General features: G+C 37.3%; 4 protein-coding genes and 1 non-coding gene across 6 annotated transcripts; 3 read left to right on the top strand and 2 right to left on the bottom strand.

Moving 5' to 3' along the window:
* Positions 1–28,438: 28,438 nt before the first annotated feature.
* Positions 28,439–28,530, bottom strand: TRNAY-GUA (transfer RNA tyrosine (anticodon GUA)). The gene is given in 2 exon segments: positions 28,439–28,474; positions 28,494–28,530. It is a non-coding gene; the product is annotated as a tRNA-Tyr (tRNA).
* Positions 28,531–31,688: 3,158 nt separating this feature from the next.
* On the top strand, positions 31,689–32,373 carry LOC104103416 (egg cell-secreted protein 1.4-like). The gene has a single exon (XM_009611321.4). The coding sequence runs from the start codon at positions 31,850–31,852 to the stop codon at positions 32,243–32,245; it is 396 nt and encodes a 131-aa protein (XP_009609616.1). The 5' UTR covers positions 31,689–31,849; the 3' UTR covers positions 32,246–32,373.
* Positions 32,374–34,719: 2,346 nt separating this feature from the next.
* LOC104103409 (uncharacterized protein At4g08330, chloroplastic) lies at positions 34,720–39,732 on the top strand. 2 transcript variants are annotated; one of them, XM_070200018.1, is made up of 3 exons: positions 34,720–35,054; positions 37,992–38,124; positions 39,064–39,732. In XM_070200018.1, exons 1-3 carry the CDS (start codon positions 35,042–35,044, stop codon positions 39,458–39,460), a joined length of 543 nt encoding a protein of 180 aa, XP_070056119.1. In that variant the 5' UTR covers positions 34,720–35,041; the 3' UTR covers positions 39,461–39,732. The 2 variants fall into 2 exon arrangements, with proteins under 2 accessions (XP_070056119.1, XP_009609607.1); XM_009611312.4 differs by lacking the exon at positions 37,992–38,124 and having other exon boundaries at positions 34,732–35,054.
* A 13,940-nt stretch (positions 39,733–53,672) lies between these two features.
* Positions 53,673–54,224, top strand: LOC138910156 (secreted RxLR effector protein 161-like). Its single transcript, XM_070201379.1, has one exon. The coding sequence runs from the start codon at positions 53,673–53,675 to the stop codon at positions 54,222–54,224; it is 552 nt and encodes a 183-aa protein (XP_070057480.1).
* A 4,363-nt stretch (positions 54,225–58,587) lies between these two features.
* LOC138910155 (uncharacterized) lies at positions 58,588–59,579 on the bottom strand. The gene is made up of 2 exons (XM_070201378.1): positions 59,412–59,579; positions 58,588–59,310 (listed from the first exon to the last, which is right to left on the bottom strand). The coding sequence occupies exons 1-2, from the start codon at positions 59,577–59,579 to the stop codon at positions 58,588–58,590; spliced, it is 891 nt and encodes a 296-aa protein (XP_070057479.1).
* Between the last annotated feature and the right edge of the window lie 12,510 nt (positions 59,580–72,089).

Below are 72,089 nucleotides of genomic sequence, written 5' to 3'. Positions count from 1 at the left end.
CAAAGTTGTCTGAATAAAAATACACAGCTAAATAAAAATAAAGACGGGGACTTCAGGAGCTGCGGGCGCTAAGCAGTTATACCTCAAGTCTCCGCAGGCTATCCAATCCGAGCTCTCTAATAGCCGCCGTTGGGACCGTCTCCAAAATTTGCACAGTGTGCAGAGTGTAGTATCAGTACAACCGACCTGATATACTAGTAAGTGCCGAGCCTAACCTCGACGAAGTAGTGACGAAGCTAAGGCGGGTCACCTACACTACAACATGAATGAAGTATATAATAATGATAGAAAATGAAAATACTGAACGGAATTAAATAGCCAACTGGAAATAATAACCATAGCCTCAAGAATAAACCAGTGTCATCCAGAATCACCAATCTTTAATAATTCAGATACAAATACCAAAAGAAAACCAACACAACTCAAGAAACGAAAACATATAGGTTGTTGCGGCGCGCAACCCGATCCCACCAGACAACACAAATTTCTCCCTTATTTCACCATAACGATATCAAAAACAGTAAATAATATATATATGTTGCGGTGTGCAACCCGATCCCACCTTATGTCAATATCAGAATCATAATTCACCCTTATTTTACCATGTCAATCCACTCTTATTCCACTTGTTGCGGCGTGGAACCCGATCCCACTATATAGTACAAATTCACCCTTATTCCACCTCAACATATCACCCTTATTTCACCTGTTGCGGCATGCAAGACGATCCCACCGTATCAATATCGAGTACTCAATAAGCACAGTAAAACTCACAATTCAAATTACAGAAAAAACCCTTTACAATTCCAAGACACCAAACTGAACAAATAGGAAACCTTGTACATTATGATAATCCGAATAAGTAATACTACACATCGAGACCAATCAAGAATTTACAACTACAAAGTACAGATAAACCAACTTGAGCAAATAGTAGGAGATTATGCAACTATGGAAAGAACTAATATCATACACAGGAGGAAACATTGATTACAAGTGGTAATTAGGTATGGAAACATATTTAGAGCATATACCAACTAAGACAAGGAAAGATATAATATAAGAAGAAAGGGAAAACAGGAAAAAACAAATAATTCGGCGGCGCATAAGCACTCCTCACCTCACACATACGCCACTCACATGAAATTCACATAGCAAATAGTCCGAGGGTTCCTAATTCCCTCAAGTCAAGGTTAGACACAACACTTACCTCGCTCCAAAGACCACTCAAAGCTCAACCACAACTTTGCCTTTCAAACCAGCCTCCGAACCAACAATATCTAGCAAATTACCAACCAAAAAATTCAAAATAAGCCTTAGGGATCACCCACGATTGCAAAAGATTCAATTTAGGTCATTATTGAAAAAGTCAACAAAAGTCAACTCCCTGGCCCGCTTGGTCCAAACCCGAAGTTTGGACCAAAACCCGATTATCCATTCACCCCCGATCTCGGTTATGTAATTTATTTTAGAATCCAACCTCAATTTGAGGTCTAAATCCCAATTCCTCAAAATCCCTAACTCTACCCAAACCCCCAAATTTTCACCATGAAAACACTAGATTTTAGGTTAAAAACTTGTGAAATGTAATGAAAGATTGAAAGAAATTAGTTTTGAATCACTTACCAACGATTTGGGGAAGAAAAAGTCTTGAAAAAATCTCCTCTAATGTTTTAGGTTTTGAAAATTCTAGAAATGAACCAAAAATTTGAGAAATGAAAATTTGCGACCTGGGCTTCGCAGTTGTGAATCCCGCAAATGCGAAGATTTCATCGCAAATGCGAGAAATGTCACACCTTTGCAATCTTCGCAAATGCGAAAAATAGTTCGTAAATACGAACTCAGGCTTGATTGCAAATGCGGCCTAGTGATCGCAAAATGTGAAGAATGGCTATGCGTGCCACCTTCACCAATGCGAACTAGTGTTCGCAAATGCGGACTGCGAGGATCGCAAATGCGATCAAAACTTCGCAATTGCAAAGGTCTTCCCCCTTAGCCCACTACTCACAAATGCGACGGTCTCTTTGCAAATGCGAGGCTCGCATTTGCGAGCCAAACCTCGCAAATGCGAAGACTGCAGATTAGTTGCAGTAGCTGCTATGTTTTCTAAGTTCAAAACACTCTTTAGCCTATCCTAAACTCACGTGATCCCTCGGGGCTCTAAACCAAATTTGTACACAAGTTCTAAAATATCTAAAATAACACCTAGGACTACGAATTGAACAACAAATCAAAGTAAATTTTCAAGAAGACTTTAAAATTTCTATTTTTTACAACCGAACGTCCGAATCACGTTAAAACAACTCCATTTCTCACCAAATTTCACAGATAAGTCATAAAATATTATATTGGACATGTACCGGGCTCCGGAACTAAAATACGGACCCGGTATCAATAAATCCAAACATTGGTCGATTCTTAAATTTCATAAATCTTTCAAACTTTCAATTTTCAACAAAAATCAATAACTCGGGCTAGGGACCTCCGAATTCGATTTCGGGATGCCCAGGTCCCAAATTACAATACGGACCCACTGAGACCGTCAAAATACAAATTAGTTTTAATTTGCTCAAAATGTTATTCGAAGTCAACTCAAATGAAGTTGTTTTTGGCAAAAATTCTTACCTTTCACAGTTTTTAACCTAATAGCTTTTTGGAAACACGCCCGGACTGTGCACGCAAATCGAGGTAGATAAAATGATATTTTTAAGGCTTCGGATCACAGAATTAGGTTTTAAAACATAAGATGACCTATCGGGTCATCACATCGATGTTCCTCAAGGTCCGGTGATTAAGCGCACCAAAGTATCAATCACAAGGAAAAAACAGACTCGAGATTACATACGAGAAGGAACTTTATCTTTCAATGACGAGGATGCAGAATGAATCATACAGCCCCGTAATGATGCACTGGTAATTTCTGTACTTATGAATAAAACTTAAGTTAAACGTGTGTTGATTGATCCAGGTAGTTCGGCCAACATCATTCGATCGAGGTTCGTAGAACAACTCGGCCAACAGGACCAAATAGTGCATGCGACCCGAGTGCTAAACGGATTCAACATGGATTGTGAAACTACTAAGGGGGAAATAACGTTGACGGTAAATGTAGTTGGTACAATCCAGGAGACCAAGTTTTATGTGATCGAAGGAGACATGAGGTAAAATGCCCTGTTTGGGAGACCATGGATCCACAACATGAGGGTTGTGCCCTCGAACCTTCACCAGGTATTAAAATTTCTGACACCAGAAGGGATAAAGACGATTTATGGGGAGCAACCCGCCACAAAGGAGATGTATATCGTCGATGAAGTAACTCCGATATCAACACTCTCATCGACAAGAGACTCGGGTTCAAAAGCGAAACAGGAAGCCAAATAGCAATCATTGATGCCAGCCTCGACCCAATCGGACAAGCAAGGGATTGACGAAGATGATAATTGCGGGATTCCTCGATCCTTAATAGTCCCAGATGATTCTGATGCCACCAAATTGACGGTCGAAGAACTGGAGCTAGTCATACTAATCGAACATCTGCCCGAACGAAATATATACTTGGGCACGAGGTTAACTCCCGAGCTTAGAAAAAAAACTTATTTAATTTCTTATAGCTAACATGGATTGTTTCGCTTGGTCCCATCTCGACATGACAGGGATCCCACCGAAAATCACCGCCCTAAACTAAGCTTGGACCCGAAGTTTCATCCGGTAAAGCAGAAAAGAAGACTCCAGTCCGAGATCAAGCATGCCTTTATTAAAGACGAGGTAACCAAGCTTCTTAAAATAGGGTCTATCCGGGAATTAAAATACCCTAAATGGTTGGCAAACGTAGTGGTAGTCCCTAAAAAGGAAACAAACTTAGAATGTGTGTAGATTAAAAAGATCTAAATAAAGCATGCCCCAAGGATTCCTTTCCTTTGCCTGATATCGATCGCATGATCGATGCCACGACCGGCCACGAGATCCTCAATTTTCTCGATGCCTATTCCGGGTACAACCAAATACAAATGAACTCGGATGATGATGAGAAAACCTCGTTCATCACTAAATATGGAACCTACTGCTATAACGTAATGCCATTTGGATTAAAAAATGCTGGTGCCACATACCAACGCCTAGTAAGCTGGATATTAGAAGAACAAATAGGGAAATCTATGGAAGTGTTCTTAGATGATATGTTAGTTAAGTCCCTGCGAGGAGAGGACCATTTGAAGCATTTGCAGAAAACCTTCAGTATATTGAGGAAATAAAATATGAAGCTGAACCCGGAAAAATGCGTGTTCGGGGTCGGGTCAGGAAAATTTCTCGGATTCATGGTATCCAACAGAGGAATCAAGATCAACCCCGATAAGATCAAAGCTATCGAGGACATCATGGTAGTAGACAACATAAGGTCGTGTGGAGGTTAACCGGGCGCATTGCCGCCATGGGGCGATTCATCTCGAGGTCCTCCAATAAGAGCCATCGATTTTTCTCGTTGCTAAAGAAGAAAAATAACTTCACATGGACCCCGGAATGCCAGTAGGCCTTGGAATAGCTTAAACGTTACTTATCGAGCCCGTCGCTGCTTCACACACCGAGGGCAGACGAACAGTTTTACTTATATTTCACAGTATCGGAGATAGCGGTAAGTGGAGTCCTAGTCCGGGAAGAACAAGGTACGCAATTTCCAGTTTATTACATTAGCCGGACCATATGTGAGGCCGAAACTAGGTATTATGCATAAACCTGAGCTTTCAGGGCGGTTGGCCAAATGGGCAGTAGAAATCAGCGGGTAAGTTAGCGAATATCGACCCCGAACAACCACTAAGTCTCAAATTTTGGCAGACTTTGTGGCTGACTTCACGGTAGCCCAAGTACCCAAGGTTGAAAGAGAGCTGTTGGTAAACTCGGGTACGTCCTTGGGAATCTGGACCCTCTTTACGGATGGTGCTTCAAACGAAAAAGGGTCCGGACTTGGTATCGTACTAAAATCGCCCATACGCAACGTGGTTAGACAATCTATTAGAATTGTGAAATTGACTAACAACGAGGCCGAATATGAGGCCATGATTGCAGGTCTCGAACTAGCCATAGGCTTGGAGCGGAGGTGATCGAAGCCAAATACGACTCCTTCCCCGTGGTGAATCAGGTTAACGGAACCTTCGAAGTTAGGGAAGAATGAATGCAAAGATACCTAGATAAGTTACAAGTAACTTTGCATCGATTTAAGGAGTGGACTTTGCAACATGTGTCTCGCGATCAGAATAGTGAGGCTGATGCCCTCGCAAACTTAGGGTCATCGGTCAAAGACAACGAGCTCAATCGGGGGCCATCGTGCAACTCACGAGGTCAGTAGTCGAAGAAGGCCACACCGAAATAAACTCTACAAGCCTGACCTGGGATTGGAGAAATAAATACATAGATTATTTGAAAACCAAAATTCTTCCCTCAGATCCAAAAGAATCGAGGGCCCTATGCACGAAGGCAGCACGATTCACCTTATTCGAAGACAGAACCTTGTTCAGAAGAATGTTCGATGGTCCACTAGCGATATATCTGGGACCAGGAGACACCGAGTATGTTCCGAGGGAAGTTCACGAGGGCACTTGCGAAAATCATTCTGGTGCCGAAGCATTGGTTTAAAAGGTAATCAGAGCCGGCTATTATTGGATATACATGGAAAAATATGTGAAGGAGTTCATTTGAAAATGTGACAAATGCCAAAGACATGCACCGATGATTCACTAACCCGGGGAACTACTCTATTCGGTCTTATCACTATGACCATTCATGCAGTAGGGAATGGATATCGCTGGCCCTCTTCCACGGGCACCACGTAAAGCTCAATTTATTTTGTTTACGACTGACTATTTTTCTAAGTGGGTTGAAGCACACGCCTTCTAGAAAGTTAGGGAAAAGGAGGTCATCGACTTTATTTGGGATCACATCATATGTCGATTCGGGATGCCGTCCGAAATTATGTGTGATAACGGGAAATAGTTCATCGGCAGCAAAGTAACCAAATTTCTCGAAGATCATAAGATCAAAAGAATCCTATCAATACCTTATCATCCTAGTGGGAACGGGCAAGTCGAATCGACCAACAAAACCATCATCCAAAATATTAAGAAGAGGTTAACCGACGCCAAAGGAAAGTGGAAGGAAATTCTGCCCGAAATTCTTTGGGCATACCGTACAACCTCGAAGTCCAGTACCGGGGCTACCCCATTCTTATTAGTTTATGGCGCTGAAGCTATAATACCGGTCAAAATCGGAAAGTCGAGTATCCGGCTTCGATATGCAATAACGGAATCAAACGACGAGGCCATGAATACGAGCCTAGAACTATTGGATAAAAGGAGTGAAGCCACCCTCATCCGATTGGCCGCGCAAAAGCAACGGTTCGAGAGATATTACAATCGAAGAGCCAATCTTCTATATTTTAACGTAGGGGACTTAGTGCTAAGGAAAGTCACCCTCAACACCTGAAATCCGAATGAAGGGAAATTGGGTCTGAATTGGGAAGGACCGTACCAAATTATCGAAGTTACCAGAAAAGGGTCCTACAAGCTCAGAACGATGAATGGAGAACAACTACCGAGCAATTGGAACATATCTTACCTAAAACGGTATTACTACTAAGGTACGACCCTTTTCCATTTCCTTTATTATTTCAGACTAACACTTGCAGGTGGTCAACAAGAAACGGCGATGGATTTTTCGGCGAACGACACGAAGTCTTTAGGTTTGAAAGCACGTGTTACACTCTTTCTCCCTTAGACTGGTTTTGTCCCAAATGGGTTTTTGGCGAGGTTTTTAACGAGGAAACAATGAATCATGCTAACTAAGAATCAAGCCCAATTACAAATAGACACTGAAGATCAATTCAACAATATCCGAGGTTCCTTAGCAATCAACCTCGAATACTGGGGGCTACCCTCGGATATGCATTGTCTTCGAGTATCAACTCTAGCGAGGAAACTACTTCATAAAGGGAGGGTCTCAATAAAAATGATTTATTAAAATATCCAAATGGTCAAAACGAATCGTGCCCATGTAGATTGCTCGAGCCCTGGCATAAAACATGTACGCATGTATGATTATTTCGATCGAGAATAAAGAGAAGTACTTTCCTTGAAATCACCTTATGTTTAAAAAAATTTCCTCTTTACATCCCTTTAAAGAACTTCATACTTCCGAAAAATAACAAGCCCAAGGGCAATACATAACTCGAATGTGAACGACCACCCTCTCACTCGGGGACTACCGTCCAAATCAAACAGCCTAAGTCATCGGGCCTCGGGGGCAAAAGACCTATTAGGCAATTCCCCGGTTTCTAAAGTCCACGGCCACCCCACTCGAGGACTGTTATCTCAGGCAAGCCCGGATGACTCAGGAAAATAAGCCAAATAGGCAATTGCCGAACTAAAAGGCTACTGCCAATTTAACATGGCTCGGAGACGTTCGAGACCAGCAACAAAAATAGGCCTTCGAAAAAGAGAAAATTTTTCACAACTGGTTCTAAAGGCTTCCCTTGGCAAAGTCATAAACTCAAGATATTTTCAGTGCAAAATCTTTGGTAACATCGAACCCCAACAACGCCTTAACCCAGAAAGGCAATAAAAGTAAGATTTGTTCGAACCCTCGAACACAACCTCAATATTTCACGCTAGGGCATTCCGACCTTTATGAATACAAGTAATAAAGCAAAGGAAAAATTTGAGAACCGAAAGGGGAAGAAAAGCCTTATGTATATAATAAAATTTTACAAAAGGCTAGATCGGCCTAATATAAAAATTTACAACGGCCAAAACGACATCAAAAAAGATGCTAAAGAAAGCAAAAATATAAAGGACTAAATGGCCTAGTCTTCATCGGGGGTAACACCTCCATCCCCGGAATCTTCCCCGTCTTCGGATTCGCTTAAGTTGTCGGAGTCTTCCTCAGGAAAGGCCAGCTTCTCGTTCCTGGTTTCCTCTGCTCTGGCATTCTCGATTTAGGCCATAATATCGAAGCCTTGAGCACGAACTCCTTCGAGGGCTTCCCTTCAAGCTTACCATTTTGCATGATCCACCATGCTCTTGGCCTTCGCCTGGATGGCCTCGACATCGACTTTAAATTGGGCCACTTTAGTATCAACTTTGGTATTGGCCATGGCCACCTCAGATCTGACCACTTCGAGTTCATTAGCCAAGTTTTCCTTATCGGAAATAGCCAAGTCCAACTGAGATTGAAGCTCCTTGACTTTCTCGACCTGCACCGATGCCTTCTCTTTTACAACTTGGAGCTGGGTCTCGGCCGACTTTAGTTGTGCTTGGACGGTTTCTTTTTTCGAGGCTAAGATGTCCATATTCTTCTTGAATTCTTCAGCCTCGGCTTGTATTGTATCTACTTATTTCTGAAGCTCCCCGATATGTTCGAGCTTCTGTCGGACCTGCAGGATCGGATCGTTAGTTACTATCTCTAATTCATCTTCACTATCGTAAAGCACTCTGAATACCTGCTCGGCCATCTCGGCATGCTCATCCCGAGTCGTTACTAAATCGGCCTGAAGCTTCTCACTGAGAAGCTTGTAGGTGTCACTTTTCTCAGTAAAGTCCCGGACCTCGGCTTCATGATGAGTTAATTCCTCCCAATATAGGAGAAAAGCCTCGTGATGCATCACCGAAGCTTGCAAGCAAAAGGGAAGATGTTGTGGTTATTTAAAACTTTAAGAGTTAGAATATATGAGAAAGAAAAGACATGCGAATTTACCCGATTTAATGCTTGTTGGGCTTCATTGAATAGGCAAGGGAACCCAGTGGCACCCGACGACAGTTTCTTCCTTGGTACCTGCAGGTCATCGAGCCCGGTGACGTCTTCCAAAATAGCGGACTCAACCCCATCCAAGAAGCCGTGGATATCGGTCACCCCCTGACTACTCAACATACCGGCCTCACAGATCATGGCATCCGAAATATGAGGAGACCCACTAATGTTGACCGCCTCAAGTTCGTCTATTGGGAACTTTTCACAGCTCGAGAACCATCGTCACCGGTCTCTCTCTCGACGCCCTATCTTGGGGAGGAATAGGCTCGACCTTTTCTGGCTCAGAAGCTTCAACTAGAGCTCCCTTACCTACCTCCTCATGTCGGGATGTTTCAACTTCAGCACTCGCCGGTTCGAGAACTTCTTGTATAGTGACACCTGCCCGCACGTGGGCCACTAGTTTGGAATTATCTTCCTTTTCTTCTTCTTCGGACTCATCCCTTAATCGGCGGATTGAGTCCGAAGAAATAGCACTGGTGTCCCCCCGGGCTTGCGAGACCTCCTCGCCGGTCTCTTCTTTTCCGAGCCTAGGGAACTCGGAGCCCCTTTCCTCTTCTTTTCTTTGGCCTGCTTTGGAGCAGGTGGGTGAGGAAGGACTTCTTCGTCACCATATGGGGGCCTCATTGCAACATATTTCCCGAGGCCTACAAAGGAAAAAAGATGAGTATGCTTGAAAAGAAACCCGAACGATCACCGTTCTAAGAAAGAAACTTACCATGATTGCAGGCATCCCATCGACCCTTTGATAACTCTATCCAAGCATGCTCTGAGTACGACCTCTGTAACACAAGGCCTTCGACCCATTACTTATGTTCCGAAGCTGGGTCCGGCATATGGGCTACAGCTGCGACGCCAAAAAACATCAATGAAGAAAGAAATAAGAAGAAAAGCAACGAGATTAAACCTTCAAAGCGAAGTACTACTTACGTTTCATGTTCCATTTCTCAGGAAATGGCATGTCTTCAGTAGGTATCAGGTCTGAAGTCCTTACTCGAACAAATAGGCATGTCCAACCTCGGTCCCGAGCTTCATCTATGCTCGAGAGCGGAGCCTTACTGGCTCGGTGAGCAAGCTTGATCAACCCCCTTCGATAGAGTCGGGGACTGTAGAGGCGCATAAGGTGGTCGAGGGTAAAGGGACTTCCCTCGCTTTTGCTTACAAAAAATCGGATAAGAATCACTATTCTCCAAAAGGAGGGGTGAATCTGGCCGAGGGTCACATCATACCTCTTGCAAAAGGCAATGATGATGGGGTCTAAGGGACCCAACGTAAAGGGGTAAGTGTAAACACTTAGAAACCCCTCCATGTGGGTAGTGATCGATTCATCTGGCAAAGGAACCACCACATGCTTAGTGACCCAGTTGCAATCCTGTTTAACTTTAGTGAGGAGGCCTTCGGTGATTGTGCATATGTACCTCGACACCGGCTCACATCGGCCCGATACCGAGGAGGCCTTTTCGACCCTAAAATTAGTAACAGTCGGGCACCCTGTCGGAACAAATTTCCCAGGGTGAGGTTCCGCCGCAGCCTCACTGCCGGCGGGCCGTATGAAGAAGCGGCCTCCTTTTGCTGTACGGTCTTAGACATTTTCGCCATTGAAGAACAAGAGAAAAGAGAATTAAGATAGTATGCGGATTGATGAGAATTCAAGAAATTTGGGTGCAAAAGTTGTAACGCAAAGGGATTTTTGAAGAAAAAGCAGGAGTAGGAAGAGCTTTCAACGTACAAGTTTGAATGAGAAAAAAGCTAGGGTACTTATAGCTTGCTGGTGACGGCTAAGAACCGGTAGTGGCCGACCAACGACTGACATGCATTTAATACCTTGATAACTGAACCGACGGGACGTTTCGAGTTATTGCTTACGTCATGATCGGGCGTATCAGTGACATTCATCGCTTACGTCATTACCCATCGAGACAGAGTTCAGAAATTCATGTTGTTTCTCATCTTCTTCTTTCCGAGAAACGAGGGGACTATCTGTATACGGCCAAAATTGGGCTTGGCCTTCGTATGACTAATCGAGACTAGAACTTGATAGGCCAAGGTTCAAACTAGTGTCATATCGAACCATGGTGCGAAGTTAGATTGCCGAGCTCGTGACATAAAGACCGATCAAGATCGAGATCGGCCAAGATCGAGACCGAGCAAGATTGAGATCGAGCGAGACCGAGGGAAGCTTACCGAGCCAAATAACGGAAAGCCGAAATATCCGCAATCGGGCGAGAAGCGGAAATCCCGGCACGTATCAAGAAGAGGCCGACTAATTAGCCTATCATGAGATTCCTTACTGTATTTAGAATTGTATCAAGAGTAGGACTCCCTACTATATAAAGTGGGTCTGATCATTTGTAAGACATATCAAATTTATGTAATACAAAGCAATATACTGCCTTCTTTTAGCTTTTAATTTCTTGTTACTCTGTTCTTATATTAGTTGAATCTTCACTTGATTTGAGGGTGATCGATCTCGAGGGCCAAGACTATTCGATTCGTTTGGTTTACGTTCATTTCTTTTACAGTCAATTTTAATATTAATATATATATTTTCTCAACTTGTGCCAAGTTATATCACGTATCCTTAAAACTGCGTATAAATTTAATTTTTATCCGTTTTTTGGGTAAACACGTATATTTGTCTTAAGAAATCCATTGAATAGGTATTAATTCTTACTTTACAACTGAGTAACATAAAAATGCTAGAATCCCGAACTCAGTAACTTTAAATCCTGATTCCGTCTATGCTGTTAGAGCGGCAAAGTTGTAAACGAGTGAGTGAAACGAAAAAGGCGAGGATCGATTTTAAAAACTGTATATTTTCCTGCCTATATTTACATTCTTGACTTTTGTCATGCAAGGAAAAAAATATGGATCGATTTTATTCTAATGTTTGGACATAAATTTAGTTGAAACTTGGAAATAGAGTTTTTGAAGTTGTGTTGAAAAATAATTTTTGAAAGTTAAAATTGTGTTTGGACATGCATTTTAATTGAAAAAAAGTTGAGTTTTATGAGTGAAAGAAAATTTTCGCCCAAAAACTGTCCTAAACCAGTTTTTGGAAATTTGAAAAAAAAATCAAATTCTTTTCAAAAATTAATCATATTCCATGAACAAATAGTGTTTTCAAATTTTATTTTTGAACAAAAAGCAGCCAAAATCTATTATCAAATGGAAGCTATAATTCTTGATCTTTTTCTGAAGGACATCAATTTTTTCATTGTTCAAGAATCTCTCTTTTTAGACTCCATGCCATAAGGAGAGAATAGTCAATTGCACAATGATATTAAATGGAAGATACAATGACTTTATTTTCGTTATTAATTGATTGTCTAATTTGTTGTAAGTTCATTTTCCGTACAATAAGGGCCAGCTAAAAAAGTTGGTGCAAAAATATCTACCATTCACAACAATTTCATCCACTCCTTTGATTGATATCACATCAATTTGCCGACACATAAAAGAAAAAAGCTTTTTGTTTGCTCACAAGAAAGGGAAGTTAACAAAAAAATTATTATTTACTATTAGTCCTAAAAACACTTCAACCCATTTAAAAGGGGGAAAGAAAAAGTAAAAGATTTTTTCCTTACCTAAAATACAATAATTATTATTGTTGTTGTTAGCTATAAACAATCCTATTATTAAATAACAAAATTTTTCATGTTAATATCCAAAGGTGTAGTTGGAGTTTATCATCTACTTTTTACATATTTGATAAACAAATAAGAACGAGGAGTGGTAGCATATGATATAGCAACCAATAGTGCACTTAAAAAGTGACTTCAATAATTGAAGAAAGCAAAAGGATCAACATTTCTATTTTCTATTTGATATATATATATATTTCTTTTTCTTGTAAAAGGCCCCACATTGTCCGATATCATGCATCACCGACAGCACAATTCATTCATGTTTTATAAACCGTGATTTAATTGGTGCAAAAGACTAAGTAAAAGTGGAAGTTTTTGTCTATATTATTGCAATTACTTATCTCTATGACACTATGTTTCTGTAGAGAATAAATTCTATTGATCCGGGAAAGGGCACTAGCAACACAAGAAAGTAAAATATAGCTATAGAACTATACCATGTTTATTTGTTTATACAAAAAATTGACTTCTAGCACTCAAAACTCACTTGAATAAAATTAACAAATTCTATACCAAACTAAGGTTAATTAATTGAATAGAAGAAGCAGAGGATAAAACTAGCAACTAGCAAGTAGACCACTTGAACATTAATAGTTAATACACATTATAAGCAACCATAAGGAAGTGAACGAGTGACAAGAATATATCAGTCGAAATTAAGGACAGAGGCTAATGTAAGGTTTAATCGAACTCATAATTTTGGCGCGGTGCATAAATTTATTGGTAAAGTTCTTTAAACTTATAACAAATAATATATATGAACTTAGATATAGTTTTTTCAAAAATAATAGGTTCAACGCTAATAAATTTAGATATTATACTCATAAAATTTAAGTTATGAATCCGTCTCTGATTAAGGATATGAGAATCTTAGAGAGGAGAAATAAAGAAATGGGAAGAACCAAAGCATGTGTACAGAAATGCACCCACATGCCCTTCTATTGTTTCTCAATAAGGGGATTCAAAACAGCTATTCTCTCTTTCATAAAAACAAATTCTGCAAACTGGACCCTTTTGGATGCTTCATCTACAGGTTTGCTTCTTTTTATCTCTATTAATTAAGTTATATACATCGAAATTAATATAATTGAACTTATTATAACACTATAGAGATTTACTTAAAATTGCATGTATTTGACCTAATCCTTTAAATATTGTTTACATTACACTGTGCATGCCTGGAACTTATATTCTTTCAAATTTTACATTAACCCCACACTCACACCCACACCCACACCCACACCCTATTTAATGTTCTCTGGTCTATCTGACGACTATGACCTACATTTATGTCAATTTATGTAGAATTTCCCCTTTTTTCTCCTGTTTTTATTGGTCCCATTCCCCAATAGACGTGCCACCTTTTTTGCATCTTTAAATCTTGAAATTTTGAGTACGAAATTAAAACGAAAAACTTAAAAATCCAATGTTTGATGGAAATTAATTGGTTCCACATAGTAAGCTACTACTCCATTGTTTATAAAAAAAAAATGAGTACAAATAATTGTGTGTAAAACTGTCTTCTGAATCTCATGAAATTTTGAGACTGAAAAATTGTATACTATTAGAGTTCTGACAATATCCCTAGTTTGCTTGTTGTTGGAGGATTCAGAGTTGAGAGTAATGAGTGAGTGGCAAAAGGGAGTGAGCCAAAAAGTTTATATTGTTTGCTTTGGAAGCAAAGTAATACTATATAACAAAGGGGCGCCGGGAAGTGATATATATTCTTCCTACAAAGAGTTATTTGAAAAATGACAGGAAAATTATAGACACATGACATGTGCTGTGATTTGGATTTTTCATTACTCTACGCCTATGAGAATTGAAAACTTACACTTGCTTGTTTAGCTTATGAAGCCTAAAGTGATCTTCAATGAAGTGAACGACATCGGATAGTGAAAGCTTTTCTAAATTTGATACAACCAAGACTTCTGACTCGAAATTATATGAATATAAATGTAAATTAGTAAAGTAATTTCTAGTTAGTAAAGGACCGAATTATTTTAGAATTTATTAAAATAACAAAAACGATAAAACAAAAACATCTACGTTTTGAACAAGAATCATCCAACTTAGAACCAATGTAGGATTGTAACTACTCCAAAAGACTTAAATTAGTTAGGAATATATAAAAGTTATAACATTTGCCAATTTTTTTCTAAATAATCTTCATTATGTATTTTGAAAATGGCAATGTAAAATGTTAGTAAAAGGAGGTAAGAGTGGAAGATTTAGTTGTTAGTGAGTCATTCTGTATCATTTTTCGGTCGAGGGTCTTCTGGAAATAATATTTTTGTCTTATTAAATATAGGGGCAAGGTATTCGTATATATTATCCTCCCCAAATATCACTTGTCGATGTTGTTGTTAAATATATTTTGTGGTCAAAGCAAATAAAAGAATAATTCGGATTTCTAATAACCAATTTTACTTCAGTTTCCCTTATATAAGAGAAAAGAAAACAATGGAAAGCAAGATTGAGAGAATGAGGGAAAAGAAATCTTATTGATAGTCACACCTTTTTTTCAATAGGAAAGAATATGATCTTCCAACAGAGAGAATTGATAGTATAACTTTGTAAACTTCTCGATGGGTGTACAATATATGGTAAAGGAATTTATATAAGGGTACAATATTTAATTGTTTCGTCCTATTTAATTTCTCCATGTTACTAATATTTGTTACATGGATTACCCGTTACGCGGGTGATTCGTAATGGTTATGGTAATAACAACCGATTACGCATAATCAGGAATTATGCTAATTTGTTTTCATATTCATGGCTATTAATGAACCTTCCATCTTTGTGGCCTTAATTATCCATTCCGCACCTATTTTCTCTTTTCCAACTACCAGGCCCGGTATCTTCGTAGACGATCACATGGGTATTTTACTTTTGTTTTCTCTAATCTTCATTTTTCTTTATTGTTTTGACTTTTATGCCACCTGTCAGCATATTATAGGTCCACGTTGCGAGACTATTTTTCCACCAATACATTGTTGTTGTTGTTGAGTCATTTTGTATCACAATTTCAGTCCAAGTTCCTAATCTCTTAAAGTGAAAATAGCTAGCAGATATATAATATATGTATAACTAATATATAATCCACTCATATAAGCTAGAAAAAATAAATATTTAATTTGACCGGCTAATTGTACAACAATCCTTTAAAAATAAGTATCCACATAGTACCCTTTGTATGTGTTCAAAAGCGCACACAACAGGAAAAGAAGAAAACACATTAAATGAAAATAATGCTCCTTCTTAGTGGGGTTGTGCATAATTTGGTAAATACTGAATTATCGTACCGAAACTGAAATTTTTGGTATTTGGTATTTGGTATGGTATTTGGTTTAAATTTTTAAAAATTATTGTATTAGGTATGATATTTGATATTTTAAAATGAAATATTGATACCATACCGATATATATGTATTTTAAAATAAAATACCGAAATACCGATATCATACCGAAATATATATTATATTACACAAAACACATATTATTAATTATAACATAAATATAAAAAAACTAAAATTTTACTTTCTTTTATTCTCTAAGTTCATCAATTAACTCTAAGCAAGTAAGAAGACATTTCTAATGATCAAATTTATTCCTTTATGTGCAGTTTTCTCTCTCTAGGTTAATATTTGCTAGTTTTGGACAAAACGTTTGTCAACAAACTTTTTTAATTTTGTACTTTTGAGTACTTTAATTAAGAATATTATAGTCTATGACTCTATGCACTTGTTAGTATTCAAACGAATAAACAGAAGTTACCGAACCGAATAAACCGAAACCGAAAGGAGAAAAACCGAACCATACCGAATTTAATTAGGTACGGTATTGGTATAGCATTTTAAGAAAACGAATACCGAAAATACCAAACCAAAATGTCTAAATACCGTACCGTACTGACCTACGAACACTCCTACTCAGGGACGGATCTATGTAGAGGGAATGAGGTGATATGCCACCCGATCACTTCGGTAGAATTTCATATTAATACTAGTATTCTATATTTCATGTAAAAAAAGGTACAAAATAATTTTGTGGCGCCTTGACTAACAAAGTTATGGTAGTGCCACGGTCCAAGTGTTTCTTGGCAGGTTGAAGACCTAGGGTCGAATCTCCTCTCACTGATTTTTTAACAAAGCTTATTTTATTTTTCCTTGTTCCCTCTTTTTCCGGATTTTTGTTTTATTCTCTTTCCTCTTAATTTCTTATTTTCATCTTTGTATTCTCTCTTTATACATTTCTATAACATTTTTAGTTTGGTTATCACGTGTGTATTTATGCACCAAAAATCTTATGAAGTGAACCGAATTAATTGAAAAATGGAACGAACCTAACCGAACCAAGTTAATTCAAAACTGAGTGAACTAGCCAAATTAATTCGACCTTCTTAACTAGAAGTAAGTTTACATTAAAGACAGTAGCATCTGTAACCATCAAATCCTGAATCCGCCTCTACACCTACTTCTTACACGAAAAAAAAGAAGAGAAATGACTTCAAAGAAAGCAAATCATCTTTGTATTCTCTCTTTATACATTTCTATAACATTTTTAGTTTGGTTATCACGTGTGTATTTATGCACCAAAAATCTTATGAAGTGAACCGAATTAATTGAAAAATGGAACGAACCTAACCGAACCAAGTTAATTCAAAACTGAGTGAACTAGCCAAATTAATTCGACCTCCTTAACTAGAAGTAAGTTTACATTAAAGACAGTAGCATCTGTAACCATCAAATCCTGAATCCGCCTCTACACCTACTTCTTACACGAAAAAAAAGAAGAGAAATGACTTCAAAGAAAGCAAATCAACAAAACAAATTGGTTTTATTTCCTCTTTCCCGATGGAAAATTATTCATTCACATGTCGCTTGCATCCAAGTTCTTAATTTCTTCCCACCAAACAACCATTAGATCTATCTTGTCATAGTAAAAAGAATATAATATTTTGTTTTCAATTGATATAAATATATAGAAGATTTTTTGGAAAATTGGAACTTGGTGGTTCATTGGCTTCCGATGAATAAAATATTCTCTATTTCTCTCAAAAAGAAAAAAAAAATAGAACAGAAAAGAAATAAAACCTTTTTCTCAAGAAAAAAATAACGTGCAATAATCAACTAGTACAACATAACAACAATATATTTAGTGTAATTTCATATTATAGGGTCTAAGAAAAGTAAAGTGTACACAGACATTATCTCTACCTTACTGAGATAGAGATGTTGTTTTCAAAAGACCCTCGACTTAACTCGTCAAAGGCGAAATGACCATGCACCCTAAATGTGACATCGAAAGCATGTTTTGACCGCAACGAACACATGGTTAATACTAGAAAATTATCGATTGGTGCATTTGCAAATTTTGCATGCAACACTAAATGAAACCAACTTGACAAAAGTAAATTAATTAGAAACCAAAATAACTCATTAAATTATTTGTTTGCTCTGAACGAGTAATATTCCCAATTAATGAAGAGAGTACAGAAACGTGGGGACCATCGTTTCTATATTTTTTTTCATGAATCTAAGTTACATTTACTGACCATGGACATATTTTTACACTGTTAGTGTAATTTAATCTATAATATCTACGTGACTTAACATTTTTACCAAGTTATATTTGATGTTTATAAAAGAAATTTGTATATAATACCTTTTTATAAGTGATTTAATTATACGAATATTTTTGTACTACGTTTAACTTATTTTTGTATAGTGATATCGTCCCATTGCAAAATAAAGACTCCTGCTATGCTAATAGAAATAAGCATACACATTAAGAAAAAAGAATGAGATTTTAAGAATAGAAGCTATTAGGAAATAGGAAGAGAGAGGAAAAAACGTAGAAACGAAAATTTAATGTTTTAAAATTAAATTACCTTTAAACCTTTATTCAAAAGGAGAAAAGAAAAATGTCATTGTCTTCAATACTCTTAGAAAGTTCCTAATAGTGTGCTTTTCCTAGTTAAGAACAACACCCATAATCTTTTCGTATTTTTGAATGGCTGAAAAATATGCAACTTGCTAGTATATTAATCAACTCTTAGTAGCAACTAGCAAAGAATTAGTAGTTTAAGTAACAACATGCAAAATAATACATGCTTATATTTTTCTTGATATTTAAAATATAAAAGTCAAATTCAAACTCTTAAATGTCTTCTTAAATGCCAAATAATACGAAACCACAATTCAACCACTCCAAGTCTTGTTTCAACTAAATTTGACCTCAAATTAGCGAACAGGGCTAATTTTTATTGATTCACAACAATTCCCCAATTTTTCATCATACGATTCTTCAACCCTAACTCATTAATATATCAGTAGCAATAATGATCAATAGCGTAAGGTTCGATCGATTTTTACCTCAATGATCGATTTATAGAGTGGGAAATCTTCAACCCTTCTAACCCCAAGCAAAACTAGCTGCTGGCATTCCTATAAGCCCAACTCCCCAAATAATTTTGTAGTAGGGGTGTACAAAGAAACCGATAAATCTAATCAAATCGATAATTCGATTCAAAACGAAAAAAAATCCGATGTGATTTGATTTGTTATTGGAAAATAAAACCCTACCATAATTGGTCTGATTTGGTTTTAACTAAAAAAAGTCAAACCGAAACCAAATCAACCTGATAGTACATTTATATAATTTTTAAAAATATTTTATGCATATAAATATTTATTGTAATGTAATTTATAAATATTTCTTAAACTTTTTCACAGTTTTATCTTTTAACGCATTATTTCAAGTTTAGACTTAACATTCTTGAATGGTAAATAAATTTTATAGCCCGTGAATGTAGTAACTCAAACAAAGTTCAAATCAATACTAATGCTAACAAAAGAAATTCAATACAATACTAGGAATGGCGAAAGTATTGGATAATTATTTTAGTTTTACATTGGTTTATAATGAAAATGCATAACTTAGTTTAGCTTTTTCTTTAGTGCTTAGTTATGTAATTAGTATTAGTACTTATTAGCTATATTTATTTTAGCATGACCTATATAGTATTTTTAGATTATGTTAATTTTTATTATGACTTATTAATTAGCAATATTTATTTTATGTAATGTTATTATTTTATCTTTATTATTGAATATTTTAGTATAATGCTATGACTTATCTCATATTATTGTGTTAGTTTCTTGAAAAACACATTATATAGTTGTATTTTACTAGGGCTTAAGAAATATTTGGAGTACAAGTTACATATTTTATGCTATGAAGACTTACCGGAAAAAAATCCGAAAACCCGAGAAAAATCGAGATTGAAAAACCCGACTTTATTGGTTTGGTTTGGTTGATAAATTTAAAAACCCGATATCATTGATTTGATTTAATAATTAAAAAATCTGAATCAACCCGACCTATGTACACCTCTATTTTATAGTGCATTGACTGGATCATGATCCTTCTGCTTACGACAATGATAAACAGTTATCTGACCATATTCTTATGCATAAAGCAAAAAAGAAATAGAAATAAAGCTAAAAGATATCAACAAGCGCTAAAAATATGACTTGACTGCTAATTTAATTACAACTCCACTGTACTACTAGTAGATTAATGAAAAGCCAATAATAGAGCCCACACATTAAAATGTGGGGCGTTGTCATTGTGGTTCCCCAAAAGGACAAATAAATAAAAGTAATTACAAGACTAAAAAGAGGTTATTCTTTAGTTGTAACTAAAGCACCACTAGGTATATGAAGTATGATAATGACTTAAGAGAGTCCAGTTAGGAAATTATTAATGAAAAATATAATGTAATAATTTGTAGATTATAAGTCATTTATCTTGACAAATGGTGCAATGTATTCATTTATGTAATTATTTGGACTGTTAAATGATTATGGTGAAAAGAATACATTTCGTTAGGACAGTAAAACCTAATTGAGCTTGCTAGAAGAACTAAAATGAGGGTAAAAGTGATACTTCACAAAGCATATTAGCGTCGTAATCTAAAGTAGCTGTCAAACCAACTACTTCACAAAGCATATTATTTTAATCTTTACTAGTTAAATTTCAACGTTTTAATCATAAGTTTTTAAAATATCACTAATATGCGAAAACCAACTCTATTGCACAGTTTTATATAGCTTCAGCACAAAAGAAAATTTACCTTCCCTAGTAATTTAATTATTTTTCTATGTCAAAATTCACTCTAGCTGATCCTTCATAGATATGGACCACGGGATATCAAACCTAATTGGGGTACACAAAATAAATACAGCTATGTAATAGTAAACCTTCATGTAAAGAAAGTGCTAATTTTTAAGCACAAGATATTAAAAAGAAAAAAAAACATTATAAGTTAAATGTATACTTTAAATTTGAAAGTGTAAATTATTAAGCCTCCACACAGCCACACTAGTGTGGTGTCCCTGATCTAGAAGTGAATTGATTCCAAACACAATAACATAGTTAACAACTTAACATAGTTTATTTATAGGGCACTGAAGTATAGATTTTTCCTTTTAGTATGTTGCCATTAATAGAAGTTAGTAGTCAAAATTGATTGCTAACTCCCAATAGAAGCTCTAGACCCACAGTTTCCTTTTTCACTTCTACATTGGATGCTTCAATTTTCTCAATAATTGTTGAGAATAATCATTACTCCCTTTAATTGATTTTTTTTTGTTGCTACTTTTTTATATTTTAAGAAATCAATTTTTTAGTATTAATTAACAATAAAATTGATCAAATTAATCTTAACTTATTCATTGGAAATATAATAAATACTTATAGGCTCTTTATTTTAAGAGTAACTTTGGAAAGAAAAAGTTAATTCCTTCTTGATATATGAAAATATCAAATATTGTGGACCACAAAAAAAATCCAAAAAATCAATTAAAGTGGACCGGAGTGAGTACCTAATTAGATTCATGATCTATTACTATTTCCCCTTTCATTGTCTTACATTTGTCTTTTATCCCTTGGCTCGAAGTAATTTCTTAGGAAAAAAGGTCCACTTAGACTTAATGATCAACACTGAAAATATGACACTTTAGGAATCATATAAATATAATACATAATAACTTAATCAAAGTTTGTTAATGTGTCACGTGTAGTATATAATCATGAACTTTCCTAAACTATATACGACTGTTGATATTTGTAACTTAATTACTATTTAAATCCTTATGCATTTAGAATCGCGTTTAGTAATAAAAAATCAGAAATCTTTTAAATATATATGAGATGCAATGCAAATAATGAAGTTTAGGTGTTGAGACATTATAACATCCCATGTTATACAATTTAAAATCAATATTTACAAAATTATAAGTTCTATTATGAAGGTCTTTTTTGTGCAACTTTACGTTTACAAATACTTGAGAAAAAAGTTTTTTCGAGAATTCTAAAGATAAAACTGCGTTGAAATAGGAGTATGTAGCAATTATTTGTAAGTGTGAAAAAAATAGCTAGCAATTTATTCATTGAACTGGTTGTTGAAATATGGCCCTCTTTTCAGGAAGACAAATATTCCTACATTACTACCATAACTAGGAATAATGTTGTACAGAGTCGTAGAAGTACATTGGCGTAACAAGTACAACTGAAAGATGGTGCTACTTAAAAGTGTAATATCAAAATTAATTTATTACAAATTTCGTTTGAACTCGTGTGATATTGATTTTTGAAGGAGAGAATGGTCATATCAATTGCCTGAATTTACAAAATGGAATGCCACTGATCCTAAATCATAAATATCGTGAAACTTGAATCAAAGTAAAGAGGCAACATAATAGTGATTCGTACTAGTAAAAAGGTACAATTCCCAAGTCTTTGTTTACTTTTGTAAAAATTAAAATTCATAATCGAAAATTTATCAAAGTAAATTCTAAAGAAAAAGACAAACAAAAAGAAGAAAAAAAAGGATAAGTGAGTGAGTGAGTAAGGTGGAAAAACTTAGCTCAGGTCAAAGATTAAAAGCAAAAAAACTAATCATGATTTGAGTAATTGATTAGGCAAAAGCAAAACACATTTACCGAATGATTAAAACACTAGATTGGGACAACCATCTTAAATAACCAATCACATCTAACCACGTATGAATATCACAAAGGAAAAACACGAGAGGTTTTTCAAAGTAGGTCCCACAAGAACTTTCTGACAGCTGGCATAATCCTACGTGTACTATTACATTCTTTGTTTTGTCGGTGGAAGGCAAAAAAAATGTTTTAAAAACAAAACACAGAAATAAAAATAAAAAAATTGGATAACTGTGTAGGTCCCACAAGCGGCAGCCCATGAACGTGGTGCCCGAATATCCAGTCCACCCACTTCACATCGCCGACAGAATGATCCAACGGTTATAAGATAATAATCTAACGAGCAGAAGTGCTCCACGTTTCTTAACGTGGGTCCAAGAGCAAAGAGCTTAGCTTAGTGAAAACCTTTTGAGTGATGTTGGTGTGTCGCTTTCATTAGCTGTCAAGCAACAGCTACTACGTTGTCCTTATTTAGGGCCCTTTACTATTATGACGTCATAAAGTTGGAAAATCTTGAGTTTTTCTGTTTTTTACTTTTTCAGATTTTTCGATTTTGCTTTGTCTTTTTGGTATGTACTTGTGTACTATGCTAATATACTTGATTTGGTTGCTTTTACCATTTTAGACACGGCTGATGAAAGATAGAGAGCGAGAGAAATGAGAATTTCGAGGTCAAAGGAAGTTGTTGGACTTGAATAAAATGGCGGGAAAATATTGGCGATCCAATTTTGATAAATTTGGAAAGTGGGGGGAAATCGTATTGAAAGACTAAGGTGCCCCTATATTTTGCTAATTAAGTATTAGTATCTGTTTTTGCATGGCAACTTATATCGTGTTTGGCCAAACTTCTTTTGGGCCAAAAATATTTTTTGGGTCAAAAATACTTTTTCTAAAGTTAAACGGTTTGGCTAAGCATTTATAGAAGGAAAAAATATTTTTGAGTAGAACATAAGTAACTTTTGAGAAGCAGAAAAAATTAATTTTTCCTCAAAAATATTTTTTGAAAAGCACATTTAAGAAAAATATACATAGAAACACTTTATAAAAAATTGACCAAATTGCTCAAAAGTATTTTAAATTTATTTAGCCAAATATAAAGGGGTATTATCACTTCTAGACCGTGCCAGAAACTATTTACATTCAGTAGCCAAAAAAGTGTATAAAATTTGTATAAATTTTTTATATAACATACAAAATGTATATATATACAAAAAATAGATATTTTTTTACTATTATTTTGAGAGCGGCTATACAGTGTCATTTTCACAACATTAAACTACTTCTCATCAAAAGTATTTTTTTGAAAAATATTTTTAGAAATAACACTTTTTAAAATAAATAAATTTTCGAAACTTGGCCAAAGATACTTTTAATTTGATGACTCGAAAAATTTATAAAATATCACCAACCCCATAGCTTAAATTCTTTGGCGAATGATATGACATGACACAACCATGGCGGATCTATATGGGAGGGGGTGGATTTACGTGAATCAATACTCCCCTCTCTAGAGCGCTTGTATTTTTCTAATTTTGTTCTTAAATAAGCATGTGCAAACCTATGTTTAAGTGATCACTTCACTTTTTACTAGACTTTTGAAGTGATCACTTTTGTGAACCCATGGTTAGTGAGTGCACCTTTGCCCCCCACGTCGAGGGTTCAATCTTCCCACGTCGAGGGTTCAATCTTCACTTGCTCCCTTACATCCCATTTTTCTCTATTGAAGATCATTACCAATAATAGTAGGTTGTAAGTGTTCATTGAAAAAGAGAACTTCAAATTGGAAAGTTAATTAATCTCTAAAACAAGTTTACATTTTGTCAAGAAATGAAGTATCGAAAAAAATAAATTAATCTTAAACTCCCATTATAATAAAAAAACTAATAATGCAAATCACATATCTACGGGAAGATAGAAGTATATAAAATTGTCTATGTAATTGGATGGATGAAGAATTTTTAATGATTTTTAGCTTGCTATAGTATAACATAAGATATTTAAAACGGTAAGTAATGATGCTATTATTCATAGTTTTTAAAGTATGAAAACTCGTTGAGAATATAAACTCGTCAACTTAGTTCATCGTAAAAACAATTATATTGTCAAATCATGCATTTATCTAAACATAATGGTGTACTCACGTTATTAAAATCTTAGATATGCCTCTGAATACAACAAGTTGCAAAAAAAATCTTCTTTTATTCGAATCAATTTTATAATTCCATACTTAATAAAGTCTAAAGTTTGTGTATTACGGGGCACATCTACTACGATGGAAATTGTAGCTGAAAATTAAACGTGTTTGTTTCAAAGTTTGACTAAATCGTTTTTTGCAATTTTTTAATTCTAAATTTTTGAAAAATCGTTTTTTAACCAAATAACAACAAATCTAATAAATCCCTATAAGGAGAAGAACGGTAGTGTGTATGCAGACTTTATTTCTATTTTGAGGATAAAAAGTCTAATTCCGAAAGGCTCCACCCAAGGACATATGAAAAGAAAACAATACCAAAGAAGCAAGCGAACACAAGAAAAAGTTCTTTCAATTGTTTCAGAAACTGAAAAATTACTGAAATGGTTACTGAAAATATGTAAAAAGAAGCAACTCGAGTTTTACTTTTGTGTACGGGTAAAACCGAGTTCGATGTTCGATCGAGCTTGGGAAATGGAGGACCAAGATCGGTACATCTGTAATAGGGTAAAAATCGAAATCCGAAGTTCGATCTGACATCCAACATGGTCAGCCGAGGGCGAAATATAATATTCAATATCGGACCCAAAGCATCATCAAAACTAACCATCGAGATTATCATATTTGCCCTCGAGTCTACCGAAGGCGTAACCGATCCTGTTTCTAACGGTCTAGAAGAAAGCTCTAGCAGCTCATCCGACAAGGGTCCAGAATTCTAGCCATTAACCGATCATTATGGCGGAAATCACAGAATTAGTCAAAAAGGGAACCAACGGTCTTCAAAATCAAGCACTTATGTTTTTCATAGTACAATTAAATAATATCCTAAGGGGTAGGTCTTACTCAATATATAAAGAGGACTTGACAATCCACGAAGGATATTATAACATACGCTCATAAGCAATACATTTTCCAAGCTCCTACTCTTTGATATTTTTTTCTGTCAATAAAAGTATATTCAACTCAAGGGTGGCTGGCATTCATAAATTGAAATCATACAATTCGTGTGGTTTGCTGTTTATTTTATCACTATTTATTTTAATTGCAATATAATTTATCGTTTCGTATGAAGTTAATCTACATGTCCATATAACCACTAACAAATTTAATTATTATCCGCTTTTGAGGATAAACAACATTAAAAATTCTCTTAAAAGGAATTATAAAAAGGACAGTTTTAGAATCAGGAGTGCGGCCTTTTCAACTTAAGCTATTCCGAGCTCATTAAATTTACTCAGTATTCAATACCCACAAAGACGTATTAGAAATATATTCTCCAAAAATTTCAATAATTTAAACTACAAATCAAGTAACCCCTTCCAAAGATGATATACACGACAATTTGATATATTATTCCTATAATCCACAATAGTAGAAACATGAACCAAAAGTTTCGATTGCAAAATACATTTAATCTGTGATTTCGTCAATTAATGTAAAGTCTTGTACAGTTTTTAAGTTTAAAATGGATTATATAGATCATAATTCGTACTCTTCTGAAGAACAAGTGCATTGGTACGTACAAATGCATTCAAGAGAAGCTGCAAGTTAGTTTGGGCAGGAGTTACTACTGTCCTTCATCAACCAGAACAATAAATAGCAAATGCATAAATAAACAAGCAAAGAATATTAAAAATTATTAAAAACTGATACAAAGTTGCATTTTAGTTTCAATACTTACAAAGAAAAACTATTTCTAAATGCATGCACGTCGAAGAATTAGACGATCTGAAATAATTAATGATGAATATTTGTGAGGGCCAGGTTCATCATTTATTTTTGAAATTTAATTAGCATGACAATTATTTTTTGGCCACTCACTTAACTGCTCTTGGCTTTCATGAAAATTGAAAGGCACAAATAACAAATCAATAATATTGGGATTTCATTACTTCCAAATAAAAGTAGATGACATAGTCAATTTCTATACATAATACATCAAATTCTTTGGGGTATCAAGTTAAGAAGTTTGTTACACCATCAATTGCTGCATTTATTTTAGGCCTCCCACCTCCTCACGAGGACGCATTAACAATAAATAAGTAAAAGCCATTTAACCTTGTTTTCTTGTTAATTGCTTTATTATAATTAAAAAAGTCCGTAAAAAATAAAAGAGCAGAATGCTGTAGAGGGGCCAACTCTAATAAAACTAGAATTTCAGCTACATAGAGTTTCATTTCTAAAAGAAAACAACATAATCATGTTTTTCTACTAATAGGGATAATGAGTAGCGACAAATAAAAATTCAGTCGTACCCTATAAATACACCAAATTTAGGAGTAATATTAGTCACAAAGTGAAGGGAGTTAAGTTTGTTTTTATTTTCTTTAATTATGAACCTTCCCATGAATTTTAAAATGTTTTATTCTAATACTTGAAAATTGTTATATTTCCCATTTTAGGAACTGTATATGTTGGCACTATATACACTTATTAGTTTAATGAAAAGTGAATAAGTTCTTTTACTTGTTAACCTAAGAAGTATGACATATACATAATGCATTTCTTTGGATTCACTGCCTGAATCAAATTTATGCACACACTAACCTACATAAGTTGTGATGAGAAGATTGAGATTCCTATAATATTAACCGTATTTATGGGGTTAGAACCATAAGAAATAAATAACTTCTTGATAGGGAACTTTTATCTCTTTAATAGATTAATTCGGCAGGAATTCGAATCAATCTGCTAACGAATTTCAGATATTGGATAATCATAATCAAAATAAAGAAAAGTTATGCAGACAAACTTTTCTATCAATTTGACAAGCAATAAATGATACTACAAGGCATTGGTTTCCAAGTCATTTTCCTATCTTTTATTTCTTTTCGGCTACAAAGACTTAATTTCCTTTCTTGGCCTATAGTTTTTGTACCATAATTTTGAGTGTGTAGAGAAATTTAGAAGAACCAGTCTCATTCAAAGTAATAACAACTTGTCTTATTTGATGAATGTTTCTAAGATTAGAAATTAAAATATGCAAAACAAGATTGTGAATCGTACATTGCGAAAATGAAAATATATTTGGGGGGACCTATTTTGTGGGAATCAGTAGATTTCTAATTTGGAATCTGCCGACACTCAGCTGAGTCATGTGTTAGACAATGTGCAATTTCTATATTTAAATCCTTTTTCTACTACGTACTCTGTATTATTTTACTCCATCTATTATTTTCTGCGTTTGGACTTTGGCTTGTGATTTTGCCACCGACAGTTGGCGTAGGGTCATCTTCAAGATGGTACTTGTAAACCATTATTAGCTCATTTATACTTTTTCCAAGCTTTATGACTTTCCAATTGTTGATATCCAACCATTATAAGTTGGCGTTGATTGTATTGGTATAATTACTTCTTTAAATAAACTTTGAAAATAATACGATATTTATTGGCAATATGTGGATTAAATTATACAAAAATAAAAAATACCATTAGATTTAAGTAATTCTTTTATTATTGATCATAGTATAATAATGCTTTCATTATTATTTATCGGATAAACAATCTTACCAATCTAATTTCATTCTTCGTAAAAGCTCGTTTATATCTTCTTCTTCTTCTTTTTTTCTGTGTGGAAGACCAAAAAAGAAAAAAGAAAAAAAGGGGTACAAAATGTTCATCATTAACCCTACAATCCACTTATTATATAATAATTCTTTTACTATTATACCGGATAAACAACCGTGGCATTCTAATTTCATTCTTGATAAAAGTTTGTGAATTCTAATTTTTTTAATTTTTTGTGGAAAACCCAAAAAAGGGTGGTAAAAATAAACAAAATTGAAAAAAAGAAGATATCCGACCTACCGGATTCGAACCAGTGACCTAAGGATTGGCTGAGGGTTTTGCCCACTACAGTCCTCCGCTCTACCAACTGAGCTAAGGTCGGATGATACCCTCGATTGCCTTACCACTTATATTTATACCAATAGATATAAGGTCAGAAGTAGTTCACAAGTTCCGATACAAATAACAAATGTATAAAAGACTGGTAATGTAGTGGATTGAGATCAGCCTAAAGAACAAAAAGGCTAGCTGAGGCTCCTTTTAAATTATTTTGTAGAAATCAAGGTAGTAACTAACTATACTACTTAATGATGATGAGTTACATTAAGAAATGCTATGGTTTTGTAAACCTTTTTAAACTTTGTAGAAATCAAGGTAACTTAAATTTCTTGGTAAATGTTATGTTCCAATGATTATTCTTTGTTGCTTCAACTTGAGAAAGATCGCTCTTTAAACAAAAAAGAAAAGAAAAAAATCAGACAATATCAAGGGCAGGAACACATTTTAAAATGGTTAATTTCCAACGAACCATATACAGCAGTCTTCTCTTTAACAAATACATCAATTTATAAAAAATTGTATAAATAATTGATATCTTATAGTAGACGGCTGACCATCAGTCATAGGTAATATTCCAGTGCCAATGATCTCGAATTTGGTCTCTATTCTTCTAGCAGAAACAAAGCAGAATAATGAAAGAATTTCACTGGAAAAGCTGATCAATGTGAATTGAGAAATATGAGTGTACGTACAACATATGTTGCATGACGGAATCATTTTTAATGGAAATATTATTTTCAAGAATATCTTTTATGATTTTTTTCCCTAGGTTTGGTTGGTTAATTACAATTTTTTTCATAAAAAAAAGATATATCTAAAAAATTATTAATAATATTAACGAAATCAGAAAACATTTAATAAGATTTTAAGTAATAAAGATTAATAATAACGTCTAAAATTAATTAGAGCAAGTAGTATGAAATGTAAAGTAAAAAATAATTATAAGGTAAGTTGAGAGCCATTTTTCCTCTTTTGATGAAAATGTTTTCCTTATTTTATGACTAAAAACTAAAAAATAATTTTCACATAAAAATGATTTCCATCATAACACATATCCTATTCTCTATTGAGTATTTTTTTCTTCTTCTGGAGGATGTGTTTGTGGGGTTGATAAGTAGGGTTTTCACTGTTTTCCAAGAGAATGCTTTGAATTGATCCATAAACCATATTTTTGTGTAATCTAGCATGTAATATCTCAATTAGAAAGTAGCAGATTAAGTTGGGTTTATCCGTGCATGTGGTCTCGGGGTTATATTTCAACATTGTGTCCATATACAAGACCCGAAGCACCATAAAGAGCAACGAAAGTTTATAGAGAAATGTATATTTTTAGTCGTTCCCAAAAATAATATCTGATAAAATATTTTTTTTTTATTAATGTGTGTATTATATACATAATATACATATTTTATATACTTTTAACTAGTAAATACAATTAGTTTCTACCGATCGGCTAATTTTGTATTTTGCCCAAGTATATTGGACACTACAATTGACACAAAGTAGAACACCTTTAGGGGTCGTCTGGTTGGAAAACAAGTTATCCCAAAATTAATTATCTCGAGATTAGTTATTTCGGGATTCCCAAGAATAGTTATACCGTGGGATGAGACATTTTAATGGGTCATTTGGACAAATAGGACATGGGATTACAAACAAGGTAGGGCCTTTGAGCCCACTATTGTACCCATTAAGGTTTAGGCCCACTATTAACTGAGATGGGCTTATAGGACCAGATTGTAGGTGTGGGCCGATCTATTCGGAATGTTTTAGGAATTTTTGTATTGTCGGTTGGTTTTTAGGCTCAGCAGCTAATTGTAGGGTCCTCCTATTTGCTACTCTTCATATTTTCAACAGAAGTACAAATAAATTTTTTCTTAACTATATTCAGAAAATAAATTGGATTGAAACCTCAAATTCTTGATCATAGTTGGCCCAATTATTCTGAACTAAGAAAGGGCAAAATACAAAATTGGCCGTGTCGAAACTAATTGCATTCGCTAGCCCAAAAGTATATGCAATATATATATATATATCAGATATTATTATAGGGAGCGGCTAAAAATATACCTTTCTTGTTAAGAAACAACTGTTATAGATTCTGTTAGTTTTATCTGGCTTTGGTCTTAATGCTTTATTGGGCCTAGTAGAGCAACTCTTTTGGTCTAAATTCAACAGATTGCTATCCAATCAACATGGGCCAAGCCTCTTGATTCAAGTCAATCCAAACACTCAGGCTGTATAAAGTTATGAATCTTGTGTTCAACACCAGATAACGAGAATAACACAGCAAAATGGAAATGGAATAACAATAACATATAAAGACTATTTCAAGTGAATATACTCTAATGAATAATATAAGAATTATATTGTGTGCAGTCATTTCTAGGTGAATCTCTCCTATATTAAAAAAAGAAGGGAATCTTTCGGCATCCCATTTTTCTGTTATTTCAAAAATTATCGTCAGTTGAAACTTTGAATTGGTTTCCTTTCCGTTTAATTGGAACTTTGAATCTCATCCTTCCCCTTTTTGTTTTTTCTTTTATTTATTTTTTGAAGGCTCTTGATTTTGTGGGCCATGAATAGAAGCAAATATAAATAAAGCAAATGGTTTTAATTTTCTCGTTTTAATCTTTAAAGAATTAGGTCGTTAAACTAAGATGATATTATGAAAAAGGTCTACAAATTTGCTGTGAATACTAAATCTAGAATTTGGATTGCTTCTTCTATGAATTTTCTTTTAGATATTTGACGTCTAAATTTTAAATATCTTTTGCTCAACTCAAAAAAGAAAAAAGAAAAAGGAAAAAGTGTGAAAATACTAGCTAGTTCTATTTTGAAGCTCCTTCTGAGATATAACATTTTAGCGGTATCATATTATCAAAGACCTTTCGATTATAGTCAGAGATATTGGCTAGAGAACATCTAGTTTAGGTTGGAATTAGTCTAAAATAAGTATATATCAGTTAGGTATCGATTCGGTAGCTTATTTGTATAGTAGACGGAAAATCCATACATATAATTCCTTTTGGTGATCATAACTTGCTGTATGATTGGATTCCTTTTAGTAATTATCCAAAACGTTACGTTGATTAATATTTCAATCAAACAAATGAATCTTTGATTAGGTTCCTAACTTTTCACATTACTAACTGATGAAATCATGAATTAAACTTATTATTGTGTATATCAAATTCTTAATTAAATTCTGCCTCTTCAACTTACATCAGTTACAGTCTCTATAGCTTACTTTACAACCTATAAATCACCATGTCTAAACCTTCATTTCCTTCACCATATCCCTACCACGCACTCTACACATATTCCGCACTTCATTTCAAGAAAAAAAATAAAATAAATCAATGGCAGCTCCTTTCAAACTTCCATTAGTACTTTTAATCTCGTGGCTTCTGACAACAACAACAACAACGGCAATAAACTTGTCCAAAATGAAACTAGGACAAGACATTGTTGCTAGGTTTCAACTCGAAGGCGGCGAAAATGGAGGAGAAGGTAGCATGCCAGTGTGTTGGAATGCATTATTTGAAATAAAATCATGCACAAATGAGATCATACTTTTCTTCTTCAATGGTGAATCTTATTTAGGGAAAGATTGTTGTAAGGCTATTAGAACTATTACTTATAACTGTTGGCCTTCTATGCTTACTTCCATTGGTTTTACTGCTGAGGAAGTTGGTATTCTTCGTGGTTATTGTGGAACTCCATCTCCTCAGCCTGCTGTGGCGATTAGAGTTTAATTAAGAGGATTTTATGACAAGGGTTTTATGCATGGGAAATAGTCTTGGATTTAATAATTTTGGAATGTGCTAAATTTGGTTATGATATGAACAACTTTTATTGGATTCCTGTGTACTTTAATTTTTTATTCTCTCGCTTTCTCTTTTGCGAAATATTCTTCATTAAAGTTTTTTTTTTGTTGTTGCATGAATCATGATAATAGAAGAGAAATTTTACTTTATAAGTCACACAACCAACAATATTTGTGTGAGGCTCCTTTAAAATTTGACAATTGGAGTACTTGTCCCACTTTATTAATTTTGTAAATTCTTATCAAATTCAGACATTCTTCTTCTCTCCTCCCATCCCCCCTCTTCTTAAAACCAAGACCCAATTTTTTTGTGAAATAAATGTTTCATAACAGTTTTCTGATTAACAACTGAATATGGATCATATATTCATACTTTATTATCAATTCACGCTCTCTCTTCTTCATGAAACAAAGATCCAATTTGCAAGTTGCATTTGCTACCACTCCAAACTAAAAAGTGCCTCAAAAATAGCAGACACATGAATTTCAACCCAAACTGGACGACAAAGGATGTGATATGATGCAAAGATTCAAAAAAATAAATAATAGAATTAAATATTCCATCCGTTTCAATTTATGTGAACCTATTTGACTATGTATGAGGTTTTAGAAAAAATAGAAGACTTTTGAATTTGTGGCGTAAAATGAGACACATATAAATTGTATGACTTTAAATCATTGCATAAATGTAAATTGTTTACAAATATGGAAAGGGGTTCATTCTTTTTGTCATAGACAAAAAAGAAAATAGATTCACATAAATTAACATGAAGAGATAATAAAAGAATAATTCAAGAAGTGAAGAAGACCCCAACAATTTTTTTTTAAAAAAGAGAGTAATTTCCCCAACATTTCCTTTTTGTGGCCTTGAGAATGCTAATTTAAGTTGTGAATTGTTAATGGTGTTTTGAGATTTAGGCTAACGAAGATTTTCTTTACAAATATTTTGGCTTTGCTTTGAATTTCGGGGGATGGGGTTGAGAAGAAGATAACCAAGGAAGAGAATCTGAATTTGGTAAGAATTTACAAAATTTTAACTTGCAAATTAAAATGAATCTTTGTTTTATGAATAGGAGATGGTGTAAATTGATAATAAAGTATGAATATATGATACATATTTAGTTGTTAATCAGAAGACTGTTATGAATAAATCACACAATTTTTGGGTTTTTTTTTGGGGGTGGGGTGGGGGTGGGGGTGAGAGAAGTAAAATTTCCCGATAATAGAAAGTTTCTCATCATTTTTGGTGGGGCTATAAAGAGCAAAAAGCAGAGAAAGGAATATGTTCTTGCTTTGTTAATATAAATGCACGTAATATCTCACTTGAGTACGTACGAGGTTCCATATCTCAATTTAAGCAATGGTAATACAACAAATATTGAAAATACCTAAGACTTGAAATTGCTTCACTTCCTTGATGTTTGGAAATTAAATGAACGTTCTTTAGAAAAGATTTTTAGCTAAGATTGCTGAAATTTTGAAGATTTGACTGTTCCCAGAAATGCCTAGACAAACTCATTATTAAATGAATTGTGTTGTTTTTCATATGGTTCCATTTTTCTTTTTTTGATTCACTTAATCAAATTGCCCTTAACATGAATCACACACCAAATTGTAACCTAATAAACCAACCATTTTTTTTTTCACTTTCTCGATATTTCAGAATTCTTGTCTCTTTTGAAGGAAAAAAAAAACATGTCAGATTATTCTTTTATGTATTACTTTTCCAACTAAAACTTTGACCAGTTTATAGAATTTTGTATATCTTCTCTTTCAACAGATCCTTACTTTTATTTTCTTCGATTGCCCGATGTTATACTAAATCAAATTTGACTAGTTAAACTAAAAAAAGATATGGAGAGTAAAATTATGACAAATTGACATTGAGTAGTAAGTGACCATTAATTATTATTCTCCTTTTTGTCCAAAGTCTTTTTTTCATTTCAACCTCCTATACAAAAAAAAGGAAAAAATCACATTGTATACCTGCTCTCAAATAATTATCGAATAAATAAATATTATATATATATAATATTTATATATATTATATAATTTATAAATTTTATATACTTTTACGGTTATCAGATAAAAATAATTTCGATTATGAGCTAAAAGTGATCTTTGCCGTATAAAAAAACATTGTTCTTCATTTTCTTTATATTTTACAAATGTTGCTTCTTTTGAAAGAAAAGAAAATCTTACGTCTTTCCCCTTTACATTTGAAATTATTTGAAACATTTTCCCAAAAATTATTTTATTTACCAACGCAAACTTCTAATAGGAGTGAATTAATCACGGTACCGAATATAATTAATAAATTTTAAAAAGTCATAAATTAATAATTTGTGGGAGCCGCCCCCACCCCCCAAGCTCCGACCCATGTTCCAACGATGATGTCGGATTCAACAAATACTCCCAACGTTCCAACACTTCAACTTCTCTCTTCCTATTTTCCATCAATTTTCTTTCCCTCTCTTCTCTCCAGCCAAACTTCCGGCGGCCGTCACAATCTCCGGCTTCACGCCATCTTCCGGCGGCCGTCACAAAACACTTAAGCCGTTGAGTAATTAAATCTACCCAAAACACCACCTACTGCGTTTCTCCGCCATTGCCAACGCCTTTTTTATTGTATTTTTTAATTTTGTTTTGGTGCATTAATTAATGGAAACATCAAGTGGGTATCTGAATTATCATCAACATCCCTCTTTTGGTTCTTCTAGGAGAGATGTTTCCTACAGGTTCGCTTTCTTCAAAGAATCTTACTTTAATATCTGAAGGAAAAAAAATGTGATTCAAATTGGAGTTCTTACTTTTGATAGAACTTGACTTTGATTTTAAATGTGCTTCTAGGTGCAATAATTATAGGTGAATTGTTGTTTCTTGGTTCCCAATATTAATTTGAAATGAATTGTATGGTGCTTGACTTGAACTTTTCATTCTTAAAATTAGGTTTTTTATTTTACTGTTTTGTGGTTCCAATTTTTAATTTCTTAAGAAAAGAATCTTACTTTATTAACCAAATGAAAATAATTGTCATTACAGTTTGTGAGGCGATCGCACATTCGCACTTGTACCACTGAGTTTCCACATGTTTTGATAGGTGCACTAACTAAGTTTTTTCCACATATTAGTGAGAACACATGCTGTATAATTTAGATGTTAATTTATAGAGTGTTAATACCTGCACTGTTGTTGTTCTTGTGGAGAAAAGAATCAATGGCGTATTAGGATTCTATGTTAATAAAGTGAGTTAAGTCAAGTGTACCTGCATTTCAAATAGGGATGGCAATGGGGCGGTGCGGGTCAACATAAAAACAAATTCAGTTTTTTGCGGGTGCGGTGCGGATGCGGGTTAAGATTTAAAATTTTCGAATAAGTGCAACTTTTCAGCTATCGATCACTAATATTCAACCAAGAAATATTTGTTTTCCAGTTTTGGACTTATAATTCCGTTCTCCTACGAATTGGATCATTGTAGTCTCAAATTGATTTAGTTTTTTAAATTGATTCATAATAGACATCTATTCAGTTTATTGTAAATATGAATGCTTCTGCTAATTGCATTACTGGGAAGAAGAGCTGCTTGTTTTATATTTTATTTACTGCTCCAAAGTCTCACTTTTAACTATATAGTTAATTTGTTTTAAGCTAAGTTCAGGTATATGATCTCATTACATTGTACAATCTGAATTGTATATTAGAATGACATACTAATAGCATTCAGTAGGATTTATAGTTATTCCCTAGTTATGCGTATTCAAAATATGACTTCCTTGGTTTGCCACTGGATTCTGATAGAAACTTGTACATTAGCAATGACATATAAACATAATTGAAAAGACAAAAATAAAAATAAGACAAATTGGAAAGAAAAAAAAAAGAAGAGGAAAATTTTGCGGGACGGGGCGGGTAACCCGGGTGTGGATGCGGGTGAAAATGCAATGCGGGGAGGGGCAGGGCAGGGCGGGGAGGGTTGAAATTTTGCGGGTTAAAGTAGAACCTGCCCCGCACCCGCCCCGCCCCGCACCGTTTGCCATCTCTAATTTCAAACTATATCCTTTCTGGTGGCCTTGTTGCCCGGCTATTAGTGGAGAAGAGAGAGTTTGAACATATTGGACAAAGAATGTGGTACTTTTTCTTACATAGTTGAGGAGTTAAGTTCCTTTAGCTAATAAAACTCGATTAGATTGTCCTTATTTTAAAAAATAACTAGATTAGATTGTTAGAAATTAAATTTAATTATTAGGTAAAGATTAAATCTTTTCTAGGAATTCATATCTGAGACAATGAAACAAACTGTACCGGTCCCTATATTGTAGTCTCATTCATTCTCTTGAAGGATTTCAGCTACTTGTTTGCCTTTTATTTGGTGCTAAACTGCTACCTTCTGATCTTCTGCTTATTTCAAGTTACAAAATTTCCTAAAATCTTTTCAGTCTGCGTGCAAGTTAGAGATCTCATTGTCTTATTCCTTTCTACTTTATAAAAAGAAGAGAGAAAAACGGGAAAAAATTGTCTTGTTCCTTTAATCCTATTAAAATTAAAACATTTGGATATGGCATTTAGGATGGTATAACAACAACTATGTCTCAATCCTAAACTAGTTGGCGGTTGGCTATATAAATCCTCACTGTTCGTGTCGTTCCATTTAAACCTTTTCGATCTAATATTTAAAACTTTAGGTTCTTTAGCAGTAGTAAGTTTTTACATTTTGTACTGGTATCCAAATCTTTATTAAGACCAAAAAAATCCTAGCTAAAAGTCAACATAATGTAAATGTATTAACATGATTAAAACCATATCCGACTTTCCTACAAAAGAAACTTTATCCAACTATTTGGTATCGCCTATATGGTTTTTTTTATTCCATTGTATCCTAGTTTGCCAAGTCTCATGGGCTCCAAGAGATTGTAGGTCTTTTGTTACTTCATACCATTGTGACTTTTTTCCTATCTTGTCCCCTTTAACACCTTCAATAACTCTGGTTTTTACACCTAAAACCCGGTATCTGGAGGTTGACGTCGATGGGAGAAACAAAATATAATGGATACTTTTGTTTAGATGGCCAGGATTCACTTTCTTTTGCTCTTTTTGGATATAATCACAACATTTTCTTGGTGCTGGTTCTGTACATCAAGAATACTTAACATTCAAAAACATAAAATAATAATAATGAAAAAAGAAAATCTTTTTGGTTTCTTGCCCCCTTCCACCAGTCGATGTTTGATTTGTTAGGTCATGTCTCAGATTGTCAACTCGATCTATCATAAACTATTGTTTGTGCATTATCAGGCATCATATTTGACGGCCTTTCCTTTGTCAAAGAGAATACAGGTACAATAGAAGAAAACTCTTTACAAAGAATTTTGCAAAATCAGTCTTTAAAGTTTGACTAAAATCTGACTTGGTTATCGAGTTACATTCTCAATCCTTGACCAATCATCCTAAAATTGTTATGTGTTTTGCCTTCGAGTCATTGTCTTGGTCGTATGAAGATCACAGCTAAAATTAAGTGGGGGTGGGGGGTTGTTGGGGGGGGGGGAGGGGAGGGGAGGAGAGGGATTCGGCCACTTCTGGAAGATATTGGACAGATAATTTTTTAAGTTTGAACTAATGTTCACACGAACAGAAGTAAGGCCTCTAAACTGAAGAAACCTATTAACCTGGTGTTCTAGGGCTCATGGATGGGGTTTACATGCTGGATTTTAGTCTCAATAAACCTAATAGTGTAAAGAAGCAGCCCCACATCGACTTTGAAGATTTGATGGTGTTGATAGGAATTAGCCATATACTAGCAAGTGTTTTTTGGTAAATCTAATTACTCAACCCAACAGTGTATTTGGACATAAAGTATCTGCCATAGATCTTGTCATTGTTAGAACAGGTCAGGGGTTCTTTATTTTATTTTCTGTGCAGAGAGGACAACAATGATGGACATTATTTCCATCAGTGAGCTGATAATTTTTTCCTCAACTGACTTCTCTATTCACTGATTGCTATATCCTTTTTGATTTTGAGATAAGTAACTGTCATTACCTTACCTATATTTTGTCGATTAGTCTGCAAACAGCCATTATTTTTCATGCTTTGTTTGAACTCCAATAAAATTAAAAGAAAAGTTGAATTTGGACCAAGTAGCAAAAAAAATGGACACCAGTCATGTAGCAAAAGTTGATTTGACCACAAAAAAAACTCATCTCCCTAGTTATGGTCCTATATGAAACTTAGAGAGACTGCGTTTATACCAAAGAATGCTTTACGCTAGAATGTTTCTCTGAGAAGTTGAGATGCATCTTTTATTTGGACTTAAGAACTCCTAATTATCCATGAGAACAAACAAATTACAATAGCTCCACTTCATTATAGAGGGTTTAAATGTGGTTGAGCATCATCTAAGGTTGATTAGTAGCATTTCTGCCTAACAAATACGATAAAGCAATTGCGAGGTAAGGAGATGGTCAGAACATCACATTTTATGCAAAACTAGGAAACTTTAAGCATCTAAATGTAGAGAAAAAGAGATGTAGTTTGTAGTCTACGCTCCTGAGGAACTTTTTTTTTTTTTTTTTTAAAATTTTGATTAACTAACCGTCTCAAAGAAAGAGAAAAGGTATGTGAGCAAAAAAGGGGAAAACTATCAATTAGTCCAGTTAATTGGATGTTAATATTGGTTCTATAGTGCATTGTGCAATTATTTGGCTTTACTTTAGTCAAACAGTCATCAGCTCTATTTGTTTGTTTATGCAGCTGTGGCAGTTGTGGGTATGAGCTAAACCTTAACTCATCTAGTCGCAATACCGCTTCCATTGGTTCCAAGTACGGAAAATCCATAAAGAAAGGGATGATCTCCTTCTTGTCCATTGATGAGAGCAGATTTACTCAGGTTGAAGAATTTAAGTGTGTGCCATTCTTCTTCTCCAAGCGTTCTTGGGGCTTGTTCCAGCGGCGAACAAAACTTCTGTGCAGAAAATGTGGTAATGATATTGGAATTGCTTATGATGATAGTGCTTCTTCTTACCCACTTGTAGCCGATGCATCAGTTACAGCCTCTGGCAGTGAAACAAGCACTCATAGAAAATATGATATCAAAATCCGCTCCTTGCAACCTTCTTCATCAGCATCGGGTACTCCTCTCCCCGAATGATATATAATGCTCGTGAATATTTCTTCTGTGAGGAAAGCTTGGCATGTATTTGTGATCACACAATAGCACTGTGCTGAAATTTACGAAATTCAAGGTGCTTTAATGTCCTGTTATATTATTTGTCAAGTAAATAAGATGAATCAGTTTACAGTTTTGGTTGCAATTTGTACAATTTTCTCGTTCTCTCAATAGGTGGGGAAGCCTTCTGTTGAGAGGTGTGGTTTGTACTTTGTACATAAACAGGACTGTCAATGAGGTGTGGATTTGAAGCAGCTATCTGTCAATGAGGTGTGGTTTTTACTTTGTTCGGGGTTAATTATCCCTTATCCCTCATACCAAACGAGCTCATATCTACTTTTGGAAGGACCGGTCACTTTTTAGAAAATAATATTCAATCAGTAGTGACCTTGAAATGGCTCTTTTCAGTCAACATTCTACTTCTTGTTCTAAGCTTTTAGTTTCTTATGTCTTTTAGCAAAACCATTAAGTTAGGTATGACTAATGCTTCTAAAGTAGAAGTGCCACCAAATTTTCTTCTTCTTTACAAAGTGAAGCTAAAGAGTTAGGCCCAACTATGATATGAATGACAGATTTCAAACTCTGTGGACGTTACGTATGTAGAAGGAATTAAAAAGTTCTGTTCTTGAACGCATATCAAACTTACGGCTTTTTGTGCACTTCCCCTTTAAATGGCATTCGTAGGTCTGTGAGTTTTGACATTCAGGGCAATATTATTAACTTGAGCTTGTTTACGCCCCATCTAAGTATAGACAACTTGGTGCTCTATAAGATTATCTGCCACCGACTTGTTGTACGTCACAATGATAATCCTAATTAGTGTAAATTGCCCGCGCTTGCGCGGTACATTAGTGAATTTAAAAATGATCGTTTCATATATTAAATCGAGATAGAAGACATATTTTTTTTCCCTTAGACCCAAGGCTTATTTTCCCTATTAATAAAACATACGAAAAAAAGAACTATCTCAGTAAGTTAACACGCTATAGAAATTGATCAGAAGGAAAGATTGAACTAGTAACAGTTGAGACTTATATTTTACAATAATCCTCAGAATAGATAAAAATAGGGGTGAAAGGCAAAGAAAAATGAGAAATTATTTCCCATTTCTCTTTACCTTGTGTGTTGGGAGGGAATGGGAATCTAGAGGCCACTCCTTTTGGAAGAAGATTTAAAAAAGAAAAAGAAAAAAACTGTTTTTCGTTTAACATTGCAGAGCCTACATGAAAATATGCTCAAGAATTAATCAAAAAGTAATTGATGGCACAATTAAACAAAAAGAAAAGAAAAAGTATTGGGTAAAATATGTTATGGCACGTGGCCGTTCGAGAAAGGGACACGCGGAACCCAAGACGAGAGATGACTGAAGACTGAAGACAACTGTTTCGTTTGTCATCAGGAAGAATAATGCTCATAAAGATGTGATAAATGCTCTTCTCCCGGTAGCATTAAATAGGGAATATTCATGGCATTAAGAGCAGTTACCCGTTACAAGGAATTTGGCATTTATGTTCACCGTTACATCTTCATCAATGCTCCTCATAATTGACATTAAAGAAGGGTACGACCATAGGACCTTCTTCATAGCTATAAATAGTGAGCCCAAGTGTCACTGTAAAGGGGACGACTATTCTAGCAAACTTATACTATATTTTATACAAAACTCAATCCAATCTTAGCTTCTGATTTCTCGATTCTTTTTGTTTTTGTGCCCGGAAACCTTGTCCCGGAATTGTTGCTTCTGTTGTTTCGTCCATATCTTAAGGCTAAGTGTTGCATAATTCTTTAATTATTTATTTATTTCAGGATCAAATTAATTCACTTATCTAGAAATCACGTATAAATTCAACTATACCGTTTTACGAGTAAACAGTTTGACGCCCATCGTGGGGCCTAGATAGCCGTGTAATTAAATTGATCCTTGCCTTTTTTACTAACGTGTTTTGATCGTTTTTGTCTTAGAAAAAATCATAAGAAATGATAGATAACACTGTTAACGACATGCACAACCCCGAGATTCGAGGGGATCAACTTCATTCCGAAGACTCAATCAGCGACACCGATAACGAAGGGAGTGACGGTACACCGGTGCATGACATGCAGTATCCTCGACATATTCGGGGGACCACTCTCGATGACGCTGATGAGGAGCATGTCGTCGACGCGTTAAGGGTCTTGCAGGAGCAACAAACGATCATTTTAGGCCACCTCATGCGATAGGATAGAGTTATGACGTAGTTGAAGCAAGCGTTGTCGGGAGCTTCAAATAATGCAAACATACGAGATCCGATCCCTCTTGTGATTCCCACGAATCAAACAACATGGAGGATCGACAACAACACTCCCAGGGGTGAAATTGGCTCCGATGGGGCAGGAGGGAACGTATCCGGTCTCAACAACGAGAATGATTCTTTCAAGAATGAACTTTTACGGTTCATGAGGGAAGTAAACGACTGTATAGACCAGATCCCGGGAGCACCGCCAATGCTGAAAGGTCCGGACTCGAAGAAGTATACTCAATTGCCGTACAAGCCAAGTGCGACACCAGAGTTGATCCCGAAGCAGTTCAAAATGCCTGAAATGCCAAAGTATGACGGTACTTCAGACCCCCAGGAGCATATTACCACCTACACAATAGCGATAAAGGGGAATGATTTAGCTCCTCACGAAATCGAATCTGTGCTGCTGAAGAAATTTGGGGAAACCCTCACGAGGGGGGCCTTAACGTGGTATTCACTTTTACCTGAGCATTCCATAGATTCCTTTGAAATGCTTGCGGATTCTTTCATCAAGGCTCATGCCGGGACAAGGAAAGTGCAGGCCCGAAAGGCCGACATATTCAGGATAGTGCAAGGAGAGTCCGAGTTGCTAAGAGAGTTCGTTACCCGATTCCAGAAGGAGAGAATGTTGCTCCCGCTGTCCCCGATGGGCGGCTGAGGCGTTCACCAAAGGATTGAATCCAAGAAGTTCAGACGCTTCCAGAAAATTGAAAGAGAGCCTACTCGAGTTTCAAGAAACGACCTGGGCGGACGTCCACAACCGGTACGAATCAAAAATAAGTATCGAAGATGATCAGGTTGGTTTTCCATCGTCGACCAATGGGAGAGAAAAGAATAAGGAAAAATCAAAGGATGATTATGACGCGGACATGCGGACTTCTAAGGGCCGGTTTTCACCTTAGGAACGTACCGAAGGCCGCAAATAGAGATTTTCAGACAACGAACAGGTTCACGATCGATAGGAGGACTGATCGCGGTCGGAATAATCGATCACTGCAAGATAAAGAAGTGACAGGGTCACAGGATCTTTCTTACCCCAAATTATCATAATATAACTTCAATGTCAGTATAGTAGAATTAGTATCTGCCATGAGAAATATCAAAGAGATACCAATTTGTGGTGTGAATACCACGATACAAATGGACACCGAACAGGGGACTATCGACATCTCCAGGGAAAAAGTGGCAACGCTACTAAAGAATGGTCACCTCAAAGAATTCTTGAGTGACCGAGCTAAGAACAACTACGGGCGTAACTGAGACAACGCGAAACCCTTGAAAGCAGGAGAAGATTCCCCTTGTCAAACAATCAACATGATCTTCGAGGGAAACGAGATTAACGGGATCACCTTTTCAGCAACAAAGAAGACGAAAGTATCAGTAACGCATAGCAAAAGGCTCTTGGAAGACGATATCACTTTTACGGAGGAGGGCGCAGACGGGTTTCTACTACAACACAACGATGCACTGGTAATTTCTTTAAATGTGCTAGATTTTAAGATTAAACGTGTTCAAGTGGATCCAGGGAGTTCGGCTAATATCACACAATGGAGAGTATTGGAGCAAGCTAAACTCACCTGAAGCATTATTCCGGCCACAAACCTCACCAGATTCAACCTTGCAAGTGTGATAACTCGAGGAGAAATTTTATTACTCACAAACGCTGAAGGAGTAATGAAAATAAATATTTTCGAAGTGGTAGATGATGATATGGGATACAACATCATTCTGGTAAGGCTATGGTTGCACGAGATGAAAGCTGTACCATCAACGTACTATCAATTACTGAAGTTTCCAACACCCGAGGGAATTAAGCAGATAAGGGGTGACCAATCGGTGGAAAGGGAGATGAATTCAATTTTGGTCTCCAATAGCAAAGGAAAGGAACATGTGGCATAGCAATTACAGGGCCCGACACCTACTCCTGAACTAGATGAAGTTAGCCAGGTGTCGGAAGATAATCAGGTGCTGAGATAATTCCAAGTTCTAGAAGAGACTGATGTGATGAAGTCCACAGTGGAAGAGCTGGAGCAAGTGGCATTGTTCGAGGAATTCTTAGAAAGGAAATTCCACGTAGGGACATGATTGCACCCAGAACTCAGGTCCGACTTCATTATTTTCCTTAAATCTAACGCCGATCGTTTTGCATGGTCGCATGAGGATATGACAAGTATCCCGATGGAGGTAGCCGTATATAAGTTAAGCTTGGATCCTAACATACATCCGGTAAGACAAAAGAAACGCCTGATCGCCGAAGCCAGGAGTAAATTCGTCAAAGAAGAGGTAACCCGCTTACCTAATATCGGTTAAATCCGAGAGGTAAGATATCCAGACTGGCTAGCTAATGTAGTAATAGTTTCTAAAAAGAACAATAAGTTTCGCATGTGCGTAGACTATAAAGATCTTAATAAGGTGTGCCCGAAAGACTCGTTCACACTGCCAAACATCGATCAAATGATTGATGCCACGACCGTGCACGAGTTAATGAGTTTCCTCGATGCTTATTCCGGGTATAACCAAATTAAGATGAACCTGGAAGATTAGGAAAAAACTACATTTATAACAAATTTCGGTATATATTGTTACAATGTGATGCCCCTCGGGTTGAAAAACGTCGGAGCCACTTATCAACGGCTCGTGGACAAGATGTTTGAAAATCAAATAGGAAAAACTATGGAAGTTTATATAGACGATATGCTTGTCAAGTCTTCAAATGCAGGTGATCATCTTAAACATCTGCAAGAGGCTTTTGACATCCTAAGGAAGCATAATATGAAGCTTAATCCCGAGAAATGCGCATTCGGGGTCAGCTTAGGTAAGTTTTTGGGATTTCTGGTATCACAAAGGGGGATCGAAGTAAACCCCAATAAAATTAAGGCCATAGAGGATATACTGGACCAACTGACAAGCGTGAAGGAAGTCAGCTTACGGGGAGATTGGTAGCTTTGAGTAAATTCATTTTCCGATCGTTTGGAAAAGTCTTATCGTTTCTTCGCACTGCTCAAAAAGAAAAATAATTTCGAATGGACCCCCGTAATGCCAGCAGGCTTTGAGGGATTTAAAGAAGTACTTATCAAGCCCTCCATTGCTTTCAAAACCAAAAGAAGGGGAAATATTGCTGGTTTACCTCGCGGTTTCGGAAGTTGTGGTAAGTGCGATTTTTGTTCGAGAAGACGAAGGTACGCAATCTTCCATTTATTATGTTAGTAAAGTTTTAACGGGAGCAGAAACTCGTTACCCACATTTGGAAAAACTGGCCTTAGCTCTCGTAGTCGCCTCTCGAAAGCTGAGGCCCTATTTCCAATGCCACCCGATAGCCGTGGTGTCTACTTTCCCTTTGCGAAACATCCTCCATAAACCCGAGATCTCAGGTAGATTGCCCAAATGGGCCGTCGAAATGAGTAAGTTCGGCATAAAATACAAGCCGAGGACTACGATTAAGTCACAAGTCTTGGCTGACTTCGTGGCCGATTTCAGTTCGGGATTATTGCCTCAGGCTACCAAGGAAGCAATGATGATACTGGCATCATGGGTTTGGACCTTATTTACGGATGAAGCTTCCAATGTAAAAGGGTCCGAGCTTGGTATAGTCTTAATCATGCCTTCGGGGGAAACCCTGAGGCAAGCCATCATGACGGTCCATTTAACTAATAATGAAGCAGAGTATGAAGCTTTGATTGCAGGACTCCAGTTGGCCCTGAGACTTGATTTCGAGGTCATCAAAATCAAATGTGACTCACAGCTGGTGGTAAATCAGGTATACGGGATCTTCAATACCAAAGAGGAGTGCATGCAACAATACGTGGTAAAGGTTCAAGCTCTGCTGGCACGATTCCGAGAATGGTCAATTACTTATATCCCAAGGGAAGAAATTGCTGAAGCAGACGCATTGGTAAACCTAAGATCATCAACAGAAACAAAGGGATCAGAGTCCGGGTCGGTAGTACAATTGATGAATTCAGTCTTGGATATAGATGGTTATTACGAGGTAAATTCAGCTAGTCTGGTCTGGGACTGGAAGAATAAAATTATCGATTATCTCAAACACAGAAAGCTACCTGAAGACCCTAAAATATCTCGGGCGCTACACGCCAAAGCAGCGCGATATAGCTTCAAGGGAGGCCAATTGTATAAAAAATCTTTTCAAGGCCCGTTGGCCAGGTGCATATGAGCGTCAAAAGCTAACTATGTCATGAGAGAGGTTCACGAAGGGATATGCGGCAACCACTGGGGCACAGATTCCTTGGTGTTAAAGTTGGTAAGGGCAGGATATTACTTAACCCGCATGGAATAAGACGCCAAGATCTTCGTGCGGAAATGTGATAAGTGTCAACACTACGTGCCACTGATGCATCGACCGGAAGAACCCTTACATTCGGTCCTATCTCCATGACCGTTCATGAAATAGGGAATGGATATCGTCGGACCATTACTGCTGGCTCCCGGAAAGATAAGATTTCTTTTAATTTTAACTGACTATTTTTCTAAGTAGGTGGAAGCAGGTCCTTATTAGAAAATCGGAGAACGCGAAGTGGTGGATTTATTGTGGAAAAATATAATTTACAGGTTCAGAATACCAAAAGAGATAGCATGCGACAATGGGCCACAATTTATCGGTGCAAAAGTTACAAAGTTCTTCCAAGATTTGAAAATAAAGAGGATCACATATTCTCCTCATCATCCGAGCGCAAACGGTTAAGCGGAGTCGACGAACAAAGTGATTATTCAGAGCCTCAAGAAAAGGTTGGAAGCGGCTAAAGGAAATTGGCCCGAGGAATTATCCAGAGTTCTATGGGCATTCCGAACTACGGCCAAGTCAAGCACAGGGGAAACCCCTTTTTCCCTCGTGTACGGTGTAGAAGCTTTAATCTCGGTAGAAGTAGGGGGACCAACCTTGAGATACTTCAAGGCAGAAGAAGAATAGAACAATGAGGCAATGCTTGTCAACTTGGATCTGGTCGATGAACGCAGGGAATTGGCATATGTAGGAATGGTAGATTAAAAGCAAAGAGTGAAGCGGTATTATAATCGAAGAGCCAATCTCCGTTATTTCAAAGTAGGTGACTTGGTCCTAAGGAAAGTAACTCACAATACCCGGGAGCTCAACACGCGGAAGCTAGGTCCAACGTGGGAAGGCCCCTACCGGATCTCAGTTATCACCGGAAAAGGTTCATACGAGTTGGAAAACCAAAATAGAGAAAAGTTGCCCAACAATTGGAATGTGGCACACCTCAAAAAATATTATTGCTGATGGACATTGTCCGATCAGAAAGTATGTGCTGCACTCTTTTTTCATTCGTTCAGTTTTTGTCCCTATTGGGTTTTTCTGGAAAGGTTTTTAATGAGGCAGCAACAGAAACCATACTACGAAGACAACAACAATAAGACCTTTAATAACAAGGCACACAAGCAGAGATCTACTCGGGGATGGTTAGATAATCTTTTGCTCTATAGAAAATTCCCACCGGAAAGTTAAGTTTGCTATTTGAGCAAAGTTTATCTGATCATACACGAGCACAAATTCCAGTGTTCCAATTCTCATTCGTCGGATTCGAACACTGGGGGGGGGATGGGAATGATATGAGGATACGACAATAATGACTGCCACGTCGATCGGGAACGAAAAACTGGAAATTTAATTACGTCATCGGGACCGAGGACTGCCCGAACAACCCCGTAGAAACAAGTTGTATAAGTTAGCCACAAGTAATGGAAATTTCTTTTCAGCATAGAAAATGCTTATGTATTTTTTGAAAATATAGGGAATAAAGTGAAATCCTTTTATTTTTATCTTGTTTCTTATCTGAACGATGAATTAACTTTATCATTTGAAAGTTAAACAAGTACTTCAAATGTTAGTGCCGTGATGAACATGAGACATCCTCTTCAAGAGCACCGTAAACATAAGAGGGACCTCTCTTATAAAAACCCTCACGTTAAAGGGTTGGTTCCGAAAGAATTTATGCCCGGAATCAAAAATGCCATCGGGGAAAAATACACCCGAAGCCGCATATAAAAATGACGAAAAAGTAAACTTGCGCAAATACTTATCAGAGCCCTCACGAAAAAAGGCTGATGCCCGGAGCCAAAAATGTTTTCGGGGAGAATACACCTAAAAGTTTCACGTAGTAAGATGCAAAAAAGTATGCGCAAAATTCTTAAAGAAAATGCAAAGATTAAAGTCTTGCATATTCTAACAATAAGAAGACTCAAACAATACTTGAGCAAAAGATGTTTTTATTTACGAGAACATGACAAAATGGCATAGATACAAGAATTGGAAAAGAAAAGAAAAGCTAAACTGCATTGTCTCCAGAACCAGGAGGAAGAGAAGTGTCCGCGCCCCCCAAAGAAGTAGACGGACCCATCGATGGCTCAACATTTTCATCAGTTTGTCCTTCGGTGATAGGTTATAAGTACCCTTGTTTTATGTTTTGATGATCTAACAAATTTAATGTCAAGAACCAGATAAGGAACCTGATCCACATTCTCAAGCGCATGGAAATAACCAGACTTAAGCTGGAGATGTTCGTCAGAATTTCAGAAGTTAAAGAATCAACAAGGGGAACAAATGGCATCTGTTCCCCTGGTGATTGTACCAAGTCAACTCTCTAACAGCTGGAAAGTGACTGACTGCACATGCAACAATATAACACAGTGCAGCAGTCAAGGACCTTGTACCCAAGTTGCTTACATCATTGAAGTGATGTCATCAATGTTATATTAACATTAAACCAATGACAAAACATCACTTGAACACGTAGAGAATTTACTCAAGCACTTCAATAGTGATTGATCTTCCAGTTAACGATTCTCAAGTGCATCAAGAACAAAGAACAACACTGCTACAGACCAGTTCCACATATCAAGTGATTGTATGTCCTTAGTTGAGTTGTAACTTTGTTAATGTTCTTACTTGTAATTCCTACTTAGCTTACTTAGAAGCATTGTGTAGGAAACTCTTGTAAATCATAAACCCCCGTATTTGTGTCTTGGCTAGAGTTAGTCAAGTTGTAAAGTCTTTGTAATAGATGTATTACAAAGTGGCTTGTGATAGGTGTGTTACAAGTTAGTGAGGGATTAAGGAGTTAATTCCTAGGTTACAATAGGTTGTAATCTAAAATTTTTGCTCAGTAGTGAAGTTGAAATCCTACAAGGGTAGGTCGTGGTTTTTGATCCCGTTGAGCTGGGAATTTTCCACGTAAAAACTCTCCGTGTTATTTACTTTCTGCCTTGTTTGCATAATCTGTGAAAACCGATAGAGAACCTAGTTCTCTATAGTGTTTGGTGGACCCTAGAATTCTATCAATTGGTATCCGAACAGGTTCTTTCTATTAGGCTAACACCTAGAAAGGATACTCATGGCTGCTCCACCAAACTTTGAAGAAGGTCAGTCTACCTACAAGCCACTAAGGTTCAATGACCAGTACTATGGATGGTGAAAGACTAGGATGCACGACTTCATCATGGCTGAAGATTTAGAGCTATGGGATGTTATATGTGATGGACCCTTTGTTCCCACCAAGAATCTTGGCTACCCAGCTGTATCCATTCGCCAGACGAGGAAGGAATTCAATGACGCTGATCGAAAGGCCATAGAAAAGAACTTTCGTGCAAAGAAAATTCTTGTTTGTGGCATTGGTCCTGATGAATATAATAGGATATCGGCATGCCAATCAGCAAAAGAAATATGGGAGGCTCTTCAGACAGCTCACGAAGGAACAACACAGGTTAAGCAATCCAAGATCGACATGTTCACAACTGAATACGAGCTCTTCAGGATGAAAGATGATGAATCCATCCAAGATATGCATACTCGCTTCACCTCCATCATTAATGAGCTTCACTCTCTTGGTGAAACTATTCCAAGAAACAAGCTTGTCAGAAAAATCCTTAGTGTACTGCCCAGTTCTTGGGAAAGCAAAGTGAATGCCATTACAGAGGCGAAGGACTTGCAGATACTGACCATAGATGAACTTGTTGGTAATCTGAAAACATATGAAATGAAGAAGAAGAAGAAGGACAATGAAAGAAGAGAACCCAAAAGGGAGAAGAACCTGGTCCTCAAGACAGACAACAATGATTCAAGTGGTGAGGATGGTGATATGGCTTACTTGACAAGAAGATTCCAGAAGATGGTTCGCAGGAATGGAGGCATTCCAAAAAGGGAAAGTTCTAGCAAGCCAAAAAATTATGACCTATGTCATAAATGTGGTAAGCCAGGACACTTCATAAAGGAGTGCCCTCTCCTAAAGCAAAATCAGTACAAAAACAACTTTGACAAAGCAACCAAGAGGAACCCGGTTCCCGATAAACGCTTCAAGAGAAAGAATGCCGCTGACAATGTTGTAAAGCAAGCTCTTGCTGCATGGGGAGACTCCTCCAGCGAATTTGAAGAAGAAAATGATCATGGTAATATTTCAATGATGGCAGTGGAAAGTGAAGCAACTGAGTATGACTCAATCTTTGCCTTGATGGCTCAGTCTGATGATGATGAAGATGGCAATGACGATGAGGTAAATTTTCTGGATGTTTAGAGAAATATGAAATCTTATTCTCTTAAAAAACTCATGTCTTTGGCAAATGTGTTAATTGATGCTTATCACAGTCTTATAAATGATAAAGATGCTTTAACTGTGGAGTTAGGAGAAGCAGAACAAACCAGAGATGACTTAGCAATCGTTATTGTTGATTTAAAGGAAACGATTGAGAACTTGAAGAAAGAGAAGAATGCCATAGATGAAAAAATTACATATATAGAACATGAAAGAGATGATCTAATAGTCGCTGTGATAGACCTAAAAGAGACCTTTGAGTGTGTAAGAAAGGAAAAAGAAGTCTTAGCTGAGAGAGTGGCTAACATTGAGCATGAGAGAGATGACCTATTAGTGGTGGTAGTGGACTTGAAGGAAACAATTGGGGAACTTAAAATGGAGAGTAGGCCTGAAAATTCTCAAAAGGGAAATAAAGTTGCAAGTGAGGCACACATTAAGCTTGTAAGTGAGTTAAATTCAGTGAAGTCTAGTCTGTTTGCTGAGCTTGAGAAAAACAAACAACTTCAGGAAGAACTACGTAGAGTGAAGAGTGATCTTGAAAAATCACTCAAGTGGACCTGGTCCTCTTATGTTATCACTTCCATGTATACCAATAATGGGGGAAACAGGCAGGGGATTGGGTTCCAAAGGGAAAAGATTCCCTACAACCCTCATAGCAAGTACGTTGCTGTACCTGACAATTAGCTTTGCACTCACTGCGGTAACACTAGGCACTTTAAAGAAAACTGTATGGCCAGATTTCAGTCACAGCAGAAAAACAAAAGTTTGTGCTGAAAAAGTAAGTACTGGTAGAGAACCTGGTCCCTCATATAAAAATGCATATTGCCTGCTTGGACCAGAAGATCCCTCATTCACCCCTTTCCTCATTACAAGGGACCCAAACTCGTTTGGGTTCCTAAGTCTAACTCTTGATTTTCTTGTGCAGGGAATAGTGAAAGGAAGCAACCTACAATGGTACATGGATAGTGGCTACTCAAAGCATATGACTGGAAGTACAAATGACTTCCTTTCACTTAAGGCCCTGCAAGGAGGGAGTGTATCCTTTGAAAATGGCAAGAAAGGATACATTCTAGGAGTTGGAAGGATTGGGAAGTCTCTCTCACACTCAATCAAAAATGTGTACTACGTGAACTGATTGGAGTATAGCTTGCTAAGTGTTTTCCAGATCCGTGACAAGGGAAACAAGGTAGAATTTATGTTAAAAATATGTACAGTCACAAACCTAGTGACTGGTGAGGTGGTGCTAGTGGCAAGAAGATACAAAAATATCTATGTTGCTGATTTTGAGTCCCTGCAGACTGGTGATCTCAACTGTCTAAGTGTTGTTGATGATGATGCTGAATTATGGCATAGGAGGCTGGGTCATGCAAGCTTCACGTTGCTGAACAAATTGGTCAGGAAGGACCTGATTCGTGGTCTGCCCAAGTCAAGCTTTAAGGATCATAAAGTGTGTGATGCATGTGTAAAAGGCAAGCAAGTCAGATCCTCATTCAAGCCCCAAAAGGAAGTCAGTACCTCAAGGCCACTTGATCTTCTTCACATGGATCTATGTGGACCTATGAGGGTGCCAAGCAGAGGAGGAATGAAGTACATCTTTGTGATAGTTGATGACTACTCCAGATTCACATGGACCTTGTTTCTCAGAACCAAGGATGAAACTTTTGAAGTGTTCGTTGCTTTTTTCAAAAAGATCCAAGTGAAGATGGTAATAAGGTAGCCTACATCAGGTCTGATCATGAGACAGAGTTTGACAATGCTAAAATTTGATGAGTTCTGTACTGAAAATGGTATCACTCACAATTTCTCAGCTCCAAGAACACCTCAACAACATGGTGTTGTGGAAAGGAAGAATAGAACTCTTGAAGACATGGCAAGGACAATGTTGATTGACAGTGGAATTGTAAAGAATTTCTGGGCAGAAGCTGTCAACACTGCTTGCTACTTGGTGAACAGGTGCATGATAAGGTCCCTTCTGAACAAGACTCCATATGAACTGCTGAATGGAAGGAAGCCCAAGGTGGCACATATAAGGACTTTTGGGTGTAAATGCTTTGTTCTCAACAATAGAAAGGAAGCCCTTGGAAAATTCGATGCCAAAAGTGATGAAGGAATCTTTCTGGGATACTCATCTCAAAGCAAAGCTTACAAAGTATACAACAAAAGGACTCAATGTGTTGAGGAAAGTATACATGTGATCTTTGATGAATCTCACCTCTCATGTGAGAAAGACAGACACACTAATCAAGATGGAGAACCTTTATCTGTTCCAGGAGAAGTTATTGACATGGAAAATGGAAAAGCAGACATGATGAGTCATGTAAAGGAATCCAGTGAAGATGATGCGAGTACACCTCCATCTATTGGAGAGGAACCCTGTCTCCTGATCACACCAACTGAAGCTGAAAATAGAGTTGTTGATGCAGTTCAATGTACTCCACTTGCTGAAGTAAGAAGCGCCTAAGAACCTCAGTCAGACATACCTGGGTCCTCTGCCAATGAGATTTAGGCACCAAATTAGAAGCACAAAATCTCACATCCTCTTGACAACATAATAACTCCTCTTGACTTAGGAATTCAAACCAGATCAAAAGCAAGAAACTCTCTTGCCTTTTTAGCCTTTCTTTCCCAAATAGAGCCCAAAAATATCAAAGAAGCGTTGAAAGATGCAGACTGGATCACAACCATGCAAGAGGAGATGCATCAATTTGAAAGAAGCAAGGTATGGCACCTGGTTCCTCGACCTGCAGATCGAACTACCATAGGGACCAGATGGGTATTCAGGAACAAACTTGATGAGTTTGAAAATACAACAAGAAACAAGGCAAGGCTTGTAGTTCAAGGCTACAATCAGGAAAAAGGGATTGATTATGATGAAACATTTGCTCCAGTTGCTCGAATGGAAGCTATTAGAATTCGTATTGCCTTTGCATCTCATATAGAGTTCACATTGTTCCAAATGGATGTTAAAAGTGCATTTCTAAATGGCTACCTGAAAGAAGAAGTTTATGTCAAGCAACCTCCTGGATTTGAGTGTCACGAGCATCCTGAGCATGTATTCAAGCTGGACAAGGCATTGTATAGGCTAAAGCAGGCTCCCCGGGCTTGGTATGAAAGGTTATCAAAGTTTCTTCTAGAAAATGGCTTTACAAGAAGGAAAATTGAAACACTCTTTTTCTAAAGAAACGAGGGAGGAACCTGCTCATTGTTCAGGTATATGTTGATGATATCATTTTTGGAGCCACAACTGACTCTCTTTGTGAAGAGTTTGCAAAACTCATGGGGAGTGAGTTTGAAATGAGTATGATGGGAGAATTAAATTTCTTCCTGGGACTTCAAGTGAAGCAATCTTAAAAGAGAACAATGATAAGTCAGCAGAAGTACATCAAGGAGCTGCTAAAAAGTTTTGACATGGAAATATCAAAAGTTATTGACACTCCTATTGCCACAACTACTCGTCTAAACATGGATGAACCTGGTTCTCCTGTAAATCAGACCATGTATAGAGGGATCATAGGATCACTCTTGTATCTCACTACAAGCAGAATAAATATTGTGTTCAGTGTAGGCCTGTGTGCAAGGTTTAAATCCAATCCAAAGGAATCTCATCTGAAGGCTGCCAAGAGAATATTGAGATATCTCAAAGGAATGCATGACCTGGTTCTTTTCTATCCCTCAGGTGACAGCTTTGATCTTATTGGGTATGCTGACGCTGATTATGCAGGATATCTGGTGGACAGGAAAAGCACGTCTGGAGTGGCACATTTCCTGGGTTCTTGCCTAATCTCATGGGGTACAAGGAAGCAAAACTCGGTGGCACTCTCAACTACAAAAGCGGAATATAGCAACTACCTCTTGTTGTGCTCAATTGCTGTGGATCAAACAACAGTTGGAAGACTTTGGAGTATTCTCTGATTGTATGCCCCTCTTGTGTGACATACAAGTGCACTCAACATGGCCAAAAATCCAGTCCAACATAAGAGGACCAAGCACATTGATGTACGTCATCACTTCCTCAAAGACAATGTTGAAAAAGGGCTCATCTGTATGAAGTTTTGCAGCACTGAATATTAGATTGCAGATATCTTCACCAAAGCTCTGAGCAGAGAACATTTTGAAAGAAATCGCCTGGCACTGGGGTTGATAAAACCCAACTGAGAACCTGGTTCCCAATGATTGGCTATGAAAGAAGTGTACAAGTAAAATTAGCTAAAAGTGTTTTCTGGCAAAGTCTAACTCATTTCTATACCATTACAGGTAGACACGCATGATGATTACAGAGCAGCTGATGCAGTGCATGTTGGTAAAAGGGGTTAAGCTCACACTTGCAAGACTTGTCAGGGAACCTGATTCTCCTGGCACAGGTTAGTAGCTTCTTTGTTCTCATACACAATTTTGAACAGATAAAAACAATGCCACGTCATCAGTGTGTCAGTTGCTTTCCTTTGCGTCTTTTGAAACAAAACATCTCACCTGTTGATGAGCGACCCGCCTCCCAAAAAGCTGCCGCCGTTTCATAATCCTCACATCAAACTTCAAAATTTTCACCTCTCCTTCTCTCTTCTCAAACCACTAATCTCTCCAGTAAAGTCCACCATGACTGAGAATCAAGAAACCCCCAGTGTTCTCAGTGACACCTCCATAGAGTCCACACCAGTTGAAACTCCAATAGTAGACTCCTCACTCAACACAACCACCAGTCCAAACCCTAGGGTTGAGTCTCCCCCACACTCAGTCTCCTCACCTACCCACTCAAGTTCAAGTTCTCATCAGAGTCGCAAAACCTCGACTCCAAAAAGGTTTGTGGCTACCAGCTCTCCCCCAGTCTCACCGGAAAAGAAAGGTGAATAAGGTAACATGGCCGAAGAGGGAAATCAGGAAATCTCCAATCTCGATGTGAAGAGAACCCAAGTAAAAACCAAGCGGCTGGTCTTGACAATGCTAATACAACCACGACAGGTCTTGAGTCTACAAATAACACTCATCCTTCTCCTGATATATCCATGGAACCACAAGAAAAAGAGGCAATAGAAAACATGCTCTCCATAGCTGCTGAAGGGGAATTTGTTGAGGAAGGTATAAAGGGGTCTGAGCCTTAGGGGGAAGAGCCTCAGGCCACAGTAGATGGGAGAGAGCTTGTACCGGTTGAAAAATTGGCACATGATGATACTACTGGGGTCCCTAATGATGGACCTGATCCCTCCACAGAGGATCCAGCTCAGGGTTCATCTCCCCAGGTCAGTATTGATCCTGTGCCCTCTCCCCATTTTTATGCTGAGCCCCTGTCTATGGTGATGCCTCAGATGCGGTCTGATAGTGAAGAAGATTTAGACAATTTGTTGATTGCTAGCTTTATCAGGGTTAGGATTAAGCCAGTTGCAACTCCTTATCCAACTCCTAAGCGACCTACTACAAGGTTGCAAAAGAAGGAGGCTCTTGAGTCTGCTCTTAAGAAAAGTCAACGGAGTCAAAGAAGGAGAGAGTTGGTGAAGGATGGCAAAACAGTACTTGAAAAGGTTGTTCCTGTTGTCAATGTGGATGAGGAAGTAGAAGATGAACCTAGTTCCTTGACTCACAAGCCCTCAAAGCAGAAGCACTCTCTCTCCAAATCCAAAAAGAACATTTCTGTAAGTGTTGGGAGTCCAACCAAGAGTGCTGATGCTGTTTCCAGTGAAAAGTTTGTGGAAAAATCTGGTGAAAAGACATTGAAAGAGAGTAGTGGAAAATCTGATGTTGAAGTGGTGGGAGATTCTGGTGAACATGTGCCTGAAAAGTCAGCAGAGAAGGGAAAGTCTACTCGCAAGTCAGTGAAGAGAAAAATGGATGTTGATGAGGAACCTGGTTCCTCCAAGAAAGCAAAGGTTGAAGAATCCCAAAGTTTTGGGAAAGGAAAGTTGAGAAATCAGAAGGTACTGTGGGGACACACTTTTGCCCCTGACATTGTGGAGCTTGCCGGGATGCGGCAGTTAGTGAAAATTTGTGATTTTCAATAATGGACTCATTTGTTTACAAATGATGTTCCAAAAGTGTATGAGGAGGAAGTGCAAAGCTTCTATGCCGACTTCTTCAAAGTTGAAGATGATCACATCTATGTGTTGGTGAATGGGGTTGACATAGTGATGGACTCTGTCTTGTTGGGGTCAATTCTGGGTGTTCCTGCTGAAGGGTTGTCATATGTTCAAGGTGCCTGCTCTTCCAATTTCAAAAATGCCATAGTTAAGGACAAGGCAATCCATCAGGGGGAAATGGTGCATAAGAAGGCACTCCTTCCAGTATATAAGTTGCTCTTTGAGATGGTTAACAAAGTATTGCTTCCCCGTGCTGAGAGGAGATCTATTACGTCCAAAGCTGACCTGGTCCTTAAGGAAGTCTTGGATGGCTTCACCACCATTAATCTACCTGGGATAATGATTGAGCATATGCAAAAATTGGCAGACTTTAAGGATGACAACCATGGGCTGCCTTATGGGTTTCTTCTTACAAAGGTCTTCGAGTTCTTCAAGGTACCCCTGGGACATGCCAAAGTGGGCACTAAAAAGCTAACTTTCTCCAAGACCACTCTTGAGGAGTGTGAGTGTATTGACAAGGTCGGAGGATTTGGAAGCACCTCTACTATCTCTCAACTGATACATGCTCAGAATAGTGCTACAGAGGAGATCATGAAGTTAAAGGCAAGGAACGCAATTTTTGAGAGTTAGCTCAGTCAGCTACAAGAGGCACCTGGTTCCGGTAGTTCTCACAGCTCAGAGGTTGCCCGCCTGACTAAGGAGAATGCTGAGCTCAGGAAACAAATGGAAGATCTGAAAGAAAGACTGCTTAATGAGCACATGTCCACGAATGCTCGCATGGATATTGTCCTTAAATCCCTTGTCCCTTCCTCTAATCCCTCTTCCTCCAGTGTCCCCTAAGCAGTGTTCCCTTCAGTGTCCAGTTTTCTAGGGTCCGTCTTTTATGAATGTTTCTGATAATGTCTTTGTTGTTGGTACTTGTTACTGTTTTGTTTTTGAATTGTGGATGGTAACATTAAATCTGCTTCCGCTGTAAAATCCAAACTAGTTTATGCAAGCTTTTCCCCTTTTGCCGTGTATACAACTGTTCTTTTGTCTCTGTTTTCTATCATATTGTGTGCACACAAGTGGCATGAGTTAACTACACTGGAATTCTTTCTGCTTTTACTTGGTTTTCTTCTTTTTATGATGCCAAAAGGGGGAAGAATTTATGCATAATTGAATAATGATGTGCACTGATTAAGGGGGAATACAACCTTCCTGGTTCACTGTCTAGTTCTTTGCGGTTCTTCGTAGGATCTTCAATTATAAGTTTGTCATCATCAAAAAAGGGGAAATTGATAGGTTATAAGTGCCCTTGTTTTATGTTTTGATGATCTAACAAACTTAATGTCAAGAACCAGATAAGGAACCCGATTCATATCTGGTTCACATTCTCAAGCGCATGGAAATAACCAGACTTAAGCTGGAGATGTTCGTCAAAATTTCAGAAGTCAAAGAATCAACAAGGGGAACAGATGGACTTCAGTTCCCTTGGTGATTGTACCAAGTTAACTCTCCAACAGCTGGAAAGTGACTGACTGCACACGTAATAATACATCACAGTGCAGCAGTCAAGGACCTTGTACCCAAGTTGCTTACATCATTGAAGTGATGTCATCAATGTTATATTAACATTAAACCAATGACAAAACATCACTTGAACACTTAGAAAATTTACTCAAGCACTTCAATAGTGATTGATCTTCCAGTTAACGATTCTCAAGTGCATCAAGAACAAAGAACAACACTGCTACAGACCAGTTCCACATATCAAGTGATTGTATGTCCTTAGTTGAGTTGTAACTTTGTTAATGTTCTTACTTGTAATTCCTACTTAGCTTACTTAGAAGCATTGTGTAGGAAACTCTTGTAAATCATAAACCCCCGTATTTGTGTCTTGGCTAGAGTTAGTCAAGTTGTAAAGTCTTTGTAATAGATGTATTACAAAGTGGCTTGTGATAGGTGTGTTACAAGTTAGTGAGGGATTAAGGAGTTAATTCCTAGGTTACAATAGGTTGTAATCTAAACGTTTTGCTCAGTAGTGAAGTTGAAATCCTACAAGGGTAGGTCGTAGTTTTTGATCCCGTTGAGCTGGGAATTTTCTACTTAAAAACTCTTTGTGTTATTTACTTTATGCTGTGTTTGCATAATCTGTGGAAACCGATTGAGAACCTAGTTCTCTATAGTGTTTGGTGGACCTTAGAATCTTATCATTCGGCATCATCATCCTATGATTCTTCTCCAGTTCCAGAAAATTCGGAACCAGAACCAAAAGAACCAGGCGCATCAGACCTCGATGGGAGTCCACTTTTAGCAGCTAACTCAAGCTCGAGGGCCTTTACAATTTCGGCATCAATGTCAATGACACTAACTTTGGCCTCTTCCAAGGTTTTTCTCCTCATGCTGTACATGGCATAAGTTTTTTCAACAACGACGGAAGCCGCTCGACGCTTGAGTTCTTCTTTGAGTTGGGTTACCTCGGCAAAAATATTTTCCCAGGCAGACCTAGCAGATTTGAGGCTGACATCAAGATCACGGACTGTTAAACTAAAGAGCCTATTATTCTCGATAGTTTTCCTGTATTTCTCTTCTAGCTGGGTGTGTTTCACCCCCACAACAACAAGCTCTTCAGTTTTGTAGTTCAAGGTTGCCTCTAAGGTAATCACTCTTCCAGCGGAGGAAGCCTCACGTTCGGTTCCAGCAAGAACGACGTTATGGACTTCAACCCATTTGGCCCTGGCTTCATCAAATCTAACCCTTAGAGGACCAACTTCTTGGCTAAGGGTTACTACTTCTTGCTCGCTCTTCTGCAAACGAGCTTCCAATACAACAGCCTCAGCGGCTTTGGCTTCCAGTTCCAAAAGGCGAGTGACATGTTGCTCATGTTCTGCCAAAAGCTGATCCTGTGCGGAGGTAATATCTTCCTTTTCATGATTCAACCTCTGAAGGCCCTCGGAAGCAAGAAAATTGGCCCACAAGATAATAAGAGTAAAATTCAGGAGATGTTCGCACCCGAAAATAGAAGAAATAATAAAGGAATAAAGGAACGTACCGCTGCAGCGTTGTGCATAACGTTGTTCAATAAACACTCTCCCGAGAGTGCTTGAATTTTTTTCCAGTCTTTCTCTGAAGCCAAAGGCTTCAGATAATTAGCAAGATCCACCGGTCGGGATAGCAAGTTGCATCCGGTAGAGACCGAAAGAGTAACGTTCCTCCTCATTTGTGGATCTCCAAAAGGGGCAGCATAATTTTGCCCCACTGTGAAAGAGGAACACCTTCTTCGTGGTCAGAATCGACCGGAAGAGGAGGTGTAGCAATTGATGGTAGAAGAATGGATGAAGATGGAAGTGATGTAGTAATTGCTGGTGTTGGTGAAGATGGAGATGAAGCTGATAAAGTTGAAGAGTGAGAAGCAGTTGCGTCAAATGCAGTGCTGGTCGTTGGATGCTCGCCAATCAAAGACGGCAAGGGTCCGGTACTCAGCTCCGCAGTACCGAACACAACAATTGGGGCCCGAAAATAGGAGTCAACATTATCTACTAAATCAAATTCTCCCCAAAGTGCCGAGACATCATCCTCGATTGATGTAGCCCTCTCAACAGGTTGAGCATCCTGTTGAGATGATGAGGATCGTCGTCTTCTATGTAGAGAAGCTCCCTCATCACTAGTTTCTTCATCATCATCGATCATCACGGTGTCTATGACCGGTCCGGAAGAAAGACCAGTCACCATCACTACCGGAGATGACTCGCGGGAATCGATCTTCGCCCTTTTATTCTTTTCCTCGGCTGCAGAGGAGCGTCTTCTCTTTGGTTGTTTGTCTTCCAGCCGGGGACTCTGAAAAGAAGAATTTGCTCTCGAAGCAGGCATGGAGCCACCTGTTCGAGTAAGCGCCTCCTGAAGCAGCCTCGCTGCATCGGCGGGATCTTCCAAGACATCCTCCTCGGGAACAACAATAGAGCCGGCAGATAGACTTAATTTCATAGACATGGGCCAATTCTTTCTACAAGCGAGTTTCTGGCGTCGTAACATCCAAGATCTTTTGCACCGACCGGTCCAAACCTTCAATCACCTGTGGGACCCATCGAGTTGCTTAAACAGACAAAGAATGGAAGATCAATACGGCTATTAAAATATTTTTTAGTAAAAGGAAATATTAAATAAAGAGCTTACGAGTGCGGTTCCAAGCAGCCGGAAAGGATGAAGCCGTTGCTGGAATGATATTGTTGGTGGCAATTGCAACGAATCGTTCCATTCATCCGCGGTCGTTGTCATCATCCATGCTAGATAATAAGGCATGGTGGCCACACTTGCAGAGGTTTATCATTCGCCCACGCAAGACTTTGGGAGAATAAAGATTCATCATGTGAGCTAAGGTTAGCTCCTCCCTAGATTCCTGGCACAAACGCCGGAGACAAGCAACCATTCTCCATACAGAAGGACTTACTTGTGCCAAACACACTTGGTAACAGAGGCAAAACTCCGCAATCACGGAGTCAAGCTCTCCGCTAAAAGAAAATGCACCTAAAGTAAAGAGATACGTGTAAACATATGTAAAACCTTCCTTGGGAAGGTTGACTCGCTCTGATAGATCAGGAGCGATACTTTCTAAGTCATGGCAGCGACATTCCTCCTTCACAGCAGGAATGCTCGAAGGATGTATGGAAGAAGGATACCTGCTAATGGCCTATGTACGAGAATTAGCGGTAGGGAATTTCTCTTCGAAGTCTTTTGTGGTAATAAGACTTCTAGGGATGATGGAGTCCACTGTTGGAGGAACAAAGTCCTCGGCTTTGTTCTTGCTTTTTGAGAAACCGGTTCGTTTTGAGGAAGAGGCCATTGTAGGAAAGAAAGGATTTTTCGTTTGAAGAGAATTAGGGAATAGATGAAGAAACAATATGCAAGATTAGATGAAGGAAGTTATGAAGTATAAGGGTGGAAGTTGATACGTATAAGTAAAAGTTTTGGCGGCTAAATTCATGGTGAGAATTACCTCGATAACGGCAAAAGATGCGTTGAATCATGGGAAGACGCGTGTTCGGGGCATTAAATGCGTAGAGACATGTGTCTAATCAACCGTCAATAGCCTTTAAAGGGAATTGTAGTAATTCCCGCCAAAAGGGTGTTTCTACCAACTTTCCGGTAACACAAAGTTATGAAAAGTAGGGGGACTATCTATATTGGGTAAAATATGTTATGGTACGTGGCCGTCCGAGAAAGGAACACGCGAAATCCAAGACGGTGGGATGACTGAGGACTGAAGACAACTGTTTCGTTTGTCACCAGAAAGAATAATGCTCATAAAAATATGATAATGCTCTTCTCCCGGTAGCATTAAATAGGGAATATTCATGGCATTAAGAGCAGTTACCCGTTACAAGGAATTTGACATTTATATTCACCGTTATATCTTCATCAATGCTCCTCATAATTGACATTAAAGAAGGGCATGACTGTAAGACCTTCTTCATAGCTATAAATAGTGATCTCAGGTGTCACTATAAAGGGGACGACTATTCTGGCAAACTTATACTATATTTTATACAAAACCCAATCCAATCTTCACTTCTGATTTCTCGATTCTTTTTATTTTTGTGCCCGGAAACCTTATTCCAGGAATTATTGCTTCTGCTGTTTCGTCCATATCTTAAGGCTAAGTGTTGCATGATTCTTCAATTATTTATTTATTTCAGAATCAAATTAATTCACTTATCTAGAAACCACGTATAAATTCAACTGTACTGTTTTACGGGTAAACAGAAATACTCTCGTCATCTCATAGTGAATGTCCCATAGTTACTCGGTAAAGTTGAAGATTTAACCACATGTCTATTTGAATTAATTAATGCAAAATGTTGAGAACAAATCATTCTTCAACTCTTCCCGAAAAGTATAAGAATGCAACAATTTATTGCAAAAAGCTTAGAGTAAAAATTGAATGTGTGCGCGCATATATAAATATATATATATATATATATATATATATATATATAAAGCGTATTGAGTAATCTATGTAAATTAGCCGTCAGCACTCCTCTGCAATGTACTTCTTGAACACATGAAGTTGATGCGGTATCAGCTATTCTTACCCCTAAACCAACGGCACATTTTGTAACTAAGTTTCATCTAAATATTTATAAATATTCAATAAATTTCTTAATATAAATACTGAGTTTTGATAAGTAAGTAGTCCCGAGAAACCACACTCGATGCCGTAGATTCGTCACAGATTGTAACTGTTGGTATTTGGTCATACAATAATATGCTGAAATAACCAAAGAGATTAACTATGTGCCAAAGCATATTTATAGTTCAATTAACATGCATTCTGTAAAGTAACAGAACCAATTAGGTGTTCTCGGCTCTTCTTTCCCTAATTAATGGGATGAAAATACTTCACAAGCAATTTTCCTACAATCAAAGCAAAAACGTACTCCTTGTGCTATCAAAGCAAAATACTTCACATATGATGTGAATTAATCTTTTAGATCCAAAGGAGCATATGACCTCTTACACATGCGCAATAAAAGGCAATGACCTCGAGGATGATGAGAACGAATTGGTATTTCTGAAAAAATTCGGAGAAACCTTGTCCAAGGGAGGAATGATATGGTATCACAACTTACCTCCAAACTCTATTGATTCGTTTGCTATGCTTGCAGATGCCTTTGTTAGCTCACGCTGGCGCTATTAAAGTTGAGACGAAAAAACCGGATCTGTTCAAAATCAAGCAAAGGGATAACGATATGCTTAGGGTATTCGTGTCAATATTCCAGATAGAACGAATGGACCTGCCCCCGATTGCAGACGATTGGGCCATTCAGGCATTTACTCAAAGGCTCAACCCCCGAAGTTCGGTTGCGTCTCAACAACTGAAGCAAAATTTGGTAGAGTACCCAACGGTTACCTTGGACCACGTCCATAACAGGTATCAGTTAAAGATCAGAGTCGAGGACGACCAACTAGGGGATCCCTCGGGTTCGATTTATCCCAACAGAGTAAACGACAAGTCTAAAAGAATAGTGGATCAGGAGTCGAGGCCACCCCGAGACCGATACCAGCCTTACAACTCAGATATAAGGGGAAACGGACCCAGTCACTATCCGACAAAGAACAACAGAATAAATGATCAGGGTCCAAGCAATCCCGAGTTAGTGAATAGAGACGGTTTTGACAGATCATCCGGAGTGAGAGATGCCCCGAGGCTATCAGAATATAACTTTAACGTGGATGCATCGAGTATATTGTCAACCATCGATCACATCAAGGAGACCAAATGGCCTAGGCCGCTCCAGTCCGATCCTGCAGAGAGGGATCACAATTTGATATGAAAATATCACGGTACTCATGGGCACATAATTGAGGATTGTCGGCAGTTAAGGGAAGAAATGGCTCGTTTGTTCAACAATACGTATCTTCGGGAATTCCTAAGTGAGCGCTCCAAAAACCATTTCAAGAATAAGGATGCCAACAAGCAGATCAATCAGGAAGAACCTCAACATATGATTAACATGATTATCAGTGGAGTAGACGTTCCACAAGGACCGATGATAAAACGCACCAAAGTTTCTTTCACAAGAGAGGAACAAACTTGAGATTATGTTCCGGAAGGATCCATCTCGTTTAGAGACGAGGACACTGAGGGCGTCATTCAACCTCACAATGATGCACTAGTAATATCTGTACTTATTAATAAATCTCGAGTTAAGCGTGTGTTAATTGATCCAGGTAGCTTGGCCAACATAATCCAATGGAGAGTCATGGAACAACTGGGGCTGTTTGATCAAATCGTACCAGTAGTTCGAGTACTAAACGGGTTCAATATGGCATGGGTGAAATCACCCTACCGGTCAACACGTCCAGGACCACTCAGCAAGCAAAGTTCTATGTGATCGAGGGGAATATGAGGTACAATGCCTTGTTCGGAAGATCGTGGGTTCATAGCACGAGGGCGATACCATCGACCTTACACCAAGCATTGAAATATCCAACTCCAGGTGGGATCAAAATGGTCTATACAGAACAACCGACCGCAAAGGAGATATTCACCATCAAAGAAGTGACCCTAGTACCCGCGGTCACAACATCAAAATGTAACGACCTGGCCGGTCTTTTTGATTATTGAAGCCCCGATCCTCTAATATATGCATCCCTTATATTATATTATGGTTACGTGACTCTCCGGGGTGTTTGGTTCTGGTTTTGGGTGAGTTCGAAGTAAAATAGGACATAGTCCTTAAGTTGGAAGGTTAAGTCGTAGGAGTTGACAGTAGTTTGACTTGTGTGAAGATGACTCCAGAATGGAATTTTGATGGTTCCAATAGCTCCGTATGGTGATTTTGGTCTTAGGAGCGTGTCCGGATGTTAATTTGGATGTCCATATGTCGTTTCGGCGTGATTTGGCGAAAGTTTGAAATTGGAAGAATTTGGGAAGTTTGGCCGGGAGTGGACTTTATTGATGTCGGGTTCGGATACCGATTCCGAAAGTTAGAATAGGTCTGTAATGTCATTTATGACTTGTGTGCAAAATTTGGTGTCAATCGGAGTTGTTTTGGTATGAATCGGTATCGGTTTCAGAATTCGAAAGTTCATAGTTTCTTAGGCTTGAATTTGGATTGTGATTCGTTGAATTTAAGTTGTTTGATGTGATTCTTGGCCTCGTGTAGGTCCGTTATGTATTTTGCAACTAGTTGGTATACTTGGATGGGGTCCCAGGTGTGATTCGGATCGAATCCGGATAAAGTTTGAATTTTTGAGACTGTTAAAGCTGGGCTGGTTCTGGTGTCTTTGCACCTGCGGAGGGGTTGGCCGCAGGTGCGGGCTCGCAAAAGCAAGTTCTTGGTCGCAGATGCGGTTTTGGTCATGCCCAGCTAGGGGCACAAAAGCGGAATATTTTCCGCAGAAATGGCCTTGCTTCTGTGGTGAGGAGAAGCGAGGAGCGACATGGTCGCAGGTGCGACACCTTTTGTCACAGGCGCACACGCGCATGTGTGGCCCTTGGCTCACAGAGGTGGAGAGTTGGGATTTAGTCATGACCGCACCAGCGATGGAATTTCCGCAGGTGCGGCAAAAGGCTCGCAGATGTGGTTTATTTGGGCAGAAAAGAGGGATTTCGAGGGTTAGTCTTCATATTTCATTTTGGGATTTTGGGAGCTCGGTTTGAGACGAAATTTCGAGGATTTTTCAAAGGAATAATTGGGGTAAGACTTCTCGACTCGAATTTGGTTATGTTACACTAATCTATCGTTATTATTATCATGTAATTTAGGATTTGAGTTGGAAAAAAATTGGGGAAAAAGTGTAGAAGTTCTTAGACTAAATTTTGAGTTTTGAAAGGCGAAATGGGATCATATTTGAATAATTATTTTATGGTTGGACTCAATATCGAATGGGTGTTCAGATTTTATAATTTTAGTCGGGTTCTGAGATGCGGCCTCGAGTTGACTTTTTGAGGCGATTTTTCAATTCTTTGCTAAGATCATAATTTAATTATTTAAATTAGTTTCCTATAGTTATATTTATAGTATGAAATTGATTTGGCTAGATTCGAGCCGTTCGGAGTTGGAAAATCAAGGAAAAGGCCTTCTAGTTGATTGATTTAGCGTGGTTTGAGGTAAATGACTTGTCTAACCTTGTGTGGGGGAAATTCCCCTTAGGATTTGGTATTGTTGTGATAATTGTGATATGTGAAGGCCGTGTACGCAAGGTGATGAGTGCATACACAGGATAAATATTGAAATTTCGATTTTAGCTACATAGTTTTCTTTTCATGCTTTAATTTAGTTACTTTAACATGTTATAGTCACCATGTTTAGTCTAATTTCACATGTCTACTTGTCTTATCTCTTATTTGCAACTTGTCTACATGTTTAGTTGAATTACTTGCTTTCTTTAATTGTATATTCATTATTTAACTGTGGGATTCTTTACTTGAAATTTGCTATCCTTGGAATATCTTGCTGTTGAGTTTGGTATTGAGTTGCAAAGGTCATGGTTTCTATTGAGGCAAAGTGTACGTTGTGAAATATCATTTTATTGAGTTGTTATATTTTGGCATTTGTGTTATTATTGAGAGGATTATTTGGTTGTTTGCACGAGGTTTCTGTCGTGCTGTTGTTACTATTTGCACGAGGTTTCTGCCATGCTGTTGTTACTATTGATACGCATGCGGTGAGATAAGGTGGGCTTGATACGCGTAGCTAGTAGGGGAACTACTAGAAGCCATGTGGTATGATAAGGTGGGCTGAAACGCGGGGAGCTATTTCGGAAAAATGATCTTCAAAACTAAATGTAAAGACTCCCGCAGAGATATAAGGAAAAACAGTGAGTTACTTTTATGTTTTGGGACTACGAGGCGGTACCTCGGTAGTGTCCCTTGTTGATCTTTTCTGTTACGATCCAAAATTTACTATAGGCCGTGATGGCGCTCAACGTCGCCGTTAGGCAAGCCAACGGTGGACCATCTAAATAATTATCTATTTTAAATTTAAAAATCAGGAATTTCATTAAATAAATAGAATAAAACTTGGCACTCATAGAAACCTGTGCTTTTCTTTACCAAAATCCAAATGTAAATAAATCATAAGGTGAAATGATAATAATAACTTGAACTAGAATAATGAACATCCGCTAGGAATCCCCAAAATCCGGTGTCACAAGTGCATGAGCATCTATTAGAAAGTACAATAATATTACAACATTTGTCTGGAATACAAGATAGACAAGGTAAAGTAAATAATTATGATGGAGACTCTATGTGCAGTGAATCGTAGCATGGAATGCAGCTCACCATAAAGTCCCCTCGGCAGCTGCGCCTACGCGCCCAAGTGACCGCCAAATGAACTTGTTAGATCCTACACATTTAGTGTAGAAAAGCAGCATGAGTACATAAATCAACGCATACCGAGTAAGTATCAAGCCTAACCCCGACGAGGTAGTGAGTACGTAAATGAACTTCTAGACGTATATTTGGACTTTTTCTATTTTCTAATTTTTTTTGTGCATTTTTGGTTAGAATTTAATCCCTCAAGAAAACTGTCTAGGATATCCATCGTCGGGAAAAGACCAAATTTTCCTAATTAATTTTTAATTTTTAAAAAAAAATTAACTTACTAAAACTACTACTAAAAAAACAAAAAATAAGAATCTAAAATACTAAAAAGATAATTATCCAAAGAAATTCTCCCACCCCACACTTAAAAGAGTGTAGTGTCCTTAATGCACATCATAAATAAAATCAAGAGGGTAAGAGAAACCCCCTGGAAGGCCAAAGGCCGAAACAATAGCAGCTCACGGGGTACTCAAACTTCTCCCAAGGATGGTCCTTTGTGTGGGCACCCCACACTTAGTCCCAACCATCTAGCTCTCTTTTGCATACCTCCTATGGCTTTGCTTCCTCTTCTCATAATCCTACAAAACAAAAACAAACACTTCAAAAATAATATAAAAAAACAAAAATAAAAGAAAGCAGTAAAGGTGGGTTGCCTCCCAACAAACGCCTAATTTAAAGTCGCGGTACGACTTGAACAACTTTTTACCTCCACCTTGAATTTATGAATTGTACCCCTAACAGGGCATTCAGTCTGTGGCTATGCTCCTTTGGTGGGGATTCAAAAATAAACATGCCAAGTAATAAAATTTTTACTCTATACTTCTCGGCCTTTATATGAGGATTGTAATTTTTTCTCTCTGGCACGACAAATCCAAGAATGTAAGCAGCTTGTTCCTCTTCCATTCACTCCTCCAAAGGCTCAGATGACTCGATTTCCATGTTATCATCCAAACACAATGTCGAAAAATATTTAGAATGAGGACCAACACGCCCCAACTTTGGAATTGTGTTACTATTTACATCATATTTACATGCACTAGAGTCTTCAAATATAATATTATCTACTCCCTCATATGACTTTAGAACACTCTTCCCAACAATGACATCCTCAAGAAAAATATGGTCTAATGATTGGTATTCTCGTTTTAGCTCCTCAATTTGGTCTAGAAGAGTTTTTCCAGCTTCACACAACTCATCATTAAATTGTTGGGCGTTGAATGCATAAACCTTTGCACTCAAATCTGTATCCAAGTTGTGAAAAGCCAAGCTAAACCTGTCAATTTCTTGTGTAAGATCAACTCTCTCCTTCGACCAATCATTCATCAACTTTGTTAGAAGATAATGTCATTCCGCATATTCCCTTAATTGTGAATATCCATCCCAATACCAACCCTTACTCCCATATTCAAATTCAAACCTCCCAGAGGCCAGGCCATGAATATCCCAATAATATGGGCCATAAAAGTCTTCCGTCAACCAAGCGTCTTCATCAATAACCTTACCTCCGTATATTTCTTCCCCAGATGTCATGTTGAGAGAGCTAGAAATACACTAAGAGAAAAATAAATAGTTATAAAAATAAAAATATTTACAAAAAAAAACAAAGCTTGTAAAGATAAATGTAAAAGTCTAATCTAGAAAAACAGCTAATTTCTAAGTCCCCGGCAAAGGCGCCAAAAACTTGTTGCGGCCAAACGCACATGCAAGTATACGCGGTCGTCATGTAATAAAGTGACTAAAAGTCGGATGTCGAACACACAAGGACTTGTGATTAACTATTAACTAAATTAGACTATCCTAATTATCTAAACAAAGATTAAACCCAAAAGTAGTGATGCTAAAGTAATTAAACTAAAAATAAAATAACTAATAAACTTTAAACAGAGGAAGAACAAATTTTTATATTATTAATGTGATGAAAACGATCTAGGGTTATGGTTTATCTAACATTCCTATTGTATACTTCAATTGAATTGACTAACTAATATATCTAGTTTATTGGTTAATATGGTTAATATTGCTCATAAGAATCTGTCGAGTTCTTACTCGCCTGTTCAAGCTAACCTAACACCTATATGTCTATGGAATTAGAACTAACAAGAACGCATTTATAATTCCTATAAATCAACAAAGCAAGGCAATTAGGTATATGTCTATCCTAACCGCGAATCCGTTCCCCGATGCCCAGGTTCAAGAACTTGCTCTACTCAATCCTATATGCAATCTACAATTCTCACTTTCGAGTTCAATTCTAGATTCATAGATAGTATTCAATTGGTGATCAAGCAATCAAATAATTGAGTGCAGGATTGAATGAATAAACTAATACAATAAACTAAGAAATTAAAATCAATATTCGAATAACAATAGTCATGAAAGAACCACAACCCTAGAACGTGAAGTTTAGCTCCACATAGACATGGTAGCAAAACAACAAATCATACAAAGAAACATAAAAAATACTAAGTTTGGTGGAAGAAAAGATGAAACCCGGCCTCTACGGCGGCTCTGTGCTCTCCCTTGGTCAAAGGTTACTCTAAAAAACGTTCTCCCCCTCCAAAATAGGTTTAGGACCCCTTTTATATGAGTTAGGGTATGTAGGACCGAAATAACCAAGTCCCGGGCGAAATAGGAAAACCCACATGCCCAACGTCTAGACCAGCGCCTAGCGCTGGCCCTGGCGCAGAAACCAATGAGTTTTTACCGTTTTCACGAATTCAACTCCAATTCCTTGGTTTGCCTTTGAGACTTAGTTCCTTTTCTTTTGTCTTCCACTAGGGGGGGCAAATACCTAAAGGGTGTCCCCCCCTTTTTTATTCTTTTAATTTTTTTTTCTCTTCCACGTTTTATTCAATTTTGTTCCGAATCTCTTCATCTTCATACCGCTTTATTCTTACACAGTTAAAATATAATATTAAGTATAAAGTAATATAATTAACACTCAAAAGACGATTAAAAGTACTAGAATGTGAGGTAATAATGAGTAAATATATGTATTTTTGACCGAATATCACCACCCCACACTTAAACATTGCTCGACCTCGAGTCAACCAACACTTTACACTATCTTTGAGCACTTAACATATTTAACACTTTTGAAGCACACTATACCAATGACTATGGTTGATAGCAATAATTAAACCTTAGCATATGTAATCACATACACTTCCCTTTACTCATTCCATAATTAAAAAATATTCAGAACAAAGATAACATATTCATAACAATCTTAGCCTCAAAAACCAACTCAATGTCACAATTTACTCATGGCTTGAACACTCAACATCGTCGAGAAGCCTAATAAAGTTACCTATCCCTCGTGAAACCATGTGCCCATACAAGTAAATCAAAGAGAGTAAGAAGAATCCACACATTCGAATCTCATGATCAAATATAGTTTAAGGACTCACTTGTATACAAAAGAAATCCCTCACTCTCACAAAGAAGTCACATGCATGCAATTGGTGCCTTAAGCTTGACCTTAATGTAAATCTCCACTAATGTAGGCTCGCTCAATCTAAAATTAATTAGGAATTTTTATGGTTGTAATGTGGGCTAAAGGACGGGTATGATATATTTAGGAATAGTGGTTCACCCTCCTAAGCACTTTAACACATCACATAATCAACTTTAAACGCATATTTCCTCAATCCACTTTAATTTCACAACTACAATCACCCCCAACAATGTTCCCTCTTTATTTAAGCACTACTTTAATTTATACCCCACTAGCAAGAACAAGACAACAATTTATTCACCTATATTTTTCCTTCTCTTTTTTCAGATTTTTCTTCTTTAATTTCCGCTAGTGGTGCATTATTTTACAAAATAAGTGCACCCTTCTTTCTTTCATTGGTTCCACTCCAAAGTCACCCCAAACTTAGTCCCTTCTAACTTCTTATAGCACTCGTTTTTGTCACGGCACAAAATTTTCCACCGATGGGACCGTGATGGCGCCTAACATTTCACTTGCTAGGCAAGCCAACGTTAGAAAATCGTTAAACTAATTCCTTATTTCCATTCAGTAAATAACAATAATTAACTAAGATGAAATATAATAAATACGGAATATTATAAAACTGTATTAATTACTACCACCCGGATCTGGAGTCATGATTCACGAGCATTCTAGAATTTACTACAAGTAATAACCTGAAAGAAATACAACTGTCTGAATGAAAGAAAACAGTAGGACATAAAAGATAGACGGGGACTTCAAGGTCTGTGAACGCCGACAGATCTACCTTGAGTCTCCGGATAGCGGACCAATAGCAAATCTCGATCAACCTGAGCCGGTATCAAAATCTACACAGAAAGTGTAGAGTGCAGCATTAGTACAACTGACCCCATGTACTGGTAAGTGTCGAGCCTAACCTCGGCAAAGTAGTGACGAGGCTAGGACAAGACACCCACATATAACCTGAACAGTATAATCATGCTAGTGGCAACAACAGTAAATAAAGAAATAATGCAAAAATAATGGGAGGGGAACATACAGTGGGGGAATACAACATAAAGAGTGAGAATAATGAAAAGGCAGAATTAAACCGGAAATCCTTAAACAAATTGAGCAATTAAAACAGCAAGGAAAACTGCACAGCATCACCCTTCATTCTTTTACTCTCAACCTCACCAAATAATAAATAAGATTGCAGGGCATCACCCTTCGTGATTTTACTCTCTTCCTCACAATATAAATAATTCATGCACGACATCACCATTCGTGCTTTACACTCTTCCTCACCATATAAATAAATCATGCACGGCTTCACCCTTCGTGCTTTACACTCTTCCTTATAATATAAATAAATCATGCATGACATCACCCTTCGTGCTTTACACTCTTCCTCACAAAATAAATAAATCATGCACGACATCACCCTTCGTGCTTTACACTCT

The sequence above is a fragment of the Nicotiana tomentosiformis genome, chromosome 4 (assembly GCF_000390325.3).
Source record: "Nicotiana tomentosiformis chromosome 4, ASM39032v3, whole genome shotgun sequence".
In the NCBI taxonomy this organism is placed as follows: Eukaryota; Viridiplantae; Streptophyta; class Magnoliopsida; order Solanales; family Solanaceae; genus Nicotiana; species Nicotiana tomentosiformis.
The sequence above is the reverse complement of the archived record's forward strand: the minus strand, read 5'-3'. Positions and strand labels throughout refer to the sequence as shown.

What these genes read in the sequence shown, in the direction of transcription:
- LOC104103409 (XM_070200018.1), top strand. An exon ending in ATACTAGCAAGTGTTTTTTG is followed by an intron (nt 38,125 to 39,063) that starts GTAAATCTAATT and finishes TTGTTTATGCAG; the next exon opens with CTGTGGCAGTTGTGGGTATG.
- LOC104103416 (XM_009611321.4), top strand. Translation starts at nt 31,850, where the DNA reads ATGGCAGCTCCTTTCAAACTTCCATTAGTACTTTTAATCTCGTGGCTT.
- LOC138910156 (XM_070201379.1), top strand. Translation starts at nt 53,673, where the DNA reads ATGATAAGTCAGCAGAAGTACATCAAGGAGCTGCTAAAAAGTTTTGAC.
- LOC138910155 (XM_070201378.1), bottom strand. Translation starts at nt 59,579, where the DNA reads ATGAGGAGGAACGTTACTCTTTCGGTCTCTACCGGATGCAACTTGCTA. An exon ending in TTATGCACAACGCTGCAGCG is followed by an intron (nt 59,311 to 59,411) that starts GTACGTTCCTTT and finishes CTTGCTTCCGAG; the next exon opens with GGCCTTCAGAGGTTGAATCA.